General features: G+C 42.1%; 1 long non-coding RNA gene across 2 annotated transcripts; it reads right to left on the bottom strand.

Annotated features, from left to right (window-relative positions):
* Nucleotides 1-23,720: 23,720 nt before the first annotated feature.
* Nucleotides 23,721-70,209, bottom strand: LOC113907551. Of its 2 annotated transcripts, XR_003515231.1 has the most exons (5): nucleotides 69,915-70,209; nucleotides 69,686-69,802; nucleotides 30,361-30,451; nucleotides 29,033-29,370; nucleotides 23,721-25,033 (listed from the first exon to the last, which is right to left on the bottom strand). It is a non-coding gene; the product is annotated as an uncharacterized LOC113907551 (long non-coding RNA). The 2 variants fall into 2 exon arrangements; XR_003515230.1 differs by lacking the exon at nucleotides 23,721-25,033 and having other exon boundaries at nucleotides 27,981-29,370.
* Between the last annotated feature and the right edge of the window lie 1,880 nt (nucleotides 70,210-72,089).

Below are 72,089 nucleotides of genomic sequence, written 5' to 3'. Positions count from 1 at the left end.
GTGACCCCATGGACTGTAACCCACCAGGCTCCTCTGACCATGGAATTTCCTAGGCAAGAATAACAGAGTGGGTTTCTATGCCCTTCTCCAGGGGATCTTCCCGACCCAGGGATCAAGATGACATCTCTTGCATTGGCAGGCGGATTCTTCACCACCTGAGCCACCAGGGAAGCAGTTCTCACTGTAACCCATGTTAAATAGTTCACAAGAATATTTTCCTTCTTTGCTGAAATGTCTAGTCAACCTCCTGATGACTAATTAAGCTTCTCTGACATCTTGATGGAGGAAGAAAGGAGCCCAGAATAGGGGACCCATGAATTCTGCTAAGAATGGCTTGCATTTTTTTACAGTGAGAATTCTGACTTACACACAAGTGCTGGGAGAGTCAGGTTAGCGGTACTCCATCTCCCAAAGCCAGATACCATTCTTCAGGATCCTGTCTTGGTAACTGCAACGGACCTTCCTCTCTGGTGCCTCTTATCCTTCATCTCTTTACTCCTAGCACTGCCCTCATGGAATAATGGCCTCAGCAGGCAAAGCAGACAGAACATGCACAGTTGTAGATCAAAGAAGGAAGCAATCATTGTGTTTTGAGTAGTCAAGAGAAAGCTCAGAACAGAGGGGCCAGGGATAGCTCTTTAAAAATGAATCCGTTTTGGAAAGGTGGAGAGTGGGGAACAGATGGCATGAAGGCTGGTGGTAAAGCTTACCTGCTCTGTCAGAAAGTTTGTTTTGAGTTAGGTCAGCCCAGAAGTCAGGCTGAAGAATCTGAACTTTATCCAACAGACTCACAGGGGATAAGTTCCGAGGAGACAAATGATAGGATGAAATTGATGTTTACTTGGATCTTTTGGAATGAATAGAAAAGGCTTCATTACATTCTCATTATTGTTCAGAATTAGTGAATCAATCCTAAAGGGCTTTGTGGGAGTCAAAGAGGGCCGTCTCCCAGTATGTGAGCTGATTGCAGATACCTGATGCTTGGTCTCCCAGAGACTCGTGGACAGTCTGAGAACACAATGGGCCTTGGATTCCTGGATCAAGTGCAGCCATGAAGACAGCACTGTGAGAAAACAACACAATGAACTCAGATCTGTTGCTATTAACAGCTCCTCTCCGCTAATTCTGATGCAGGCAAAGCTCACAGTCTGGTTGTCATCATGGAGAACATTTCCAACACAGCCATTTACAACCCCTTGGAAACAACCTTAACCTCTGGCAATTCTAGGAATTCAAAGTCCCAGCCACGTTACTCCTGAAAAATTAAAACTTCCAACGGGATGAGCAGAGACAAGTGCTCTTAGGGCCCCTTATATTAGCGGGGGGACTTGTACAGGTCCCAACAATCTGGGGCCATGGTTTTCAATCTGTTTCATTTCAGTGTCAAAACCCACTGTTGAAAACTCATTTAAAATTCCAACTCATGAAATGGGTGGACTTGTGAAGGTCCCTATAGGGAATCCTTTCTGATGGGCCTTTGCCCATGCTGTTTCCACAGCTAACACACCTCCACCTCTGGGGTCCCTGAGTCACCCCTGCTATGCCCAGTGCTCCTTAGAACATGGTGTGAAAGCTTCTGGGCTGGACTGCAAACCTGGAAAATGAAAACTCTGTTTCTCAGTGGGCCAAGGTAATAATAGCAATTGTAATCATACTTTTATGTAACATTTACTTTGTACTTGTTATGGGCCAAAAATTGTTGTAAGCACTTTCCATGTGTTAATTCACTGGATTTCCCGCCCCCCAAATAACCCACATTTTATGGATGAGGAAGCTGAGGTTCAGGGAAATTCAGCATCTTGCCCAAGCTAGTGTTGTAAGTAGTAAAGCCAGGATTTGATTCCAGAAAGTCTAATGACAGAACCAGCTCTCTGAATACTTCAGTCTCATTGGTTCTGCCTCATTACCTCAGGAAATTTATTAAACCTGTAGGGTTTCTGTGCAAGTGTTCAGTTTTAGTTTTTTTTTTTCCTCTTCTCTAAAATGAGAGGAATTGTCAGAGGAGCCAATCAAGGTTCACAGGGGCCTGGACTCCAGGCCAGGTTTCTTCCACCCCTCTTTGCTATACTAAAAAACAAATGATTCCTCCAACAACATCAGAGAAATCTGACACCACTGTTCTGTGTTTCACAAGAGGAGGGATTGTAGCACTGATATTATAGCTATAAATATTGGCGTTAATGAAGGAGGACTCCTGGAGACCTAAATGAATCCATTTTATCCATTTGTCATACATCAGGTTAATATGATCCTGGCAAATAATTATATTGAAAACTGGACAGAGATCAGATATGTTGCTACTCCTTGTGAATGTTACAGCAGAGCCTTTGGCCCATTAAAGGGTGATGACGCCGACACTGAAGTGCAGAGCTAAACTCTAACAATTTGTGGCATTTAGACAAAGGAGCTCACAGCTCTGCACCCGCTCGGGCTCAGGCAACAGGATTGTCATTGTCTGATTCCTTAATGAGTAGAGCAGCTCCTTCATATAGATTACTGAATTGTCAGATCTAGTATGGATACAGGAAGACAGGGTAGAGACAGAATGGAATACTAATATAGCTTTTCTTTCCTTTTCTTTTTTTTAAAACATCGTCTTTACGAATGTTCACACAGAAGGATATATACATTGGGTGAGCCCTGAAAATGGGATTTCTGTTTGAATATGTCAATCATGATGGCAGCTTCTTGTTTGACTAGAAGGATGGCTTATTCTCTCTTGGGTTAATTACAGTGGCCTCTGAGGGGAACAGGGCTTCTTACAGAAGACGGTGGAGGGGAAGGAATTATGTGGCTGTGACATTTGCCATCGTCCACTTGAGTTGCCTCAAGTCCTGGCTCTGTGGTCCAGGCTAGAGGGCTGGGACTCCCAGGAAGACTGACCTCAGGGAAGACAGTCAAGTTCAGGGGCCTTTCCGCAGCCACAGGGGCTTCTCTTTCGCCCTGTGGGTTGTCTGGTGCACTATCCCAGGGGGTGCAGAGAGATAAAGTTCAGCCCTTGCTCTGCTCACCCAGTCTTACTGCCATTCTTTATCTTGAACAAAGTTTACATGAGGGTCAGTAGTGGCCCTTGGCTCACCCAGCGTGGGCAAGGACCCACTGTCTGGGCTGTTACAGCACCATAAAGGGACAGCTTTACTTTGCTTTCTAGTGCTCCCAAGCAAATTCCCTCTGTATTCTCCTGTCTTATCACGCTCAACCTCCTCTCAGGTGGCATAAAAACAGTGAGGAAAAAATGAACTCGTAGTTACAGAGAACAGATAGGTGGTTGCCAGAGGTAGGGTGTTGGGGGTATGGGTAGGGGAGATGTGAGAGGGGGGTCAAAAGGTACAAACTTCCAGTTATAAGATAAACAAGTGCTAAGATGTAATAGCATAGAGCATGGCAACCATAGTTAACAATACTGTATTGTGGATTTGAAAGCTTCTAAGAGAGCAAATCTTTAAAGTTCTCATCACAAGAAAATAAAAGTTTGACTATGTGTGTTGATGGATGTTAATTAAACTTATTGTATTGAACATTTTGCAACATACATGAGTTTTGTATCCCTGGGTTCACCAATTGCAGATCAAAAACTTAAATAAAAAAAAAAAAATTCTGGAAAGTTCCAAAAAGCAAAACTTGAATTTGCCACACAACTATTTACAGAGTTTACATTGTATTAGGTACCATATATAATCAAGAGATGATTTAAGGTATACAGGAAGATGTGTTTAGGTTGTATGCAAATACTATATCACTTTACAGAAGGGACTTGATCTTCCATGGATTTTGGTAACCAAGAGGGTTCCCACAGATACTGAGAGACAACTATATATATATATACTGCTTAGTCACTTCAGTTGTGTCTGACTCTTTGTGACTTTATGGACTGCAGCCTGCCAGGATGCTTTGTCCTTGGGATTCTGCAGGCAAGAATACTGGAGTGGGTTGCCATGTCCTTCTCCAGGGGATCTTCCTGACTCAGGGATCAAATCTGCGTCTCTTACATCTCCTGCACTGGTAGGCGGGTTCTTTACCACTAGCGCCACCTGGGAAGCCCATATAGATAGATAGAGATATCTATATAGATATACAGATATAAAATCATTACGTTGCACACCTAAAACTAATATAATGTTACATGTCAATTAAAAATTTACAAATTAATTAATAAGTTAATTAATACTTAAAAAAAGAAAGTGAGAAGTTATGGCTACACTAAGAAGGAAATCCCATTTGGCTCTGACTCTGTTAGCACTATTTCTCTCACTAGTAAGTACTATGTGAGTAAGAGTACTATGAATCTCGCTTTTCCTCTGCAACTCTCTCCTTCCCAGTAGCTTTTCAGCCAGGAATTGCCAGTGAGATGTTTCTTCAAATGCCCACACCAAGGCTGTCCTCCCCTTTGTACAAATTGAAACTTAAGGAAACTGCTTTAGTAAGAAGGCAACCTAGAAACTGTCTCCCACCAATCAATCAACACTAAACATGGAGACTTCAACATGGTGTTTTTCTTCATAACATCCTGCAAAGCTGTTCTGTGTTAAATTGTTTAGCAAAATTCTCATTAAGATAACTGGTGACTTCCATGAAAATGTATGCCAGAATATTGCTATGCGGAAAAGCCTCAGTTTTGAGGACAGCTGCTCTTTTCTGCCATTCAAAAAGTTGCCCAAAGTGTGGGCTCCTCTCCAGGCCACTGAGCGCTGTCCCAGGGACCCTCTGTCAGGGTCCCTCCAGGCTCCGTGTGGTCCATTCTCCCTTTTGCCACCAACCAGTCTGAGCAGGCAGGCTTTGGTTTGAGAGGCGCATCTCCAAAAACAGAGAAAAGCCTAACTCTGAAAGCAACTCAGACCTTGAACCTAGTAATTGGAGGATATATCTTCCTTTTTTCTCCCGCAATCTCAAGAAAGAATAATGCCATGTATTTTTCTAAAGAGAAGACACACAGCATAAGATAAAATCATATTTTCTCCAGCTAAGACTCCCGCTGGGTTCCCCAGCCAACTTTCTGCAGCTCATAAAATAAACCCAATTCCCATTCATCCCCCTCAGCTCCAGATCCATCATTACTTGGCTGTGGACAAATGGGCAGGTGGTACTGCACAACGGGGCTTGGATGAGCTCTTTTTTCCTTCCTGGGCGGAAGAGGGAGGATTAGCATAAAGTCTTTTCTGTTAGTGAATGACAGGGCAGACAACTGGGAGGATCATCTGAATTTCATCTTGGAGGAATGTGCAGAGGTGATTATCAGAACAGTTTTGCTGTCTCCATAAAGGCAGCTCTGGAATTCGCCATACTGGCCACCATCTCAACGCACGGTCCACTGTCTTCACTGGATTGAGATGAACAACTATGTGGTGGGGAGGGGAGGCGGGGGTGGCGGGGAGAAATAACGTGTGTGAGTGAAAAGTGGATTCTTGATAAACATGCAGCCCTATTGCAAAGCTTTACCTGCCTTTGGTTTCCTTTTAAATTTTGATAATTGGGGGAACTTCCATGAAGTAGCCTCAGGAAAGGGAAGTCATATACCGATCTAGATTTTTCTGTAAAGTTTATAGAGCCTAAGTGTCCTCATTTACGTGGGCCTCGAGGAGAGCTAAGAGATGCTGGGAGCTGTAGAATGTTCTAGGTGGGGAGAGGAAGGCAGGTTGCAGCTAGGAAGTACTTCTGGATAAGCACACACTAATTTCAAAGCTGCTAATGCTTTTCTGTGTGGGCACACACACAAAGCTGCCAGATCTTTGTGTAGCTGAAAGGTGGCTATTAGAGGTGTTGCCTGAGGAAGAGTCCCTCCTTTTAACATCTGCAGGCCCCAAGGCCAGGTCTGGAAGCTGGAAGAGGAACAGAGAGTTTCTGAAGGTGCTCGAGGTAGACGGCAAATGTTCAGACTCCTGTGGGGTGTGAGCCTTTGCAGGGTTAGTGGTGTGAGCAGGAAACAGGATATCCTCCTCAGGAAGATCTGGGGCTTTCTGTCACTGATATCAGTGATTGGCCTAAGGCCTATTACCTGTGAAAGTGTAATATGTTTGATCCAGTGATTATATATGGGTGACCTGGAATAGTGAGGAGGCAATGCATATTTATAGGAGCCCACTAGCTACTGAAAATAATGCTGAACATGGTGTCACCAAACTCAGGTTTGGCTACTTACTGCTTGAAACCCCACAGAGAGATGAGTCTTGGTTAGAAAAAGGAACTGTTGCTTTATTCAACAACCTGGAGAGATGCAGATATGTGTCCCAGAACCAACTCCCAAGATTGTGCTCAGCCATGAAAGTTTTTAAAGGGAAAAAGGAGAAGTGAGTCACAATTAATCAGTTGGGGACGGGGTTAGAATCTTGGTTGTTGTTCACTGAGTGCAGACTTGCTGAACACTTGTGATCTTTCTTTAGATGCTGTCTTGTTCATGCAGTTTGCTCATAGGATTACTAGAGAGGAAGAGGGGGAAAGAGTGTGCGTGCTCAGCTGTATCCGACTCTTTGTGACTCCACGGACTGTAGCCCACAGGCTCCTCTGTCCATGGAATTGTCCAGGCAAGAATTTTGCCATTTCCTCCTCCAGGGGATCTTCTCAAACCCACGTCTCCTGCGTTTGCCACATTGACATGTGGATTCTTTACTGCTGAGCCTCGTGGGAAGCCGAGGGAAAAAAGCTAGTCATCCATTAATAACTTGTTCCTCATTCCTACTTCTTTAAGAAAAGAATCAACATGTTAGGCAAGGCATTGTGTGATCAAAAGATTTGACAGGTGTGCTTGGGCTGGAGGTTACTGAAGCATGGGGGCACCTGGTGTAAAGGTAAATTTAAAATACAGCTTTGTTCAGGTAACAAGACAAACTGCCTTCTGCAAAGAGCTACTTACAATGGGGGAACATACATCTTTTCAAATTAGTGTTTCCATTTCCTTCAGATAAATACCCCAGAATGGAATTGGTGGATCAAATATTCTTAATTCAGCTATAAATGTCTTTGCTTAGAGGGATCCACACAGTTCAGAAATGCGCAATGTTTGTGGAGAATTGTCTTTCAACAAAAGCATGTAGGTAAAGTAAAAATCCTCTTTCCTCAGTAAAAATCCCTTTAGTTATACACAGCTCTTCAAGAACATTTTATATAACTATACCACTTTATATAGAAGCATTTTGGAGGGTAGAAGTAAGGGCAGTAAAGGAAAGTGTGACTGACTTCCATGTTTTTCCTCTATATTGACCACATGTGGAAAGCAACATTCTATTAAAGAACACTGGAGTCTGGATATTCCAGACTGTGACCATCAATAACATGAATGGCGGTCACAGTAATGGCAATAACATGCAATGTAAAAGTACACCTGTTCAGTGAATGACAGTGGAGGCATGAGATAAACTCATTTTTCAAGGGATGATGGAGACTTACACTTGAACTACAAGGGTACCCTATCTGCTCCAAGGTGAGCTGGCTTCTTACCTTGGCCTAGAGAGAGGCTGGACCATCCCCAATTAGAGGAAGCCCAGCTTGAAAATCTTGGCTCTTCACCCACCCTCTTCAGACTAAAAAGCTTTTGACTTATCTGCAGATGGCTCTTTCACTAACAACTGTCTCCCTGGGCTTCACTAAAAGGATGACGAAAGGTTTGTTTCTTCCAAAGGTGTGTAGGAATTCCGTCCCAAGAATACATCCCTTCTTGGCAGTTCAGCCAAGCAGTTCATCAGCACTCACCTGCCTTGGTGTCAGCTGAACTTCTCCAGTGCTGGTTGACCCTGGTGAGGTCATCAGATTGTCAAACTACAGTTTGAGTTTTCCAGTCTCTGTCCAACAGCTCACTGTATCCACACAGGAGATCGTTTATTCAAACTCTATGGTGGTGGCATTTTGGGTTCTGAACCCAATATTCAACGTGTGCGGTGAGGGGGTTTCCCTCCAAACCAGCAGGCAATACTCAGGACACCAGCTAAGTATCCTGCAAGTCAACACATAATCTACCAGAAGACAGCATTAGACCCACAAGACCCTGACTTCTAGTCCAAGTTGTTGCCTCTGCTTCTGACTGACTGGCTATAAACCTGAGATTCTCCACAACCCCCTCATTGGGTTTAATCAATTTTCTAGAGCAGCTCACAGAACTCAGGGAACCCATTTACTCACTAGATTACCGGTTTATTACAAAGAATATTAAAGGATGCGAATCAAAAGCCAGATGAAGAGATACACAGGCAAGGTCTGGAACAAAGGAGCTCTGTCCTCGCGAAGTTGGAGCTGGTACAGTGGCAGGTGGAAACACTCTGATTCCCCAACCTGGAAGCTCTCCAAACCCTCTCTTTTTGGGTTTTTATGGAGGTTTCATCACATAGGCATGCCTGATTGAATCATTGGCCATTGGTGATTGAACGCAATCTCCAGCCCCTCTCCCCTCCCTGGAAATCAGGGGGCGAATTGAAAGCGCCTCTATTCATGGTTGGTTCCCCTAGCAACAAGCTCCCATCCTTAGGTGCTTTCCTAAAGGCACCTCATTAACATAAACCCAGTTGTAGTGGAAAGGAGCTTATTATGAATAACAAGAAACCGATTTCACCTTTATGGCTGTGAAGGGATTTCAGGAACTGAAAGCAAGAGACCAAATATTATATGACAAAAGATATTCTCATTGCTCATATTGCTCAGGATATTTCAAGGGTTTGGAGATCTGTGAGCTAGAAATCATGGGCAAAGGCCACATGTATATAAGAAATACATTTTGATCATCTAAAGGGCCAAATACATATTTCTTACAAATTGCAATATTGCAGAGGATGAAAAATTCTCATGAGGTATAAAGATGGGTCTGCTTTTCGTTTGAACCATATGAAATTTTTTTCTTGACGGTAGAGAAACAGTTAAATACTGGCAATTTCATGTGATTCATCTAATGGTTGTTCCTTCCTCAAGAGGTGATACAGGGTATACTTCAACTGCCCAAGTCAACTAGACTCATTCAATTTCCATGATTTCAACTACAGCCCACACATGGATGACTCAAGCGTGTATCTCCAACTTCTCTCCTGAACTATCTGACATCCCCATTTGGATGTCACAAATAGAGCACACATTTGCTGGTATATCCAGATTGAATCACTCTTCCTTCCTCTTCTCAGGTATACTCATTCTATATTCTTAATGCACATGGCTCCAGTGTCTACCCAAGGTCACCAAAGTTCACCCAGGAGACTTCTTGGCTGCCTTATCCTTAATCTTCCCCTTCACTTGATAGACACATATAATAATAGTATCTCCTTCAGTTCAGTTCAGTTCAGTCACTCAGTTGTGTCCGACTCTTTGCAACCCCATGAGTCGCAGCACGCCAGGCCTCCCTGTCCATCACCAACTCCCAGAGTTCACTCAGACTCACGTCCATCGAGTCAGTGATGCCATCCAGCCATCTTATCCTCTGTCGTCCCCTTCTCCTCCTGCCCCCAATCCCTCCCAGCATCAGAGTCTTTTCCAATGAGTCAACTCTTCGCATGAGGTGGCCAAAGTACTGGAGTTTCAGCTTAGTGGTGGTCAATCTATGTCCTAGTTCCCCACTGCCGTCTTTTAAGCCTTCAGAATTTCTTACTTGTATTTTAGCAACAACCTCCTAATTGTTTTCCCAGCATCCAGTTTTCTCACACCTCCAAATTACAGAGAGTCCTTCAGAGAAATAGTTCTGAAATGGAAATCTGATTGCTTTTCCTCTTCATGTCTCCTATTGCCTTTATGACAAAGTCTTCATGGCCCACAAGACTTTGTATCTCATGGTTCTCAAAGGAAGACGGGATCTAGAAATATCGTTCATTTAGAGTTATTTGGGGTTTCTCAGTGTCCAGGATGTTACTGTCATTTAGTGGGCAAGGAATAGTGATGCTGAATATCCTGAATGAGAGATACAGTTCTGTCCGAAGAACTGTCGCATCCAAAGACCAACAGCTCTTGAGTTGAAGTACACTGCTTGTCTCCTGCCCACTTCTCCAGTCTGATTTCCAGCTACTCAAACTTTTTAGCTTTGAACTAGAATCGTCTTAAATTTCCCAGTTCTTGGAAGTATCTGTTATCTAAAGCCTCTCTCTTTATCTCTCCCTCCCTGACCCACCAGATCCATGCACCAGCTTCTTAGTTTGCCAACTCCTTCCTACTTATCCTTTTGGAACTCAGCTCAGATGTTATAATTCTGGGATTCCATAGTTGTGGAGCTCCCTGGACTCCAAAGCCTCTCACATCTCTCTCTTTACTACTGTGTTGATAGTGTGTCTTCATTTTTAGGTATCTCCCAATTCTCCTGTGAGCCCTGAAGGACCAGTTTCTGTATTCCTAGCATAGAACTAATTTACTGTAGTATCCCAAAGAACTTACAAATAGCAAAGCATAGAACTACTTTACTCAAAGAACTTGTAAAACTACAAAATATCTTCCACTTTCTGCCAAGAATTTTTTTTTTAATCTGAAAATTGATACAACTGCTTAGTAAAATATTCAAACAGTATAGGAAGGGAGACCATGTAGCATAATGGATAGGCTCACCTGAGTTTGAATCCAGGCTTCACTGTTCTTTCCTGGCTATCCATTTCCACATCTGGAGGGTGGAGGTAATAATAGCAGCACTATTGTATAATGATAAAGTGCAAGTGGTAAGCAGACTGATCTCAAGTTCCAGCTCTGCCCACCTACTATCTCTGTGACCTTGGGCAAGTAACTTGACATTTCCATGCCTCTGTTTATACTTCCCAGGTGGCTCAGTGGTTAAGAATCTGCCTGCAATGAAGGAGACGCAGGAGATGCGGATTCAATCCCTGGTTTAGGAAGATCCCCTGGAGGAGGATGTGACAACCCACTCCAGTATTCTTTCCTGGAGAATCCCACAGACAGAGGAGCCTGGAAGGCTAAGGTCACAAACAGTCAGACATGACTGAGGTGACTTAGCACACTTGCACAAACTAGAGATAATAAAATCTATCCTACAGGTATTCGGATAATTAAAGGAGATGATACATTCTTAGTACTTAGAACACAGCCTGGCATAGGGCAAGCACTCAATAAATATTAACATTCAGTTCAGTTCAGTTCAGTCGCTCAGTCGTGTCCGACTCTTTGCGACCTCATGAATCGCAGCACGCCAGGCCTCCTTGTCCATCACCAACTCCCGGAGTTCACTTAGACTCACGTCCATTGAGTCAGTGATGCCATCCAGCCATCTCATCCTCTGTCGTCCCCTTCTCCTCCTGCCCCCCATCCCTCCCAGCATCAGAGTCTTCCAATGAGTCAACTCTTCTCATGAGGTGGCCAAAGTACTGGAGTTTCAGCTTTAGCATCATTCCTTCCAAAGAAATCCCAGGGCTGATCTCCTTCAGAATGGACTGGTTTGATCTCCTTGCAGTCCAAGGGACTCTCAAGAGTCTTCTCCAACACCACAGTTCAAAAGCATCAATTCTTCGGCGCTCAGCCTTCTTCACAGTCCAACTCTCACATCCATACATGACCACAGAAAAAACCATAGCCTTGACTAGACGGACCTTTTTTGGCAAAGTAATGTCTCTGCTTTTGAATATGCTATCTAGGTTGGTCATAACATTATAATATTATTATTAATAATAGCAAAAATATTATAAAGGGGTATATATTGAAGTTGGACTTCCAGGTGGCACTAGTGGTAAAGAACTCGCCTGCCGATGCAGAAGATGTAAGATCCCTGAGTTTTGATGTAAGATCCGGTTTTGATCCCTGAGTCAGGAAGATCCCCTGGAGGAGGCATGACAACCCACTCTAATATTCTTGCCTGGAGAATCCCATGGACAGAAGAGCCTGGCAGGCTACACAGTCCATAGGGTTGCAGAGTTGGACATGAATGAATCAACTTAGCATGCACACATATGTTGGGGGCCAGAGTGAGGTACTCCGCCCGTGACAAAGGTCATGAGGAAGGAGGCTCGACATACGCAAAGGCGGGATCAAGCCTCAGGAGTCCCCCTGGAACTCCTCGAGCATCTACCCCCATAACCAGAGCCTGCCTACTTTACTACTTTGTGCTCACCTACACCTCTGACTTTACGGGGGGCTGTTCCCCACCACCTCTTTCGGAGAAGGAGTTAACTTAGAGCTCCAGTTAATAATAATTCCTGGGCGTGATAAGAGTGTTTTAACCTACAAACTCCTCCGAAGGTTCTCTAGCCTGCCTGACAGGCTTGTCTGGCCACATGTGATTGCTCACAGCCTCCCAACCATGAGAGGCACGAGATGCTTTAAATCTTCTAAAAACAGGTTCTTTAGAGAAGTTAGAAAACTATAAGTATAAGTATAGTGGGCTGATTAGAAATTGTGTTGGTGAAGGGTTTTTCATTTGTTGAGCCAATGTTTGTTGCTAAGACTCCACATCCCCTGCCCTTATACACATTAATGAATATATAGAAGAAATAAGTATTAACCTTTGATATTAATCATGTTAGACCTTAGGCTAAGTAAATTCTTTCCTTAACTAAAACCCACTACGCCCTCACCCTATAGGAATGTAACTTTATTTGGGTAGTGTCTGTTTTAAGAATAATCACCCCTGGAGAAATAAGTGTCCTGGTTGACTGACCGATGTCACAAGGAGAGGGTCGTAATTGTCAGCAGGCCCCCCTGGCCAGAAGATGATGTAACATACCCCTAAGACCTCTGTATGCATTTGTGTGAAGCACCTGACTTTGATAAAAGTCAGGACTGCTGTCCCCACGTGACTTTTGTATAACATCTCAGTGTATAAAAACAGACTCTGGAAAATAAAGAATTGGGATCAGTTTCTCGAAATACTGGTCTCCCCATGTCTCTCTCTCTTTCACTCTGGCTGAGTCTCCATCTGGAGCGCGGAACCCACCATGCTTACTAATTATGCCTGGGCTTCTAAGATCCGACCGGGGAGGCCTCAGTGTCTCTTCTCCTTCGGGAGAACGGAAGGACGCCTGCGGCCTACGTAAGTGGAGCAAACTTCTTGTCTTGAAGTTTTATTGGTCTGCCGCGTAAACCAAGCTACTCAGCCTCTTTTCTCCACTGAATTTTCCTACTGAGCTATCCTTATTCTATTACTCTTTATATCTTTAATTAATATCTAATTGAAGCTATTGTATCCTGACCCTCGCCGACGCCGTCCCCGCTTCGAACTCCCTGGATCAGCCGGGGCTGGACCCCGGCACACATATATTGAAGACACCAGTGTCTCTTACCAATAACAACATTTATTAATATTTTATGCATTACTCCAGAAATTTTATGTGGATATCTAGTGATATATTTATAGAGTTTCAAAAACAAATAGGAGTAAATTATGCATTTCTTATTTTTCCCCATTTGCAATATGCTTAGAGACCTTTGCCTGAAAGCACATGTAGTTCTGATTATTTTCATGGCTTCATTGTATGGCAGTTCATGTTTTATTTACTAGCTCCATAATTTTTTTTTTACCAGCTCTCTCCACTATTGATGATTATTTCCAGTTGCTAGTTATTGCAATAAAAGTTTGCTGTTGAGTAATTACATTCATCACAAATAATTCCCTCTCTCTTAATAGAAGGTAGTCTCAATTACTCTCCAAAATATCAAGGCTTTTGGACTCCCAACTTACTAAGTGATCTGCTCCATTGTCCCGTGCAAATGTCCTGGCCATCTAGTCTCCAACTTGACTCTCTTTACAAGGCCTCTTACCAGACTGTCCTCCACCCCTGCAGGCCTTGTAGTCTTTGGGATCCATATAACCTGAGTTTTCATCAGTTAATACTTACAAGTAATTGATTACTACTTTTAAAAATGACCAAAGGAGACAATTTAGGTGATACAAGCAAACTTTATTTAACACTTCATGAAATGAACAGTTTCCTTTTGGAGAATTTTAAATTGGGGTGGATGGGAGGCAGGAAGTTTTATAGGCTAAAGAGGAACAAGGAAGGAAGGGGAGAATCCAGAGTTGGCTTCATGTTTGGGAAACTGCCTTTCTGGTCAAGTGGAGCATTTCCCAGGGACAAAAAGGCTGTCTAAATATTGACTTGCTGACATGGCACCCTGTGCAGAAGCAGCTTCATCTTGGGTCAAGAAACTTATTTTTATTTCAACCCTACACAGGAAGAACAATGTGAAACTATGTTCACAGATGGTGGCAGCTGGGAAGGAGGGGGAAACATGGCAGTTCATCTTTATACCAGGGGAAATGATTTATAACTGTCAGAAATCTGATAAAAACGTTAGAAGTACATAAAATCCATTATATAAATTATAAAACGTAAGTCATGATTCTATTTGTTTGGTGACAACTTTTAAAATGACTAATTTTCATCAATATAGAAAATCAATATGAATCACTACAACATCCAAGTGGTTGTCCCCACTTCCTCCCTCCCCTGCAAACATTATGCTCACCCTGTGCCTGTGGATGGAGTTCAGTACTAGAAGGGGAGGAGGCTGGAGGGAGTGGAGGGCAGGCGGAGAGGATCCAGATGGAAGAGATGGGAAAATGTCAGAGAGAAATTTCCCTCGTGTCCCTGCTTCCCCCAGAGCTGTGTCTGCCTGGGGCTTTACAGTGAAAACGGTTCAGAAAAGAAGCCCAATAGAGGGGAAAAAACACTCTTTTGTGACGCTTTCCAGGCATGGACATGTCTGAAAAGCTCAGTTGTGCAGGTCTACAGTCATGCCAGCACAAAGACTGAGACGGTAAACCTCCTTCACAGAAATTTCTGGAACCCAGGCATCTTTTCAGAGACAAAAGTCACGAGAAACATACAGTTTCTCTCTGTTCATCGCAGCCTCATGTTTTACTCACTGTCAGTTGGAGAAGCAAAGACAGGAGTCAGCGCCACATCCTGGGATCTATATTCTGGGGATTTCAGGAGACACCAGTGAGCTATGGGGAAACTTCCCACGTTTGCCCAGGAGGAGCAGTTCATCTTGTTACTGTATTTTGTACAGAACGAACCATTTTTCAATCAGACAGAGGTTTTCCCACTTTTATTCCTACTGGTAGAACTTTTTTGCACCATCCATCAGGTTGGCTGAGCAGAAAGACTAGCCGGTTCATCCCAGTATCTGGAAATGCCAGGTGTACTTCTTTTAAATCCTGGACTGCTTTTCACAGAACGAGGCCAAGCCTCCATCCAGAAGGTTCTGCCTGGCAAGTAAGCCAGGTGCTGCACCTGAGCTGTGGCAAGTTGGGCTGCGAGCAGTCAGAAACTCCTGTTGGGCTGTGAGAGCTGGAGCTTCCCCATTCACGTCCACCGTGAGGTGAGCCGGGGTCGAGCAGTGGAAGAGCACGGGGTTTACAGTTTCTAGCTACATTCCTTACTAGTACTGTGCTTCTTTCTCATAGTTAGCACTCAAGGCATCATTAGCTGGTATCATGGACAAGTGTTAGTGGTCAAATGCCACCATAGCTAAAGCACTGTTTTCTTCTTGTCCCTTGCTACTCACGGTGCATTCGTATACCAGGTTCATCTTCATCTGGAAGCTTATTAGAAATGCAGGTTCTCAAGCCCCAGTCCAGAACAATGGAGTCAGATTCTACATTTTCCCAAGGTCCCAGGAAGTTCCCATATGCACAGTCTGAGAGGCCCTGCAGTCTAGTAGTCAAACCTGCCTCCGTGCAAGGGCCAACCCACTCACTCTGCTTTATTCAGAAGGACAGTCTCTCCAAGCGTTCTCCTTGTGGTGAACACTCTTCCTACAACCTAAATCTGGACAGATGGTCAAATCAAATGGGAACTGACTTAATGAGAGCAGTGGGACAGAATGTTTGACATTGAGATTGACCTTCACCATATTTAAGTCTTTTCATAGCCATTTTGCTTTCTTCTTTCTGAAAAGGATAGAGCATTATTTCAAAACAGTCCACCTCCTCAGTGGAGTCATGGATGAGGCTGTATGGTAGTTTTTATAACATTTTCTGTCAAAATGTTTCTTTTAAGGAAAAAAACAGTCCCTACCAGACACACTATAGGAAAATGGCCCTTTCCCACACAACATCCAGAGGTCAGTTGCTGCACTGACGGAGCTGGTCTATGTGGCCACTGTACCTCCCCCTTCGGTGAATGTTACAGGCCTATTAAGTGCCCTTTTATTACGTCTGCACAAGCAGGACACTGGGCCATTTGCAATGGCAGTTTTTGAAGGTGAACTACAATGCATTCTTACAGCAACTCTTCGTCAGGACCCACCAAATCAGAGGCAGAGGCAGATGCAGCTCCTAAGACCCTGAGTTCCTGATCTGAGGCCTCTGCTGACCATCAGTGACACCATGGAGACTCTGTTTAGAATCAGCAATGCTGCCTGAACTATGAATTGTGACTCGGAGGCTGTGAGCAAATAGAGATTTCATTCAAGTTTGGTTTAAGTTTCCAATTTTTCCCCTTTTCTATCTGAAAAAAAAAGTCTATGTCCACTGAGTAAAAACTGCAGCAGGAGTGACCTTCATCACATACCCTTGACCAAGAGCTGGACAGTTCATGGGCAGCATAGGAATTGCTCTGAGACCTGTGGAATCTTGGGAATTGCTCTGAGATCACTGGAATCATGGGACTTGCCCTGAGACCAGTGGAATCAAGGCAGGGGTTGGCTCTGGGCTCTGAAGGCAGAAAGACATGTCAACTGGGAGCTGATCACTTGCAGGTACTAGAAATCTAGCTAACACCAGCTCAGGTTGGCTTAGTAACTGGGAAGAGTGCTGAGTGGCTCAAAAGTAGAAGAGAGAGTTGAGAACCAGGGTATTGGGAGACCTAATGCTTCCAGGCATTTTTTTCTTTCCTTGTCGCGTGTGTGTGTGTGTGTGTGTGTGTGTGTGTGTGTGTGTGTGTATGTACTCAGGCTGGCATCCTCTTTGCCGCTAGAGATGATTGCTGCAAGGTGTTCTTTGACTTGTTTTTCCCTTGCATGATGCTAAAGGGTCAGCAAATTATTGGCCTGGTGGCCTGTTTTTGCATGCCCCCAACTCCACACATGGCAGACTAGAAATGGTTTTGAATTTTTAAAGAGTTACAGCAAATAAAGAAGGCTATGAGACAGGATGTTCTGTGAGTTGCAAAGCCTAAAATATTATGAGTATTTACTATTTGGCCCTTCTCAGAAAAAATGTTCTGACTCCTGAAGGGAAAGAGTTTCTCCGGGCCTCCACCAATTACAGCAGAAGGGGCCCCGAGAGACACATGAATTCCTGAGGCAGTCACTGTGGCCACTGTAGGTCTGTGCAGGACTAAGAGGTCTGGGAGCCGAGGAGGGGCTCTGATTGACCAGGTTCGTATGGCTTCTGGGTGCTGGAGGGCAGGATAGTTCTTCCAGGAAAAAGCAGGTTGCAGCCCCCAAAAGAAAAAGGGAGAATTGGACAAGTCAACCAACAGGTAGTGGTAGGAAACAGACGACTCTCTTATTTAAAAAAGGGCTATTTCCAAAGGTTTGGACAGTGACAAGGGAGGGAAGAGAATGCTGGAACAAGGCACGGGGAGGGCCTTTAAGGGGCAGGGAGGGAATCTTTAGCTAAATCTACAGGAGCTGTGACCCTGAGATCATCACCAGACTGGAGAGAGAGGAGAACACAAAGGCTGAACTGCCACCTGATCTGCTGCGGAGAGGAAGCGCACACCTTCCCACCCTCGGGCCGCCCTCCAGCCTCCCACCCTGCCCCCGCACCCGCCACACCAACCAGAAGCCTCGGACAGCCTAGAAGTCAGCCTCCTGAGCACGAAGCCCATTAACAAGTGTCCGGAGTGGGTTGGGAGGGGCAGATGGAGACAATGCAGACAGTCCACTGAGAGAGCGAGCTTCTACTGGACTCTAGGCTGGGCCGCCCTCCCAGGCTGTTGGCCTGTGCTGTCAGGGGACCTGGGCTAGACTGACTCCACACTTGGTTCAGTGCTCTGCCACCACCATCTCAAAGTTCTTAATTTTTTAACAAGGGTCCCCATGTTTTCATTTTGCACTCAGCCCTGCAAATTGCACAGCCAGGCCTCACTCTATTCTTATGACTGTGTGATGTCTACAAGTCCTTTCATCTCTTCTGCCATAGGTTTCCCGATCTGTAAAGTGATCTGAGAGACATTTTCCTCTCAGGGATGAAGGGCAAATGAGGTGTGTGTGTGAAGGGCCTGCTGGAGAGGGTGAGCAGCCAGCTGGGAAGTTCTTCCCCTCCCACAGTGGTTCTTCCCCTGTGTTCCTCAGACATGGATCTTGACAGCTCCAGGCAACTCCAGCAAGAGGAAAGTGAAAAGTGAAAGTGAAGTCGTTCAGTTGTGTCTGACTCTTTGCGACCCCATGGACTGTAGCCTGCGAGGTTCCTCTATCCATGGAATTTTCCAGGCAAGAGTACTGTAGTGGGTTGCCATTTCCTTCTCCAAGGGATCTTCCCGACCCAAGGATCGAACCTGGGTCTTCCGCATTGCAAACAGACGCTTTTACCGTCTGAGCCACCGGGCAATGCAGGCAAGAAGAAGGGACCTTAAAATGCAACTCAGCTAGAATGATTCCTAGTCTTATCTTAGGCCTAGAGCTGACCAGGAGGGAAGAAGTGTGAGAGAAGGGGAGGACTGGTTGGCTGTTTAGCTACTAGTCATTCAGAGACCATTGGAAATAACCCTAACAATCCCCTGGTTCCTTTGTCACATGAGGAAACTGGCGTCCATAAATACCCCAAACCTTACCCAAGTCACAGATGTAGTGAATAGCAGAGCTTGACCTCAACTCAGGACTTTTGGGGCCAAGTCCAGGAAGCTCTTAACTCCCGGCTGTTAACAAGGAGGTCCTTAGACTGTGGGGGCTCTGATGTCCCCACCCATGTAAGCAAACCCAGTTCTAAGCATGGAAATGTCTTGGGTTACCAAATCAAAACTCAAAGGACAATTGGTCACAAAGAAGCAAGTCAGCTTTAGGCTACAACCAGTCAGGACTTTCTTGCGGTTCACTGGTTAAGACTCTGCCTGTCCACTGAAGGGGCACAGGTTTGATCCCTGGTTGGGGAACTAAGATCCCCACATGCCCCTCTGATTGGCTAAAATTTTTTAAATAAACAAATAAAATAAGGTGCAGCCAATCAATCATTTCCTTTATTTGCTTCCTCACTTTCCCTATATAAGTCTTTCCCCCTGACCTCTATAGGTTTGGCACTGTCCTATTACAAAGGCTAAATGCTCAAATAAACTCTTAAAATGTTTAATATACCTCAGTTTATCTTTTAACAGAATGCATTTATACCCGCACAAGAAACTGGGCATGATTTGATTTCAAGTTCATTGATAATCTAACTTTTTCCCTCTCTTCCTTCCCCAAGAAATCCCCTCCTTTCTTCCTCTGCACTTCCAACTGGAAAACTCTGGCTTTTATTTCCTTGAGGGTGTGTACTAGCACCATGGGCCTTGAACCAAAGGGCCTCAGTACTCTAATGACGCCTCTGGCAGGAGGCCCTGAATATGTCTCAGCGCTGAATGGAATCTGGATGAAAATTTCATTTTTTCCACGTCAGGTCTGGGCTCCAAATGGTCAATGTTTTTGTGAGTCTCTTTAAGGTGAAATAATTCTAATCTTACTGGCTCAGATTTTCTGCCTGCTTATATACCTAAAGGTTTTTCCAATTCTCGTCAAGTAGTTTTTTATGCAAAATTGTCTTATATCCCACAGCAAGCTTTAATCTGGTGAGGACAGTCTGTTTCTCCTGGCAACGTTGAGGATACTAGATGAATGGGGGTCAGCTGGATAGCTTGAAGAGAAGCCTTGGTAATCTGTTCAACAAAGCTGGGAATTTTCCGAAGAATGTTTAGCAAAGATACTACAGTTGGAAATGAATAGGAAGGGTTTTGTTCGCAAGCTCTGCCTCACTGTTGGATTCGAAGAGAGTTCAGCCCCAGAAAAGAACATCAATGTCTTACTTGGAAATTAAACACACACACACAAAAGGCTTCTTTTCTGCCCACATTGAGCTTTGCTTAACTCTAGAAAAGTTTGTCATGCCTGAAAATATGTATCTTTGCCTTCAAGCCAAAGCAAATGCTATAGAGAAACAAAAATACCATATCTTTTGTCTTTGGGAAAATGAATTGTTGAGGATTGTGCTTCAGAAAGATCATCAAAAGACCAAAATGACTCTGCAGAATGAGTTCTGGGAGTTTGGACTGTGGAATGGGAGTCAGGGCCCTCTGTTTCTGACTTTAGGGAGGCATTTAAGCTCTTTGTACCTTTATTCCTCTATTTGAAAATCGAGGATAATACCTGCTGCCTACTTAACCTTGGAGGGATATGTGAGGATTAGTCAATTAAAGTTTGCCAAATGCTTGGAAACCAATGGAGGGGGAAATCTGTATGAACATAAAGCATTATTAACATCCCCCTCTTCCTCTTCTCTCTTCCTAAGGATTGCAGTCCTGGGAGATGCGGTGAACATTACTGTGGTTTTGCTTCTCGTTGCTTTTGTGGAAAGGGGATTTTTCACTTTATCAGCCACTTATTAAATGGTTTGTTTGAAAGTTGTCCTTTCTGTATCATTAAGGGAAGGTTTCTAAACATCTTAGACTGATGGCCAGTATGCCACACCTGGCAAAGCTTCTATTGTGTTTATCTTTAGAATGCAATCGAGAGGCAAAAACAACCATTTTCAGGTAAAATAGTAAGTATAATTTGGAAAAATTTGCCATTAGTAATGCAAAGTTAGTGAAGTACAAAAATAAAGTCAGTTTAGAGCTTTTAATACAATCCTTAAAGAAATTCCCCGTTTTAACTAAAATAGTGATAATACTTTATATTTGTAAACATTGCCCCTCTGGTTCTTACAGCTACCTATAAAATGAGTATAACACAAACTGATCATATTACACTCACTTTACAGATTAAAAAATTGAAATGCAAAGAGGCTAAGTGATTTTTCCCAAAATAATTTAGTTAAGAAATGGCAAAGCCAGAACTAGACTCTATATTTATATAAGAGTTTATAATATAAGATTCTATATATTCTGGTTCCTAGGGCAGCAGATTTTCCCTGGCCGTTATTTTTTCACTATAGACCAAATGATGCCAAGTGATGTTAAAAGTCCAAATATTGTTGCTTTGGTTCTGCGCCACCAAACAGCTAGGTTCTGCCACCACCGACCTGGAGATAGCATCAGAGCTCACAAGTTGTGTTGTCCTATAAGACTGCACCTGCTCCCCCTACTTCAGAGGCCAGTCAAAAGTCCAGGTTGTCACCCATGCTCATGCTTGGAGATTCCAATGACCCCCTCCTCAGTTCAGTTCAGTTCAGTTAGTTGCTCAGTAGTGTCCAACTCTTGGCGATCCCATGGACTGCAGCACACCAGGCCTCCCTGTCCATCACCAACTCCCGGCTTTCACTCAAACTCATGTCCATCGAGTTGGTGATGCCATCCAGCCATCTCATCCTCTGTCCTCCCCTTCTCCTCCTGCCCCCAATCCCTCCCAGCATCAGAGTCTTTTCCAATGAGTCAACTCCTCACATGAGGTGGACAAAGTACTGGAGTTTCAGCTTTAGCATCATTCCTTCCAAAGAACACCCAGGGCTGATCTCCTTTAGAATGGACTGGTTGGATCTCCTTGCAGTCCAAGGGACTCTCAAGAGTCTTCTCCAACACCACAGTTCAAAAGCATCAATTCTTCGGCACTCAGCTTTCTTTATAGTCCAACTCTCACATCCATACAGGACTACCGGAAAAACCATAGCTTTGACTAGATGGAAATTTCTTGCAAAGTTATGTCTCTGCTTTTTAATATGCAAGAGAGTTCCAGAAAAACATCTATTTCTGCTTTATTGACTATGCCAAAGCCTTTGACTGTGTGGATCACAATAAACTGTGGAAAATTCTGAAAGAGATGGGAATACCAGACCACCTGATCTGCCTCTTGAGAAACCTATATGCAGGTCAGGAAGCAACAGTTAGAACTGGACATGGAACAACAGACTGGTTCCAAATAGGAAAAGGAGTACGTCAAGGCTGTATATTGTCACCCTGTTTATTTAACTTATATGCAGAGTACATCATGAGAAACGCTGGGCTGGAAGAAGCACAAGCTGGAATCAAGATTGCTGGGAGAAATATCAATAACCTCAGATATGCAGATGACACCACCCTTATGGCAGAAAGTGAAGAAGAACTAAAGGGCCTCCTGATGAAAGTGAAAGAGGAGGGTGAAAAAGTTGGCTTAAAGCTCAACATTCAGAAAACTAAGATCATGGCATCCTGTCCCACCACTTCATGGGAAATAGATGGGGAAACAGTGGAAACAGTGTCAGATTTTATTTTTTGGGCTCCAAAATCACTGCAGATAGTGACTGCAGCCATGAAATTGAAAGACACTTACTCCTTGGAAGAAAAGGTATGACCAACCTAGACAGCATATTTGAAAGCAGATAGCATATTCAAAGCAGACTTTGCCAACGAAGGTCCATCTAGTCAAGGCTATGGTTTTTCCAGCAGTCATGTATGGATGTGAGAATTGGACTGTGAAGAAAGCTGAGCGCTGAAGAATTGATGCTTTTGAACTGTGGTGTTGGAGAAGACTCTTGAGAGTCCCTTGGACTGCAAGGAGATCCAACAAGTCCATTCTAAAGGAGATCAGCCCTAGGTGTTCTTTGGAAGGAATGATGCTAAAGCTGAAACTCCAGTACTTTGTCCACCTCATGTGAGGAGTTGACTCATTGGAAAAGACTCTGATGCTGGGAGGGATTGGGGGCAGGAGGAGAAGGGGAGGACAGAGGATGAGATGGCTGGATGGCATCACCAACTCGATGGACATGAGTTTGAGTGAAAGCCGGGAGTTGGTGATGGACAGGGAGGCCTTGTGTGCTGCGATCCATGGGGTCACAAAGAGTTGGACATGACTGAGCAACTGAACTGAACTGAACTGCATTGGTCATAACTTTTCTTCCAAGGAGCAAAAGTCTTTTAATTTCTTGGCTGCAGTCACCATCTGCAGCGGTTTTGGAGCCCCCCAAAACAAAGTTTGTCACTGTTTCCACTGTTTCTCCATCTATTTGTCAGTAAGTGGTGGGACAGGATGCCATGATCTTAGTTTTCTGAATGTTGAACTTTAAGCCAACTGTTTTCACTCTCCTCTTTCACTTTCATCAAGAGGCTCTTTAGTTCTTCTTCACTTTCTGCCATAAGGGTGGTGTCATCTGCATATCTGAGGTTATTGATATTTCTCCCGGCAATCTTGATTCCAGCTTGTGCTTCATCCAGCCCAGCATTTCTCATGATGTACTCTGCATACAAGTTAAATAAGCAGGGTGACAACATACAGCCTTGACGTACTCCTTTCCAATTTAGCAGCAGTCTGTTGTTACATGTCCAGTTTGCTTCTTGACCTGTATACAGATTTCTCAGGAGGCAGTTCAGGAGGTCTGGTATTCCCATCTCTTTAAAAATGTTCCACAGTTTGTTTTGATCCACACAGTCAAAGGCTTTGGCATAGTCAATAAAGCAGAAGTAGATGTTTTGCTGGAACTCTCTTGCTTTTTCGATGATCCAGCAGATGTTGGCAATTTGATCTCTGGTTCCTCTGCCATTTCTAAATCCAGCTTGAACATCTGGAAGTTCATGGTTCACATACTGTTGAAGCCTGGCTTGGAGAATTTTGAGAATTACTTTGCTAGCTTGTGAGATGAGTGCAATCGTGCAGTAGTTTGAGCATTCTTTGGCATTGCCTTTCTTTGGGATTGGAATGAAAACTGACCTTTCCCCGTCCTGTGGCCCCTGTTGAGTTGTCCAAATTTGCTGGCATATTGAGTGCAGCACTTTCACAGCACCATCTTTGAGGATTTGAAATAGCTCAACTGGAATTCCATCACTTCCACTAGCTTTGTTCATAGTGATCCATGCATTAGAGAATGGCAATGAAGGCAGTTAACCATCAATATATGCAAACTATGAAAGCCAGGTGGGGGCCTCTTTAGCAGTAGTTAAAGGGATGCTCATCTCTTGCAGCATGAAGGCAAAAAAATCAGAGGATTGGGGCCAGGATTTAAGTATAGAATCCATGGCAGAACTCCATGCTCATGAGTTGGAGTTATTAAAATTAAATAACTCAAAGCAAGTTATTTAACTTATATGCAGAGTATGTCATGAGAAACGGAGGTTGATGTTTCACTTATAGTTCACCTACACGAAGTTCGTGGCCCTGTTTGGGAAGGAGTGGGACCCTGAGAGTTAAGATGAAGAATCTAAATCTTCATATTCTACTAGACTCTGGGCCAAGGAAAAAGGCCCATCCCATCTTGTTAAGGATAGTTCTTCCTCCTTACCTGAAGATGAGACAGAGGGTTCTACCTTGCAAAGCAGTGTGTACCCATCCCTATAATCTACCCCACCTCCCCTTGTAATCACCAGAACAATAATTTAGAGTCTAGACACACCACAACCCAGCAGGGGAAGTGAAACAATTGAAAAGCAAGAAAAGGGATTATACTCCGAAGGAACTGAAAGACATAACCAACATTTGTTGTCAAGAGCCAGCAGAATGAAAACGGACTGGATTCTTGGAGGTGCTCGATGAAAGGAAATGGAATATAAAGTTGGATAAAGGACAGTTTATAGATATCGGAGCACTAACCCTTGATGCAGGATTAAAGATGATGGCAAGAATCTTGGGAGGCATGCCAAAATTATTGGGGGAAATGACGAAGGGAAGAATTGAAAGGCTGGGAAATTAGGCATATTGAAGTGGCTACATTATGCAGTGTCAAAAACCCTGTTGACTTATTATGATCCGTGAGAGAGTTCAGAGGACATTCCATTTACCAAGGAACATGGGGTGTGCAGGGGACGCCAGCATTGTTAAGAGTCTCGGCAGTGGTTGACCTCTGTAGAATAGGACTGATTTTGGAGGATGCTGTTGCAAAACTGACTCTCGAATAGCACAGTGCTGGTAGACTTCTGAAAAAAATAGAGTCCAGGTGGTAGTGCTTAACTGTCAAAAGCAAAGTGAGCTCAATTATTGTAAAGAGTGGCAAGGTTGGCGGGCGGGGAGTGGCATGACTCATGTAGTGCCATGATGGTAGTTAATGGAACACAGCATCTCCAGGGTCAAGACTGAGCAGGCAACAAAGTTATTTCTCAATCTGTGTAACAAAAGGAAACAAAGGTTCAGAACTACTGCTACAATAAAATGATACAATCCCTTGCTAAGTTTCTGGACCTGATTCAGTTTTTAACCCCAAAACCACTGACTGAAATCAAGGCTGGTTTTCGTGAGTGAAGGACAATGCAAGATCACAGCAAATGCTATCATAATGATTCTCCTTGTCCTTCTCTGGAGGGATCTACAGTCACCTACTTGAGGAACCATGTACTGGGGAAAGGAGACTACTCAAATGTTCAAAAACTGTGTGTTGAGATAAGTACCTGGCTCATGGTCAGCTAAGTGTATGGACCCAATCAGTGGTTATTTCTCCAGTCTCTGACTGTATTTGGATTATGAAGTTGACAGAATCTCTAAATTGGTTCCTTGGCCTGTGAGTTAAGAATTCTCATAATGAGAAAGGCCAAGTGGAAGCCTCTGATACTGTCCCTCCTACCATGGACAAGGTATTAAATTGAAACCAACATTGCATCCTTGGGAAATAGACTACTGTCAGGCTGGAGGACCTAAAAGATTGGCAGAGTCGGCAGTTTCTGCCCTACCCACATTTAATTCGCCAGTGTGGCACCTACAGAAGCCAGATGGACCCTGTGGTATGATAGTGGTTTACTACAAATGCAGTCAAGTAGTGGTCCTAATTGTAGTTGTGGTACCAAAAGTGGTTTCTTTCCTGGAGCAGATTAACATGGTATATAACACACTGTATGCAGTCCTGGATCTCAATGTGGGATAAATAACAGTACAGACTTATGATCTTGCCCCATGGCCATGTTAACTCTCTCCCTCTGATAATACAGTGACATGACTGGGCATTCCAGAGAGCCACACATTCCTTTACTTGACTGATGGCATCATGTTAATCAGGTCAGATAAGCAAGAAATGCCAAGAATTTTTGGAGGCTTTGGTAAAAGACATGAACTCCAGAAAGTGGGAAATATCGCTAATGGAGATTCAAGGACCTACATATCAATGAAGTTTTCCGGAGTCCAGTGGTTTGGGGCCTGCCAGGACACCCCCTTCAAGGTAAAGAACAAAGAATCATAAGTTGCCCCTTCCACTACGGAGGAAGTATGATGGCTGGTAGGTCTCTCAGGTTCTGGATGTAGCCTCTTACACATTTGGCAATAATGCTGTAACCAAATGTTCATTGTTATGTTCAAAACTTAATTATTTATAAGCTGTTGTGTGTTCAGCCGCTAAGTTGTGTCTGACTCTGCGATCCCATGGACTGTAGCCCACCAGGCTCCTCGGTCCATGGGATTCTCCAGGCAAGAATATGGAGTGGGTTGCCGCTCCCTTCTCCAGGGAACCTTCCCAACCCAGGGACTGAACCCAGGTCTCCCACCTTGCAGGCAATGCTTTACTGTCTGAGTTACCAGGGAATTTATTTATACAAACAGTGATTATTTTATTCATAGTTTTGTGGGGCAGGAATCCAGAAAGTGCTCAGCTGGGTGGGTCTCATTTGGGTGTCTCATGTGCTGCAGTCAAACAGTGATTGAAATTATTATAGAATAGCTGGGGGCAGGGGAGTGGAAGGTAGGGTTGTTAAAAAGCAGTGAGACAGAGCAAATCTGAAACAGCTTGAAGTTGACAATGCCTATTTCTCTCTCTCTCATCTCAGGATCTTTCCAGAGACTCCCTCCATGTTGACCAGCTTGGATTTCCTCATAGCACGGCAGATGGGTTCCAAGAGCATTTTCAGAAAACTAAATAGAAGTTGTACAGTCTTTCCTAAACCAGTCTCAAAAATCATGCAGCATTACTTCTGCTACTCTTCTTTGGTTGGAACTGTCAGAAGTTCCCACTCAGCTTCAATAGCAGGGGACAGACACCACCTCTTTACGGAAGGAGTGTCAAAGGATTTGGGAGTATGTTTTTTAAATGCTAAAGTGTGATAAACTGACTTCAGCACCGATTTTAGAAAAGTCTGGGAAGGATGTTGACTCAACCACTTCCTACTTGCAGGTCTGTGAGCTGTAATACAATCCATCTTCTCAGGAAAGGACTTTTGCTTTCTCTTTGTGCTTTAGTGTGCTCAATAGCATCATGGAAGATAACAATGCTTTTCAGTCAAATTCCTTTGGATGCAAGGAACAAAGACTCACTCATGCTAGTAAAGGTTTCTGGGAAAACAAACCAAGAGTAGCAAAAGCAGCTGCCCTGGAACAGGAGGTGAAGATTCAGCAGCAGGTGACCTCAGCAGCAGGAGGTCATGCTTCTTTCATTTATCTCATTTGGCTCTTCTCTACCTTTCAGTTTCCCCCTCCTATTCCCTGCTCACCTTCTGCTGTCTCTGTGTCTTTTCTTTCCCTTTCACTTCTGATAATGAATTGATTTTGCTCTCTTAGAACCTCAGTTAGTATCATGGCCTCTCCAGCTTCTTCCCACATCAAGGCATTTCTACATCAGTTCTCACCACTGTCGTATTCTTTAGGAATTTCCCAGTTCAAATTCCCAGGAAATTTTCAGGGGTCAAAATGGATTGTCTCTGTTTGGGTAACATCATGTTCTTGTTCACTGATTGACCACTTGTATGAGGAAAGGCTCAGCTCTTAGCAACTGACACTGGAAGGAAAAGGCAGCCATGATTGGCACAGCTGTATCTTCACCAGTAGAGTCCAATGTAGATGTCGACCTCCAAAGAACCGTGGTGTGGATCAATTAAAACAGGAAAAGTCAAAAGTATTGTAAAATATTAAGTTATCTAAGAAGATGTGATATTATGTTTTAAACATACAGAGTACCCGTATATTCACTTTCTAAATACCAATATATCAAGTTAGGGTTTCTCAGATGGTGCTAGTGGTAAAGAACCTGCCTGCCAGTGTAAGAGACATTCAATTCCCGCCTCGGGAAGATCCCTTGGAGGAGGGCATAGCAACCCACTCCAGTATTCTTGCCTGGAGAATCCCATGGACAGATGAACCTGGCAGACAATAGTCCATAGGGTCACAAAAAGTTGGACGTGACTGAAGCAACTTAGCATGCATGCATGCGTATCAAGTTCACATCCTTGCTAATTAATCTAGCAAACTGGTATTTGCTGATTAATGTTTTGTTTCCATGAACGATTATTGTGACTGCTCTTCCCTGACATCCAGCTACATGCTAGCTTTGTTAGGTCCTCTAAGCATTGAGACTGACTCAAATGTCAAGCAATTAGATGTTCAAATCATGCCATGCTAACTAATATATAGATTATAGCATTATATTTTCTTGGATTCTGTTTAAAAAGGGGGAAACTCAAATTATTCTTAGATCAATAATAAAGTCTTGAAAGGCATCTGTTTCTAACTGCATGTTGTATGTACTTAAATCTGTATTGAAAAATTACACTGTAAATGTTTTGTAGGCTTTTTCTTTTTCAATCATTTCAGTCTCTCACCATCTCTCACTTCTTAATCAATTCCTCTTTTCTCAAAACAGACTGCCTTGCCATCGAGCTATCAACTAATAATTTTCTAGAGCTCAAAATGAAAAGAAAAACCTAATCAAACAAATAAACAAAGTAAAGCTTCAGGAACCTTTGTACCTGAACAATTATGCTAAGGCATCCAGCTAGCCCTCTGCACACGGTGGGTTGAATTCAAATGGGCACCTGAGATGGTGATTTTTTTTTTCTAACTTAAGTGTTTTTTAAAAATCCAAAATGAATTTCCTTTTCCTTGTCTTCAGGAAAGCCTGCAAATACCAAATCCACTATGAGAGAGATTTAATTTCCCTTTTGGTCTATGACACAGCACAATTATCTGTGGATGTTTAAAGAAAATTCATAAAGCAGAATGAGCTTAGTTCACACCAGATAAAGCCCCTATGAAATGATGCCATGGTTGGCGTCATCTGTTGACGTTCATGCATGATTCAGCACCTCTAGACAACAATTTGGAGGAAATCTGCTTCTCCATTACAAGCCAGGCTCTGCCCTTTTGCTGGAAATTGAAAGGATCAAAATTCTCAGCTTTTAAGGCTGACTACCTCCTGTGACATCTAGCACCCAGGAGCAATCCAGAGCCTCTTTCTGGTGTTTTCTCTACATGCCATTCGGTGCATAGTAGACAGGAGGCATCCAGGTGATTGACAGACATCTCGCTTGTCCTCTGGCTGCTTTTGCATCTGTTGATACAGCCCCTGTGTTTATATGTGTGATTAGGCTGAGGCTTTCTGGGTCAGCCACCCACGGATTGTATCAAAAATAATCAATCTTATTTGACTGTCTTAACATTTTGGCTATTTTAGTTGTTAAGGCAACCAGATCTGATGAAGTATTCACTCATCAATTTGATGTTCAGCAATCGTCTGTCATGGTTCTGAAGCTGGAGGGAAAATAAAAATAAAAATCAACTGTCAAAACAGTCAATCCAGAACAATCAATCCAATCATGAATTTCTCCCTGACACCAGAGACCATTGTTTCCCCTTTCCCTTATTTTTCCTCCCCCTTCGCCTCCTCCTCTTCTCCTGAGATCTGTGCCTCCCACAGTTTCTTTCCTCTAGTGAAGCTGATGAACAGCAGAGAAGGGAGATATTTTAGGTTCACAAAGGCTTACATTTTCCTAAAAGGTTTCCCTTTACTTTGTTTTGATGTTTGATAATTTTTGGCTAAATTATCCTAAAAGGTCCTAAAAGGATGGATACATAAAATGTATGGCAAATGTTACTCTGAATGGAGAATTTCAGGAGCAATGTCCTTTGCTTTCTCTTTCAAGATGAATTTCCCTTTTTGGGGAGTGCAGCTCCAAAGTCAGCCACAGGCAGCTGGCTTGCACAGTCCCTTCCTGTCCCCTGAGTCTGTTCCAACCTCCTTGGAACAGAAGAGCTCCGAGTCTGGCCCTGGTGTGGGATGTGGCTGGCTTTCCAAGTTGGAAAATGTGTTAGTAATTACTTTTTACTGCTGTCTCCGTTTGAATTTCCAGACTTCTGCCCCCTCTCCCAGCCTGCGTTTCTCCACCCAGCTTCCTACCTCATTCTGACTGCTAATTTAACCCTGGCTCCCTTCCTCCAGAAACATTTGACCTTGTGCAAGAACTTGGCATCAATTTCTCTCCTCTGCTGGACTAGGGCAATTAGCATCAGCAGGCAACCCTGCCAGACCGCCTGCCTGTTGTCCTCTGGGCTCTGCCTGGTACAATAGCAGGCCTCTGTTTCCAGGCAAAAGGGCAGTGGCCACTAGTTGCATTTGCCAGGAGACCTTTTCCAACATTTTGCTTCAAGATGTTGTTACCAGGGATGTGGACTAAACCCAATTAGCTTGCTTAGTGAAGTAACCTATGGGGAAAAAATGTAGAAGCATCGAAATCTCCTTACCTCACATATTCCTGCTTTAGATTTGAAAGAATTCTCTTGGTTTCTCCTATCAAGAAAGGTTATTCTATGTTGATTGATAACCTGGAAAAGGCTATAAAGAAAGTAAGAGTTGTTTTACTTGCTTAAGAGAACAAACTTCGCAATCACTTAAGAAATGCCCATTTCTTCCTTTTGTTGATAAGTTGATTGCATACCATTTTAATCTTCCCATTAATTAGTCCCCAAGAACAATTACAGGGTAGAGTTTCATAACTGAAATAAGAACATATAGGTACTTGAGAATAATGCCACTTCAGTTTCTTAAAAATCGTCCACAGTTCCATATTCTCACTAATTCCTTATTCTCACTAACATGAATGAGTGGGTTTCATGTTATATGTGTGTGAATGTATATCCTTAAAGTTTATAGATTAGAACTGTCTTTCTAAAATACCTTGGGTTATAGAGATTCATTTTAGAGCTAGAAATTGGTTGAGGAGAGATTGGGATAGAAATTACAAATGGAAACATGGACTCTACTCATTATGATACATATTCTATATCACTCAGACTATGAAATGCAAAATACATAGTACAAATATGCATACACATACCTACATGTGTATGTATACATATAACACACATGTATAAAATGCATAGTATGGAATGAAACTCTGAGTAAGCCAGTCTATCTATTTATTGGGCAGGAGGAAGTATCAAATGTAGGGATCTAAGTGACAAGACCTCTATGTCTTAGGAGATGCACGTCCAGAAACGGGTATCCTCCATATTGTTTCCACTTCCCAGAGGAAGGAAAACTGAGACTGTTTTTCTCACAGTGTCCTTTTCCCTGCCCCCACATCAGAGGACTAGTACCTTAATTAAGTTCGAGTGTTCAGTAATGACGTTCACTACTACTACTTCTAAGTCACTTCAGTTGTGTCTGACTCTGTGCAACCCCATAGACGGCAGCCCACCAGGCTCCCCCGTCCCTGGGATTCTCCAGGCAAGAACACTGGACCGGGTTGCCATTTCCTTCTCCAATGCATGAAAGTGAAAAATGAAAGTGAAATCGCTCAGTCGGGTCCTACTCTTAGCGACCCCATGGACTGCAGCCTACCAGGCTCCTCCTTCCATGGGATTTTCCAGGCAAGAGTACTGGAGTGGGGTGCCATTGACATTCACTACATACATCCAAAAAGAGTTTGTGAGAGCAAGAACACATGCTCTGAAACCAAAGCCTTGGCTTTAGCTGTGAAACTGTCAAAGTATGACAGTATAAGGTAAAAACTTGACTCTTGTGCAAACATACAAAGAGCACATGTCAAAATTCATTTAATTTATTAATGAGGGAAGCATTAGGATTATAATACTGGTTCAAAAATTGTAAAGATTGAATGCATACCTATAGATAGATAGATGGGAAGGAAGGAAGGATAGAAGGAGGGGAGGAAGAAATGTGTCTCCATGGAATTATATTCTCTACCGGACAAAAATCATTTGCATTGTTATCAGACAAAAATCTACAAGTTAACCTAGAGTTTCACAGAGTTTAGGACTAATCAATAGTAAGTAGTAAGTCAAACAAAGGTACATTCTGTAAGAGAATTAACAATCTGTAGGCTCGAATTAGGTAAAGCTCTAGTATAATGTTGAAAGGATATATAAGATTCTTTTTGCCTTATTTTCACATTTAGGATAATTTTTCTTAACAAGATGTAGGGCATATTACCTCAAATCTCTCTGAACTTCAATGCTTTTATTTGAAAAGTGGGACTAACAATATCTACCTTATGGGGTTGTTGTAGGATTTAAATGAAATTGTGTATATAAGGCACCTCCCACAACACGTCATACAAGGTAATTACCTTCCCTCCAAGTAGTCCTTTAATTCATATTATCTGACATCATGCCGTCCAGATCTCTTTAAATTGGCACCTCCTTGTATTACCAGGGATCAAGACCATCCCCATGGAAAAGAAATACAAAAAAGCAAAATGGCTGTCTGGGGAGGCCTTACAAAAAACTGTAAAAAGAAGAGAAGTGAAAAGCAAAGGAGAAAAGAAAAGATATAAACATCTGAATGCAGAGTTCCAAAGAATAACAAGAAGAGATAAGAAAGCCTTCTTCAGCGATCAATGCAAAGAAATAGAGGCAAACAACAGAATGGGAAAGACTAGAGATCTCTTCAAGAAAATCAGAGATATCAAAGGAATATTTCATGCAAAGATGGGCTCGATAAAGGACAGAAATGGTATGGACCTAACAGAAGCAGAAGATATTAAGAAGAGATGGCAAGAATACACAGAAGAACTGTACAAAAAAGATCTTCAAGACCAAGATAATCATGATGGTGTGATCACTGACCTAGAGCCAGACATCCTGGAATGTGAAGTCAAGTGGGCCTTAGAAAGCATCACTACAAACAAAGCTAGTGGAGGTGACAGAATTCCAGTTGAGCTATTCCAAATCCTGAAAGATGATGCTGTGAAAGTGCTGCACTCAATACGCCAGCAAATCTGGAAAACTCAGCAGTGGCCACAGGACTGGAAAAGATCAGTTTTCATTCCAATCCCAAAGAAAGGCAATGCCAAAGAATGCTCAAACTACCACATAATTGTACTCATCTCACACGCTAGTAAAGTAATGCTCAAAATTCTCCAAGCCAGGCTTCAGCAATACGTGAACCGTGAACTTCCTGATGTTCAAGCTGGTTTCAGAAAAGGCAGAGGAACCAGAGATCAAATTGCCAACATCTGCTGGCTCATGGAAAAAGCAAGAGAGTTCCAGAAAAACATCTATTTCTGCTTTATTGACTATGCCAAAGCCTTTGACTGTGTGGATCACAATAAACTGTGGAAAATTCTGAAAGAGATGGGAATACCAGACCACCTGATCTGCCTCTTGAGAAATTTGTATGCAGGTCAGGAAGCAGTAGTTAGAACTGGACATGGAACAACAGACTGGTTCCAAATAGGGAAAGGAGTACGTCAAGGCTGTATATCGTCACCCTGTTTATTTAACCTATATGCAGAGTACATCATGAGAAACGCTGGACTGGAAGAAACACAAGCTGGAATGAAGATTGCCGGGAGAAATATCAATAACCTCAGATATGCAGATGACACCACCCTTATGGCAGAAAGTGAAGAGGAACTAAAAAGCCTCTTGATGAAAGTTAAAGTGGAGAGTGAAAAAGTTGGCTTAGAGCTCAACATTCAGAAAACGAAGATCATGGCATCTGGTCCCATCACTTCATGGGAAATAGATGGGGAAACAGATGGGGAAACAGTGGAAAGAGTGTCAGACTTTATTTTTCTGGGCTCCAAAATCACTGCAGATGGTGACTGCAGCCATGAAATTAAAAGATACTTACTCCTTGGAAGGAAAGTTATGACCAACCTAGATAGCATATTCAAAAGCAGAGACATTACTTTGCCAAAAAAGGTCCATCTAGTCAAGGCTATGGTTTTTCCTGTGGTCATGTATGGATGTGAGAGTTGGACTGTGAAGAAGGCTGAGCGCCGAAGAATTGATGCTTTTGAACTGTGGTGTTGGAGAAGACTCTTGAGAGTCCCTTGGACTGCAAGGAGATCGAACCAGTCCATTCTGAAGGAGATCAGCCCTGGGATTTCTTTGGAAGGAATGACGCTAAAGCTGAAACTCCAGTACTTTGGCCACCTCATGCGAAGAGTTGACTCATTGGAAAAGACTCTGATGCTGGGAGGGGTTGGGGGCAGGAGGAGAAGGGGACGACAGAGGATGAGATGGCTGGATGGCATCACTGACTCAATGGACGTGAGTCTAAGTGAACTCCGGGAGTTGGTGATGGACAGGGAGGCCTGGCGTGCTGCGATTCATGGGGTCGCAAAGAGTCGGACACGACTGAGCGACTGATCTGATCTGATCTGTATTACCAAAATATTGGTAATTGATGGTTATAATGATGATCTTGAGACTCTTTGCAGCCTTCTATACCATTACAGATAAAATTATGTGCTCAGCATAGTATTAATGTTAACTGCAATTTATTATGTTTCACTTTATAAAGTCATTATCCATAGAATCCAACTCCATTAAAACAAAATAACCAGTTAACCAAAGCTATATTTTCCAGACTATTAAGCATAAAGAAAAATTTTACCAATTATTTTTACTTGGAATAATAATTTGAATCCAGAGGTGCCTGTATTAAGTGGTAGCTTGGAACAAACACCTTCTAAATTTTCTTCCAAGTCTGAGATTTTATAATAAGTTGAAAAGTATATTTGAGAAAAAACACACAGAAGGAGAAAGTTTGTATATTTTAGTTCTTAGAAAAAAAGAACACAATTGTATCCTAAAAATAATGACTGCAGGGATGCATTTTTATTTCTTTTAAAACATGTAATTATAGGCAATTTCGAATAAAGAGAAAATAACAAAATGCTCAGGTCAATATTTAATACAATATATAACACATATTAATAATAGTCAATATTTAACACATCTTAATATTTATCCATGTCTCCTTGAGACTAAAAAAAGTAAGCTATAACTAGATTTCTCTTTCATCCTCACCTTTCTCCCTTCCCCCATCTTCCATCCCCCAAATGACACTGTTAGACTAAAGTTGATCTATATCCGTATGGTAATGTTATGCATTGAAAACACTTGATGGCATTATTTTGTGAAATTTTAGGCTTTACTCAAATGATATCATATGCTATATGACGATTTTCAACATCTTTTGTCCACTCACCATTAGGTTCTTTATCTGTGCAGATATATCTAGCCTATTTTACTTTGTATTCCAAAATGTAATTATTCTGTAATTTGTTGAACCACTTTTTTACTGAGTTATTATCTCCAATTTTTTGCTAGAACAACTCTGCAAAGCTGTCTTTGTATACACAAAGAATGCCCTATAGGAAAGGTGCACCTTTTACTGTGGTTAAGTATGGCCAAATTGCCCTCTGAAGGCATAATACTGATTTATATGTTGGCTAGCATGAAGGGGATGACAGAGGATGAGATGGCTGGATGGCATCACTGACTCGATGGACGTGAGTCTGAGTGAACTCCGGGAGTTGGTGATGGACAGGGAGGCCTGGCATGCTGCGATTCATGGGGTCGCAAAGAGTCGGACACGACTGAGTGACTGATCTGATCTAGCATGAAATTTTCATATGATTACGGTCATTTGATTTTCCTTTCCAGTAAAGTGCCTGTTCATAATCTGTGCCCATTTTCTAATAGAGTGCTTCTTTTTCCATACTGATTTTGTAAGTGTGCTCTGTATGTGTACGTGTGTGTTTGCATGTTTTATAATCCTTTGAGGTTATATGCATTAAAAATATTTCCTCCTAGTACTGGTTTGTATTTTCAATTAATTTATGTAATATATATTCTTTTCACTTGAATGTAGTCCATTTTCCACTCTTAAGAGGTAGTGTATAGAGCAGTGACTCTAGCATAGATCTTGAATATCTAGGATCATCTCACACCTCTGCCGCTTACCACACAGGTTAAGGAAGTGAACAGTCTCTTCAGGCCTTGGTCTTTTATGAAGATCATAATAATAATGGCCCTTGATCTTCATAAAAGACTGAGGGCTGGAGAGACTGTTCACTTCCTTAACCTGTGTGGTAAGTGGCAGAAGTGTAACCTAGGGTTTTCATGAGGTTTACACAAATTAGCATATATAAGGTACTCAAAATATTGTATACAAATAGAATAACAAAATAAATATTGGCTTATTGTTATATTACTTTATGGTGTGCATTTTTATGTCTCATTTAAGAAATATTTTTCTGCCCTGATAGAAAAAATATCTTAAATTTTTCATTCAAAGTTTTTAAATGTTGCTTCTATGCTGATATATCTGGAATTTTTTTTAAAGCATGGGATGGGTAGGCAATGTATTTTTTCCCGCAAAAATAGCCATTTTCAAGCACTATTTATGGATAGCTTATCTTTTTCTCATAATGCTACCTCTGTCATGTATATCTCAAATATTTATGGCCAGACAATGGGTTCTTAATTTGTTTCAATTCTATGCTGTTTCAATGACTATAGTTTTATAAAACACCTGCAAAAAAGTTAGTATGGGTCTTCCCTCCTTATTCTTTTTCAAAATTGTCTTGACTCTTACTGACTTTTTGCCCTTCCACATGAATTTTAGTGTCAGGTTGTCAAATTCTACGAAAAATCCAACTAGTTCAATTTGGTTTTGAAGAAGGTTCAATTACAAGAGTAGATTTCATCCTAAGAAAGTTCATTTGTACTACACGTTGGCAGCACATTATGTGAAAAAAGCCCTGGATGAAGATTTGAAGATTTGGGTATGAACTCTTTGGGACAAACCTATTCATAACTATAGGCTTCAGTTTCTTCATCTGTAGAAGAGGCTGGACCATGCTCATAGAACCTAAAACAGTACTCCTCAAAAAGTAAGCTCTAAAAGAGCAGCATCAGCATCCCCTGGCAAAAGGATAGCAAATTAGAATCAGAAATCTGAAGGCAGAGTCCAGGAATCTATGTTTGACAAGCATTTCAGGTGATTCATACTTACGGCATGAATGCTAATTTTGTGTCAACATGACTAGTCTATGGTATCCGATCAAGCAGTGTTCTAGATGCTTCTTCAGAGAAATTTTTTTAGATGAGATTACATTTAAATCAATGAAATTTGAATAAAGCAGATTACCCAGCATAATGAGTAAATGAGTGAGTCCCACCCAATCATTTGATGGCTTTAATAGACTGACCTACCCTCCTGGGAAGAGAGAATTATAACATCAGACCACCCCTGGACTCAAACGGCAGCTCTTCCCTGGGTGTCCAATCTATTGGCTTATGCTGTAGATTTTGAACCCGCCAAGCCTCTGTAATCATATGAGTGAATTTCTTTAAAAAAAAAAAAATCTATCTATATATATATATATATACACACACACTATATTTACAAATTTTATATACTTTCCTCTTATTGGTTCTGTTTCTCAGAAAACCCAGACTAATACACACAGTAAAGTTTGAGAAGCTCATCTTCCAATGCACCTGGCATAGCTCCATTTTTTATGTATGACTTGTCCAGATTCATTCATTTGTGGAAGAGCTATGGCTAGAATCTAGGTCATAAGACACCCAGTTTGATGTGTTTTCTGCTGTGCTCTGCTTGTTAGGGAAAATCCCCTATAAGGAAAATAAACTGTTTATGTTGAGTGGGTGGGTAAAAGAGTAGAAATTTTATTTCCACAATGAATTAATTTGAGTTCCATTTAAATAAGAAGTTCACCTGGTAATTCATTTATAAATTTCTATAAGCTTGACAGAAAAAGCAGCTGCAGGGGGCTGAAATATTACGGCTAAATACCCATTTAAAGCTGAATCATAAATGAAAATAAAGTATCTCTGAAATGAAAACATGAGACAATATAAGCTTCTTTTAGCAAAAATATTTTATTTCCCTACGCAATGTATATGTGTCAATAGAGCCGTAGACAAAGTGTGGACTTAAGTTCGGTGTGCTCATCCACTTGGGCCTAGAAAGCATTTAGTGGGAGAAATTACTCACTCAGGCTCCAGGAATGTGAGAGCCTAATAAGGGAGAAAGAGTAAATGCAACACCAGGCTTCATCCACTTCCTAGGAACATCCCTAGATGTGGGCAGAAGAGTTAACAAAGAAGGATCTAGTTTTTGGTCCCTAGACAGTCAGAAAAATGTCCACAGTGTAAGCATTTTGTCACTGTGGGATGTACTCTCCAGGAGCTGATCTGAACTCCTACCCAGCAAGTCGATGACCCTGTGGGTCCCCAGGGCCTACACTTTGTTTCTGAATGTATGAACTGATCACTATCAGAGAGATTTTGCTGACTTGCACTCCATGGTGGATTAGGCCTTAGCGAGTAATCAGTGGATTTAGAAAAAGGGAAATAAAAAAGAGCATCTTCCCGTCAGGCAGATCTCTTTCCTCACCATGTGAAGCTCAAAACACACAGAACCGTGACTATTTTTAACAACCGGGAGACTTTGCAGAGAGAGGAAGTTAATCCTCTCGTGTGGAATATAAGCTTGGACACACAGACATTTATAACCCTTTATCTTGACTGGAAAGTCTAGTGTTTTCAAATGACTCTAGGTTGTCTGAGGCTGACCCAGGGCCTTATTAGAATTTAGCATCTCCTCTGGCACCACTCTCTCACCAGGGTAGAGAGCCTTCACTGAGTCAGTCAGGGAGGCACCGGGAACACTGCATGAATATTTATAAGTGAAATGTATTAATAGAGCTTAGAGAACCTCTATCCCCAAACCTCTAAGAGACAAAAGAAACATCCAAGGGAGATCACTGACTAGAATTTTTTAAGCTACTGATATTTTAAAATCTATTATTTTTAAATGGCACCTCTCTTCCCAGCATCTGAATGGGGAATTTCAAATACACACTGCCCATTCCGAGCCTTTATCACTTGTCCTCTTAGAAACTCTATTGGGAAACTTTCTTTTGAGTTTATCAGACCTGACTCTCCAAAGAGAAAGCAACAAAGCCAGTGGGTTTCACAAATGCATATGCTCTCGTTAAAATAGCTGTCCCTTCTCTCAGAGAGCCTCCTGTAAAAGCATTTTAATTCCCCAACTAAAATGTAGTTCAGCCTTTATTCCACTAAGCCAATTTGTTTATGTTTCCAAGTTCAATCACAATCTATTTGTAAAACCTATTTAGAATCAGAGTCACATAGCCAGAAATGATCATGCTCTAATTTCCTTATTAGAGAGATTCTTGTTGCAGCTGGCAGCCTGATTTGACTGCTCCCAGAGTCTGGAGCGACATGTTCTTTCCCTCGTTTTCCGATTTTATTCTTCATTCCTTTTGTTCCCTAATACCACCCCCTCCCCAACATACAAATATCAAGCCAGAATGAACAATTGCTGATGTTGTTGATTAGGTGGAAGTGAAATAAGAAACTGTCACCTTTTTGCCTGCAGAAGAGAAAGGAAGGAAATGTTCACAAAATGCACCATAAAAAGGAGGCTTTAGGATTCAGATAAAAGGTCAATTATTTCAAAGGACTTTGGGAGAATGACGTTTTCTGGATAATTGAATGAGAATTAAAGTAGAAAATCAATGCAACATTTGAGAAGACTTATTTCATCTACTTTTTCTTACAATTTTTTTTCTTTATAAAACAGGTGAGTTGATCTTTCTGATATAGCAAGATGTCTTTTCAAGGTAATTTAACAATTCTCTAACAAAGCAGAGGCTTGAAGTGTCTGTGTCTGCATGAGTTAGTGAAATCTTACTCATCCTTTAAGGTCTGGTTCAAATGTTATTCTGTAGAGATTCCACCAGCGTTTCACTATTGTCCTAATGTAATAAAGTCATTCATTTTATATAGTATTAAAAATTCCACTAGTCCAAGCAGAAGAGTCTATGAAATCTGCTAAGGTGCTTCCATTTGGTTTATGAAAGTGAAAGAGTTAGTCAGTCAGTCGTGTCTGACTCTGTGACTCTGTGGATTGTAGCCCATTTTGTTCCTCCCCTGTCCATGGGATTCTCCAGGCAGGAATACTGAAGTGGGTAGCTATTCCCTTCTCCAGGGGAATCTTCCCAACCCAGGGATCAAACTTGGGTCTCCTGCATTGCAGGCAGATTCTTTACCATCTGAGCCATCAGGGAAGCCCCATTTGCTTGAATGGTGGCAAAATTAATATCATATCATAAGGTTCACCTGTAAGAGATTATCAATTGCCCAGAGACTCTATGTGTTATGTATTTCAAGTTAAATTAGACTGAGAAACAACACTGCCTACTAATAAATAAATGTCAAATATTAATAAATATGTAACACCTGTCATTCAGCACTAAGCTTGTTCTCCAAAAGAGTCTGGGGAACAGAGAATCAGGCATGTTCCAGATCTAAAATATGGAGGTTTACTTTGAATTGGGTGATCTGACCCCACTTGAGGTCATATATTAGTTTGTGTAAACAGCCAACCTCATACAACCTCGTCACTCATGCTTCCAAATCTCTTTGGGATTCCTCCACCACTCACTCAGACTTTCTGTCTTCCTTTCATCCACTGCTGAAATACCACCTTCTCCATAATTGACTTCTTTGGTGGCTCAGATGGTAAAACGTCTGCCTGCAATGCGGGAGACCCGGGTTCAATCCCTGGGTTGGGAAGATATCCTGGAGAAGGAAATGGCAACCCACTCCAGTACTCTTGCCTGGAAAATTCCATGGACAGAGGAGCCTGGTAGCCTACAGTCCATGGGGTTGCAAAGATTTGGATACGACTGAGCGACTTCACTTCATTTCACGTCCATAACTGACTTAAGACACACACTGCTTATTGCCCACCCAGTATTCATTCATTTTTAACAATTTTCCTTAACAACTGAACCTTGAATTTATCCAAGGTGTATGCATCCAGTTTTCCAGATTCTCAGTGATCAGGAAACCCATATGACCAAGTTCTGACCAAGGAGATGAAAAAGGAATTCATTGGGTGCAACTCACAGGCACTTTTCTTGGAGACAACTTCAGTTGGCATGCTCCTGGGTTCTTTAACCTTTATCTTGCCCTTTCTCTCCTTCTCACCTGCCACCTGCACTTAGTGTCTGAAAGAACAGCAGCCGTTTTATAATGTTAAGAGTGGTGAAACAGTGAGATGAATGGAATCTGGACTCTTGGTGACATCGCTGAGTCATGCTAGCCTTGGCCTACCTAACTCTGACTTTCCATGGCATGAGACCAGTAAACTCCTTTCCTGTCTCAGCTATCTTTTATTGGGTTTTGTTACCTGCAGCTGGGAAACAATGCCGACAGATACACTCTTCTGAACCAGTTGAGAGGCCTAGAGTGAATCTGCCTGGGACAGGGAAAGTCACTACCCTACAATCTCCTTTTACAATAATGCTTAACAGGAATTTCAGAGAAACTGGCAATCTACACCAGTGGAATCCCCAGAGGTCATCAAGCCCTCTTATTTTTAACTGTTTTTAGAATTTCCAGATAAAATATTTTCATTTGTTAAATCTAGGAATTTTACCCTTTTTTGGCAGGGGGAACTGTGTCAAATGTTTTATAGGCTTTCCAAAACATCTTGAACGTTTTGTAACTTTATTACTTTCTACATGTTCTGTGATTACTACATTGTGGTTTCTATACAATGCTCTTTATTGATGTTTACCCATGTGTTTACCCTATATTAAGTGCTTCCAATCTGCGAAGTTTTATAGATGTGTATACACACACACACATTTTTCCCTTCTTGTCAACTGGCTCTGCGTTACTGTCAGAAAGCTGTCTATAGCATTTTGATCTCAATTCAGTTCATTTCAGTCACTCAGTCCTTTCCGACTCTTTGCAACCCCATGGACTGCAGCACTCCAGGCTTTTCTGTCCATCACCAACTCCTGGAGCTTGCTCAAACTCATGTCCATCAAGTTGGTGATGCCATCCAGTCATCTCATCCTCTGTTGTCCCTCCCCTTCTCCTCCTGCCCTCAATCTTTCCCAGCATCAGGGTTTTTACAATGAGTCAGTTCTTCGCATCAGGTGGCCAAAGTATTGGAGTTTCAGCTTCAACATCAGTCCTTCCAATGAATATTCAGGGTGATTTCCTTTAGGATGGATTGATTGGATCTCCTTGCAGTCCAAGGGACTCTCAAGAGTCTTTTGCAACACCACAGTTCAGAAGCATCAATACTTCAGTGCTCAGGTTTCTTTTTGCTCCAACACTAATATCCATACATGACTACTGGAAAAATCATAGCTTTGACTAGATGGACCTTTGTTGGTAAAGTAATGTCTCTGTTTTTTAATATGCTATCTAGGTTGGTCATAGCTTTTCTTCCAAGGAGCAAGCGTCTTTTCATTTCATGGTTGCAGAGACCATCTGCAGTGATTTTGGAGCCCCCCAAAATAAAGTCTGTCCCTGTTTCTATTGTTTCCCCATCTATTTCCCATGAAGTGATGGGACCGGATGGCATGATCTTAGTTTTCTGAATGTTGAGTTTTAAGTCAACTTTTTCACTCTCCTCGTTCACATTCATCAAGAGGCTCTTCAGTTCCTCTTCGCTTTCTGCCATAAGGGTGGAGTCATCTGTGTATCTGAGGTTATTGTTATTTCTCCCAGCAATCTTGATTCCAGTTTGTGCTTCATCCAGCCTGGTATTTCTCATGATGTATTCAACATATAAGTTAATACGCAGAGTGACAATATACAGCCTTGACGTATTCCTTTCCCAATTTGGAGTCAGTCCATTGTTCCATGTCCGGTTCTAACTATTTCTTCTTGACCTGCATACAGATTTGTCAGGAGGCAAGTAAGGTGGTCTGATATTCCCGTCTCTTTAAGAATATTCCATAGTTTGTTGTGATCCACATAGTCAAAGGCTTTAACTTTTTGTAATCAATGAAGCAGAAGTAGATATTTTTTTGGAATTCTCTTGCTTTTTCTATGATCCAACAGATGTTGGCAATTTGATTTCTGGTTCCTCTGCCTTTTCTAAATCTAGCTTGAACATCTGGAAGTTCTCAGTTCATGTACTCTCGGAACCTGTCTCGGAGAATTTTGAGCATTACTTTGCTAGCAAAATCTACATCTTTAAGAAGACTCCCAGGTAATTCCTATGCACATTGATGTTTAAGAAGCACTGATCTAAAACAACAGTTTTCTGACTTAGTGTATATCAGAATCACCTGTGGGGCTTAATAAAATACAGATTTCTGAGCCCCACTTCCAGTATTTCAGATTCAGTAGGTTTGGGAGTGCTGAGAATTTGCTTTCCTAACAAGTTCTCAGATGGTGCTGATTTGGCTGGTCTTCGGACCACACTTCGGAAAACCACTGCTCTAAAGAAAACAAAGTGGCAGAATTGGCAAAAATTCAGTGGCTTAATAACCAGAAGCTTTGCATATTCGCTTTTATTCCTCAAGTAGCTAGCCGTGTGACCTTGAGAGGGCCTTTGCGCTCTCTACGGCTCTTTTCCTCACTGGTAAACACAATGATCTGAGGATCAGCTCAAGCACAGCACTTGTCTTCTCAATTCTGTGTACATGTCTCCGCTCTGCACTGTCAGCTCCTGAAACCAGGAACCATATTTTAATTATCATTTTATCCCCAGTGAGACCCTCGAAGTCTCTTGGTTGTATGAGTGCATAAATGAGCAAATAAAGAAATGAATCCAAGACATAATATCCTGGTTGTGAAAGCATTTTAAAAATGAAAGAGGAGCTGCCCTGGTGACCCAGTGGCTAAGACGCCAGGCTCCCTGGGCAGGGGGCCTGAGTTCAATCCCTGGTCGGGGAACTAAAGATCCCACATGCCACAGCAAGATCTGGTGCAGCCAAATAAATAAAAATAAGTATTAAAAAGAAAGATATTTTTATGACTGTTGTATATGGTACCTAGTTCTTCAAAACTGTTGATTAAACACAAGAGTTTCAAGGACACAGATGATCATGAAAACAACAGCATCAAGAACTAATTAATATTCATCGTGATAATATCAGACTAAATGCAAAAGATAATCATAATTGATGAAGAAGACATATTCCAGATATTGAATCCAGTAGGCATGGAAACTATAAGACACCAGGAAGTGTGATCTGATGTGTCACGAGGGAGATGAAGATTGGAGCAATTAAACCAGACTCAGGGTCAGCCAAAAATTCTAGCAAACTGGCAGCCAACTTCTGCTTTAAGGGTGAGTCAGAGGATTTCTGGGAAGAGGACTCTGCAGTTTCAAGCCTGGCAATTCAGCACTCTCTTTCATGGTGTTTGGAGTGGAGAGCGAGCAGGGTACAGGTTTGTCTGCATTCCAGCCCCTCCCAGCACACAGTCCCTCTAGGATCCCTGCATGACCTCAAAAGAGCAGTTCAAACCTCCAAGCCAGATCTAGGCTCTAACTCTCATTTTATAGGTCCTGCTGCTTGCAAGGGACTCAAACTGGCTTAGAATCCTTCTGCTCCCAGTGGACCAGGGTGTGACACTAAGAAAGCGTACAACTTCCTTGTTACTTTAGAAACTGTTCAAGTTCCCCTGTGGGCTACTGCCTTACCTTGTCTAATGGCAATAAAAGCAAGAACCAAATATTTCTGCCTGTGTCAAGAGAATAATGTTGAAAGAAAGGAAAATTGGATCAACAGTTCTATATATAAGATGAGCAGCCGAATGTGATCAGGGGCTAGAATATTTTATTAAGAGGGAGTAGATGTCCTTGGTACGTGAAAACTCAAATTTGTTTCCTCAAGAAGTTTTCATTTTCCTCTGCTATGTACCTCTGTCATCTACTTGCTTGCATTAAATTTTTTTTTTTTCAGAATAAAATGCAGCATACAACTAGGCAATGATGTAACGGGGTTTAATTAACGTTTGGGAAGTATTTTGAGTTTCTTTGATGAACCATGTCGGCTGCCACTCAGAGACTAATGGCACAATATTCCTGCTGGTTGTTAAGATTTTACAGCGAAAAAAATTCCACTGGATCTAAAACACTGCTGATGGGTGAGGTTTTATTTAATAAGCTAAAAGAAAATAGCACATTACAATCACCTATGCACATGAATATCTGTAAGGTTGCTAAGCTATAACCAAATGTATCTGCAGCAGGAAAAAAAAAAGGTAGCAAAGCCCAGGAAAGTCAGTATTAGATTCCTACCAACAGATAATTGTAATGCTAGTGTGGGTTGCTAGAGGAAACACCAATAAAATTACCAGGCATCAGACCCTGGTGTTTTAGGCAATTTACAGGGAAAAGTTGAGCATGACTATTATTTGAGCTCAGCAAGGAACAGAACATTTAAGCAGAGCCAAATGTGGGTGCAGCAGACATAAACATCTATGTATTTATGTATGCAAATTAGTATAAACATTTGATAGGCTTCAAATTATTTTCAACGGCTTTTCCTTCTCTGTGATGACACTGAAATGTCACCATCTCCAAGCATCAACACTTCTTTGAGTGCAGCTCAGCGACTTCCGTATTTATGCTTACTCTTATTTGAAGCACAATTCTATTAATAACAGGTTTGGTTAGCTGATTTCTGGACCCATGGCATATTAGAGGCAGGAAATAAGGTAAGAGAAGAGGGCTGCTAAGAAGAATGCTCTGATATCACCAAATAGTGACCCAGACACTCTTGCCAGTATTTCATCCAGCAGTCATTTTAGGCTGTGCAATGCTCACTTGTATACAATATCTGCCCAGGTTGGTCAGGTAGCTGGGGAGCAATCTACCCAATGAGTCAGCAGTTCCCGGTCATCCACTCATGTCCTGTGTGAGGTGCTGTCCTGTCATTCCAGTGAAATTTCTAGCTGTCTGGATTTGTGCCCTGTTAGTAAACCTATTCCCCTTCATGGATCACAGGCTTGTCAGGATGAAGGGGTTTGCATAACTCAATAAAACTATGAGCCATACCACATGGGCTCACCCAAGATGGTCAGGTCAGAGTGAAGAGTTCTGACAAAACATGGTCCACTGGAGGAGGAAATGACAACACACTCCAGTATTCTTGCCACAAGAACCCCATGGACCATATGAGAAGGCAAAAATATATGAAGCTGGAAGATGAGCCCTCCAGGTTGGAAGGTGTGCAGTATGCTACTGGGGAAGAGTGGAAGGCAAGTACTAATAGCTCCAGAAAGAATGAAGTGGCTGAGCAAAAGAAGAAATGAAGCTCAGTTGTGGATGTGTCTGGTGGTGGAAGTAAAGTCCAATGCTGTAAAGAACAATATCACATAGGAACCTGGAAAGTTAGGTCCATAATTCAAGGTAAATTCAAAGTGATCAAGTAGGAGACGGCAAGACTAAACATTGACATCTTAGGAATCAGTGAACTAAAATGGACAGGAATGGGTGGATGTAATCCGGATGACTATTATATCTATTACTGCAGACAAGAATCCCTTAGAAGAAATGGAGTAGCCCTCATAGTCAACAAAAGAGTCTGAAATGTAGTGCTTGGGTGCAACCTCAAAAATGACAGAATGATCTTGGTTCACTTCCAAGGAAAATCATTCAACATCACAGTAATCCAAGCCTATCCCCCAACCACTGATACCAAAGAAGCTGAAGTTGACCAGTTTTGTGAAGACCTACAAGACCTTCTACAACTAATAACAAATAAAAGATGTCATTTTCATCATAGGGGGTTGGAATGCAAAAGTAGGAAGTCAAGAGATATCTGGAATAACAGGCAAGTTTGGCCTTGGAGTACAAAATGAAGGACAGTAAAGGCTAACAGAATTTTGTCAGGAGAACACATTGGTCATAGCAAACACTCCTTTCCAACAACCCAAGAGATGACTCTACACGTGGACATCACCAGATGGTCAATACTGAAATCAGATTGATTATATTCTTTGCAGCCAAAGGAGAAGTTCTATACAGTCAGTAGAAACAAGACCTGAAGCTGACTGTGGCTCAGATCATGAGCTCCTTATTGCAAATCAGCCTTAAATTTAAGAAAGTAGAGAAAATGACTAGGACATTCAGGTATGACCTAAATAAAATCCATTATGATTATACAGTGGAGATGACAAATAGATTCAAGAGATTGTATCTAATAGAATATCAGAAGAACTATGGATGGAGGTTCATAACATTGTACAGGAGGCAGTGACCAAAACCATCCCAAAGAAAAAGAAATGCAAGAAGGCAAAATAGTTGTCTAAGGAGGCTTTACAAATAGCTCAGGAAAGAAGAGAGGTGAAAGGCGAGGGAGGAAGAGAAAGATATACCCAACTGAATACAGAGTTCCAGAGAATAGCAAAGGGAGATTACGAAAGCCTTCTTAAATGAACATGTAAAGGAATAGAGGAAAACAATAGAATGGGAAACACTAGAGATCTCTTCAAGAAAATTGGAGATATTACGGGAACATTTCATACAAGAAGGTTCACAATAAAAGACAGAAATGGTAAGGACCTAACAGAAGCAGAATCTATTAAGAAGAGGTGGCAAGAATACACAGAAGAATATGCAAAAAGAAGTCTTAATGATCCAGATAATGACGATGGTGTGCTCACTCACCTAAGGCCAGACATCCTGAATGTGAAGAAGTCAAGTGGCCTTAAGAAGCATTACTACAAACAAAGCTAGTGGATGTAATGGAATTCCAACTAAGTTATTTAAAATCCTAAAAGATGATGCTGTTAAAGTGCTGCACTCAATATGTCAGTAAATTTGGAAAACTCAGTAATGGTCACAGGATTAGAAAAGGTCAGTTTTCATTCCAATCCATAGAAGGGCAATGCCAAACTACCATACAATTTCTTCCAGTTCATATGCTAGCAAAGTACTGCTCAAAATTCTTCAAGCTAGGCTTCAACAATATATGAACTGAGAACTTCTAGATGTACAAACTGGGTTTCAAAGAAGCACAGGAACTAGGGCTCAAATTGCCAACATCCATTGGATCCTGGAAGAAGCAAGGGAATTTGAGAAAAACATCTACTGCTACTTCATTGACTACTAAAGCCTTTGACTGTGTGGATCACAACAAACTATGGAAAATTCTTAAAGAGATGGGACTATGAGGCCACTTTACCTGTCTCCTGAGAAACTTGTGTGCAGGTCAAGAAGCAAGAACTGTCCAGTTCTAACTGGACATGGAATGACAGATTGGTTCAAAATTTGGCAAAGGAGTATGTCAAGGCTATATATTATCACTCTGTTTATTTAACTCATATGCAGAGTATCATGTGAAATGTGTACATGGATGAATGTACAGCTTGGATGAACCACAAGCTGGAATCAAGATTGCCAGGAAAAGTGTCAATAACCTCAGGTATGCAGATGACACCATCCTAATGGCAAAAAGTGAAGAGAAACTAAAGAGCCTGTTGATGAGGATGAAAGAGAAGAGTGAAAAAGCTGACTTGAAACTCAAAAAAAAAAAAAAACCTAACATTAAAGCATCTGTTCCCATTACTTCATGGCAAATAGAATGGGGGAAAGTGGAAATGGTGATAGACTTTATTTTCTTGGGCTCCAAAATCACTGTACATGGTGACTGCAGCCATGAAATTTAAAGATACTTGCTCCTTGGAAGGAAAGCTATGACAAACCTAGACAGTGTATTAAAAAGCACAGACATCCATGTAAAGTCCAGGTAGTCAAACCTATGGTTTTCCAATAGTCATGTATGGGTGTGAGAGTTGAACCATAAAGAAGGCTAAGCACCAAAGAATTGATAGTTTTGAATTGTGGTGCTGGAGAAGACTCTTGAGAGTCCCTTGGACTGAAAGGAGATCAAACAGTCAATTCTAAAGGAAATCAACCCTGAATACTCATTGGAAGAACTGATGCTGAAGCTGAAGCGCCAATACTTTGGCCACTTATGTGAAGAGCCAACTCACTGGAAAAGATCCTGATTCTGGGGAGGGATGAAGGCAAAAGGAGAAGGGTTTGTCAGAGGATGAGATGGTTAGATAGCATCACTGACTTGATGGATATGAATTTGAGCAAATTCTGGGAGACAATGGAGGACAGAGGAGCCTGGTGTGCTGCAGTCCATGGGGTCTCAGAGTCAGACACTACTTAGCAACTGAAGAACAACAAAAGTAAGCCTACTGGGCAGGACACATTCCACCCATCAGAGTATGGGCAGTACATGGTTGAGGGCATTGAGGGTTTCTGCTGAGTGGCCATTATAAAAGGATCTATCGTGTGTATCTCTGAGCCCTGCCATTCAGGGTACTCATATTATGTGTAGACTCTGGGTTCAAATCTTCATTTCCTAGCCAACTGATAGTTAAATATCTCTGACCAGTTACTCATTCTTCCTGAGTTTCAGTTTTATCATCTGTATATTTAGACCTGACTCAAAGGGTTGTGAAGAGGATCATATGAGGCAACATAAGGAAACTCCTTAGCACCTTTATCAAGACTGATATAGGAGACACTTAGAGCTGGAAGAGACCCTGGCAGTCGACTTATCATCATATCTCATTTTAAAAATGAGAAAAACAAGTTCCAAAGAGGTTAAGTTCAACAGCTAGATACTGGCAGAACAGGAAACTTGATGGAAGAAAGAAAAACAATTGCATACCTAGTCTATACCAGGAACATCACATCTACTATCATTTTTGATCCTCAGAAAGTTCTATGAGGTATTTTTATATCTGCTTCATTGAAGAAGAAAGCTCAGAGAGGTTCAGTAAGTGGTCAAAGGCCACACAGACAGTGTGTACTAGAACTGCAATACAAATTCAGCTGTGCTTGACTTCAAAGTCCATGTCCATTCCTCTTTACTCTGGCTCAACATAGGAGGTAGGATTCCTGTTTTTTCGGTAACCTGCTTAAAACAAATCAGAACACTCCTGAGCTGTTATAAGACTGGGGTGGATTTAATTGTATCCTCAGTTCAGTCCAGTTCAGTTCAGTTGCTCAGTCATGTCTGACTCCCTGCGACCCCATGGACTGCTGCAAGCCAGGCTTCCCTGTCCATCATCAACTCCTGGAGCTTACTCAAACTCATGCCCATCAAGTCGGTGATGCCATCCAACCATGTCATCCCCTTCTCCTCCTGCCTTCAATCTTTCCTGGCATCAGGATCTTTTCAAATGAGTCGGTTCTTCACATCAGGTGGCCAAGTATTATAACTTCAGCTTCAGAATCAGTCCTTCCAATGATTATTCAGTATTGATTTCCTTTAGGACTGACAGGTTTGATCTCCTTGCAGTCCAAAGGACTCTCAAGAGTCTCCTCCAACACCACAGTTCAAAAGCATCAATTCTTCGGTGCTCAGCTTTATTTATAGTCCAACTCTCACATTCATACATGACTACTGGAAAAACCATGGCTTTGACTAGATGGGCTTTGTTGGTAAAGTAATGTCTCTGCTTTTTAATATGCTGTCTAGGTATCCTACAGGTGCTCAATGGGACATTCACTTTTTAGCTGAAAATCCCAATACCAAAATGCTTCTGCCTAGCAAAGGCAGAGAAACATGGCTCTTTTCACAGCTTAATGTGGCCGAGAATGCTAATAGAGGCGAGGAACACAGACAGGGCATGGAGGGCACGGTGGGAGCAGACAGAGCCACAGTGCCATGTAAACAAACCCAGAGAGAGGCATTCCTTGACAATTAGAGGTAGATATGTCCAAGAAAGTATTGAGGGAGCCAATCTCCATAGATATCAACAGACAAAGACTGTACTTAAAGGGAAAGATGAGAAATTACATGAGCAGAGATGGAGAACCATCTCTAGGCAGTAGCTGAGCCCCCGCGAGGAGCCGACACCATTCCCACACAGGCTGCCTGTAGCAAAAACGGTGCGGGGGCCGCAGGAAGGATCAGTGGAATTTGAGAGCAAAGAAGTCCTGACCATATGTAAGCAGCCACTATTCCCTTCATCACAGAAGGGACTGGAAGTTTCACTGGTCCCTCATGCATCTTTTGCAGAGATGCTTATCACATGGGATTTGAAATCAGACTGCTGTGTTTGAATCCCAACTTCACCACCTGCCAGCTGCACGACCTTGGACACGTTACCTAACCTTTCTGTGTACCCAGCTTCCTCATTTATAAAATGGGCCCCAAACTGCCCCCATGTCCTGAGGCTATTAGGAGGATTAAATAAGTTAGTACACAGATGACACTTGGAACTATTCCTGGCACATAATGAGAGCTCAGTAAATCCTAGCTTTTATTTTTACCTCATAGGGTTGCTCAGAGGATGAGGTAGGCTTCATGCCTGGCATGTGGTAAATAATCAGTGTTCACCTTTATTATGTATTTGTATAAGTCGCTTCAGTCGTGTCCGACTCTGTGAGACCCCATAGACGTCTGGCAGCCCACCAGGCTCCCCCGTCCCTGGGATTCTCCAGGCAAGAACACTGGAGTGGGTTGCCATTTCCTTCTCCAGTGCATGAAAGTAAAAAGTGAAAGGGAAGCCGCTCGGTTGTGTCTGACTCTTAGCGACCCCATGGACTGCAGCCTACCAGGCTCCTCCATCCATGGGATTTTCCAGGCAAGAGTACTGGAGTGGGGTGCCATTGCCTTCTCTGATATATTATTTATCGTTCACAAGCCTAGTGAATGTTTACTGTTGAATTCATAAGGTCCCAGGCTGACCTATTTGGTTGAGTTGTAGATAGATACCTGTCCTGGGTAAACCCTACCACCAAGATCTTAATACACAGAGAAGGCAACTGGGAAAGTACCACTGCCCTCTGCCACGCACCATGGAAAAGATGTGTAAACAGAGATTTCTATCTGGATGCCTACAATGTGATCCACTGATGGGAGATTATGGTGTGGTTTCTTTTCCTGATGATATTAGTAACTAAAGGACACCAACCACAAAGCAGCCTTCAGAATTCTCAGCCAAGGGATCATCTGGATTAAAAGCTATCACAGATCCTCTTCCTTAAACATCTTTCAAAATTCTCCCAAAGACAGAGAGCATTGACCTGCTGTTTTATTGGAGAGAGAGGGGAACTCTTCATAATACCAATGAACAGCACTTTATTTTAAAGGGTCATAACTGATCCTAATGGGTAAAAGCTGTAAAAAGTGAGATTCATTAAAGTAGCAGGAAAATATACCGAGTGTCTTTGCATCAGTCAACTGAGATTCAGAATGAGGTTCACCCAAAAACAACCCTCCAACTGGTGATTTACATGGTCTGAGTTAAATAATAGAGCTGTCACTGGGAAACTCACTGGAAAAAAAATTTCTTCCTCTGCTGCCTTACTGGGTAGTGGAGAGTGAAGTTATGTGACTCCCAGAGAAAGAAGGCAAATGTGGGGTGCAGGTTGAAGGGGTCACAGAATAAAATCAGGCAAAAATGGTTTTGTCTTAATCTTAGAGGTCTTAAAGTTATGAAGAAACAAAGGAAGGCTTGGCACGCTGAGATCCATGATAAATAAAGCAATATGCAACCCCATGAAGAATAAGATGGCAGCAGAAAGAGTGTTGTTTCTGACCAGCTCTTTAAACCTACTGAAAAGCAAAGCACTTGCGATACTAAATAAGCCAGACATAAAATGTCCAGTGCAGTGTGGAGTATATTTTATTTTAAAAGAAGCAGCTCTGTACTCTCAGGCTGTGTTTATGTCTATGCCATTGCTCTGGCCATGGCAAGAGACATGACCAGCAGATGCAACTGAAGCAGATCAGTGAAGAGATCACCTTGGTGAAACTTCCCTTGGAGTTGGGATGCACATGGCTCTCAGAACCTTCACACTGCAGAGACAGCACATGGCCAGCCAGCCTGTCAGCCTGTTCACTCAGGCAATCTACAAATCCCTCTAGAAGATTCCACAGGGCACAGTCTGGCTTTAGTGGAAACCTAATTTAAAGTGATTCCCAGATGACCAGCCTGGAGCCATCCTCTCCTGAATGCAGAGAACCCTGCAGTATGGGGTTGCGGGGGCAAGGGGGCGGTGGGGGGGTTGCATGTCTTCAGTCTGACATGAATATCAGCCACTTTGATTCCTCCTGGCAGGAAAAGCAGCCTTCAAATTTGTGCATATCTTCCTTTCAATATAATGAAGCATTCCATAAACTGAGCATCCCAGGACTCAATTATAAAGGCCAAATTGCTATTTTACTCACTAAGATAAATAGCTCTAGTCTCATCAATCTTGCCCTTTGTAATTTACCTTATCTGGTGGACTCTTCACAATAACCCTATGAGGAAAGCATTTGTTCTAGTCAGGGATCTGTTGGTCACAGGTAACAAAAGCTCAATTCAACCCAAGACAACAGGAAGGAATGGAGGTTGGGGGGATTGTTGCAAGGTTGTGGTGCAGTAGTGCAGTCTGACAGGAATCTAGGAAACATTGAACAATCAGGCCTTGGGACTCGCAAAATTGAGGTGGCTTTGTGAATTGTCACTCTCTACTTCCACCCCTTGCATCCAGTGACCCCCTGGTCTGTAGACTTCTTCTGGAGTAGGATCATGTGCTGAGAGCGCCACAAAGCCTGATTATCAGGGGCTAAGGTGACAGGCAGGCTTCCTGCCTGCAATGCAGGAGACACAGGTTCAATGCCTTGGTGGGGAAGAGCCCCTGAAGAAGGAAACAGCAACCCACACCGGTATTCTTACCTGAGAAATCCCATGGACAGAGAAGCCTGGTGGGCTACAGTCCATGGGGTTACAGAGTCAGACATGAGGCTAAAGAACAACAAGGTGACAGGCAGATTGCCAGACTGGAGGGCATAGGCAAAGCGTTACCCCCAAGCGATTCTAGTGCGCCACTATTAGCTCCTTTCATCACATAGGGAAACTGAGGTACATAAAAGTTAGGAGGGCTCAGTCCTATAGCGAGCAAGTGGCTCTCAGCTATCTGAGGGCTTGGGTGTTGTATTCAGACAGACCTATATTGAAATCCTATAGATTGCTTGCTGTTGGGTCCTAAACAGGTCACTTAATCTCTTTGCATTTCAATTTCCTCACTATCAAAATGGGCTTATGTCAAAATTAAATGAGTATAATTGATTTAACCCATATAATTTAGTACCTGGAATAGAAGAGCAGGCAAAAAAAAAAAAAGATACTAGCTTTTTCATCATCTATGGAACCATGACCTAGGCTGCACCACAGTTTACCACTGAGTGTGATGGGTTCTGGGCTTCCTCAGTGGCTCAGCAGTAAAGAATCTGCCTGCAATGCCAAAGACACATGTTTGATCCTTAGGTCAGAAAGATCCTTTGGAGAAGAGCATGGCTACACACTCCAGCATTCTTTCCAGGAAAATCCCATGATCAGAGGAGCCAGTCAGGCTACGGGTCCATGGAGTCACAAAGAGTCAGCTACAGCTGAGCACACATGTACCCGTGGTACGGGTTCTTCCTTCAAGTGTCTGTGTTGCCACTCTGACTTCCAGCTCCATGGAGGCAGTGTCTCATTCCTCTCCCATCACACCCTGGGCTGGCTAAGCACATTGGCAGTCCCTTCAAATTCTTGTAGAATTAAACCGGCTGAATCATTTCACAAGTCACTCTAGTCCCACAATCCCCTAAGGACGCCACGCCACCACTGTTTCATTGCCATTGGCATCTCTGGGGTACCAGCCTGGTGTTTTTCTCTTTTCCCGTCTTTCTGTCTTTCACGCAGCTCCACCTGGAGGCCAACGGCCTGAGTTTGTCATGAAGTCAAATTTATCACAAGAGAAAAATGTCCCCCAGTAAAGCAGGGCTGTTCAACTTCACATGACTACAGACAAAGAAAAGAAATCCTGGATTCTACTTGCTGGGAATGTTATTAGGGCATTTCTTTGTTGGGGTGAAGGGGGAGGGAGGGCAGGAAATCTTTATGTCAAGTGGGGATTTGGGGTAACATTTAAAGTAAAGGACTACACGAAAAGCAAGTCCAGTTAACCCTTGAACAGCATGCATTCGAACTGTGCAGATCCACTTATATACACATTTCTTTTTCAATAAATTTATTGGAAAAAAATTTGGAGATCTGCAGCAATTTGAACAAACTCACAGACAAACCACATAACCTAAAAAAAATTGAAAAAAAAGTAAGAAAAAGTAAGGTATGACATGAATGCATAAAATATAGAGAGACATACACATAACATACAAAATATAGGTTAATCAGCTACATTATCAGTAAGGTTTTTGGTCAAGAGTAGGTTATTAATAGTCAAATTTTGGGGGAGTCAAAAGTTATACATGGATTTTCCATTATGTGAGGATCGCTGACCTTCCCCTGTGTTCAAGAGTCAACCATATTAGAATTATGAAGACAAAATAAGAAGTGAAGAATTGCTTGCCTAAGGGTGACCTCACAATTCTCCTCCAGTTATTTGCAAAGTGAATACCAGCAGTGTGTTCCAAAAATCTCTTAAGAGAGTGAAAGTGAAAGTGTTAGTCATGTTGGACTCTTTGTGACTCCATGGACTGTAGCCTGCCAGGATTCTCCATCCATGGGATTTTCCAGGCAAGAACACTGGAGTGGGTTGCCATTTCCTTTTCCAGAGGATCTTCCCAACCCAGGCATTGCAGGCAGACTCTTTACCATCTGAGCCACCAGGTAAGCCCTAAAAAATCTCCTAGACAAGGTGTTCACATTGAAGAGAGATATTCCACAAGGATGCATTAATGATAAGACGAGCTAGGGGAAGGGAACTTCTATTTGACAAATACTATCATGTGTCTGCACTGACCTATGCCCTTATAGTACTTCATTATTGTCCCTTCCCAACCTTGCAACATCAATGATGTTCCAGTATTACAGGTAAGGAAAAACCAAAGGTAATACCCTCAGGCTACGCAATAAGTAAAGGATGTGCTGGAGCCCAGCCAGGGGGCTGCTGCAGACAAGATACCAGGTCAGTCTTGCTTCCCCAAATTGCTCATTTCTCTTTTTTGTGCTTCAGGCAACTCAGCTTGACTACCACTATCTGAGAGAGAAAACTGGTCCCTAACAGGACCAACATAGAGTAGAAGAAAGAATGGAGTTGTTGTTTAGGAACCAGCCACAATTGACAAACACTCATAAAGAAAGATTTGCACCACTAAGTTTTAAGGAGCTATTGAAAGATCGTTCTGATAAGTATAAAATTATTAGCACATGGGCTTTTGGGTCAGACTGAACTGACCTGCCCCTCTACTATGTGTCCTTGAGCAAGTTACTCAACCTTGCTAAGTCTCAAATTCCTTAGTTTTAAAGGAGAATAATAGTTATACCTACCTAATGCTGCTGCTAAGTCACTTCAGTCATGTCTGACTCTGTGCGACCCCATAGACAGCCTCCTACCAGGCTCCCCCGTCCCTAGGATTCTCCAGGTAAGAACACTGGAGCGGGTTGCCATTTCCTTCTCCAGTGCATGAAAGTGAAAAGTGAAAAGGAAGTTGCTCAGTCGTGTCCGACTCTTAGCGACCCCACGGACTTCAGCCCACCAGGCTCCTCCGTCCACGGGATTTTCCAGGCAAGAGTACTGGAGTGGGGTGCCATCGCCTTCTCCATACCTACCTCATAGACGTACTGTAAAGATGAAATGCAATAGACTTGCAGAAAGTGTTCCTTGCTTAGGAAAATGCCTTGTGCATAGCAAGTACTCAAGAAATGCTAGCTATCATCAACAGTGGATAATTTTAAAGAAATGGGGATTGGTCACAGAAATTGTTACAAGACATCTATTTCTGCTTTATTGACTATGCCCAAGCCTTTGACTGTGTGGATCACAATAAACTTCTGAACAATAAAATTCTGAAAGAGATGGGAATACCAGACCACCTGACCTGCCTCTTGAGAAACCTGTATGCAGGTCAGGAAGCAACAGTTAGAATTGGACATGGAACAACAGACTGGTTCCAAATGGGAAAAGGAGTACGTCAAGGCTGTATATTATCACCCTGCTTATTTAACTTATATGCAGAGTACATCATGAGAAATGCTGGGCTGGAGGAAGCACAAGCTGGAGTCAAGATTGCCAGGAGAAATATCAATAACCTCAGATATGCAAATGACACCACCCTTATGGCAGAAAGTGAAGAACTAAAGAGCCTCTTGATGAAAGTGAAAGTGGAGAGTGAAAAAGTTGGCTTAAAGCTCAACATTCAGAAAACTAAGGTTATGGCATCCGGTCCCACCACTCCATGGCAAATAGATGGGGAAATAGTGGAAACAGTGTCAGACTTTATTTTGGGGGGCTCCAAAATCACTGCAGATGGTGATTGCAGCCATGAAATTAAAAGACGCTTACTCCTTGGAAGGAAAGTTATGACCAACCTAGACAGCATATTAAAAAGCAGAGACATTACTTTGCCAACAAAGGCCCATCTAATCAAGGCTATGGTTTTTCCAGTAGTCATGTATGGATGTGAGAGTTGGACTATAAAGAAAGCCGAGCATCAAAGAATTGATGCTTTTGAACTGTGGTGATGGAGAAGACTCTTGAGAGTCCCTTGGACTGCAAAGAGATCCAACCAGTCCATCCTAAAGGAGATCAGTCCTGGGTGTTCATTGGAAGGACTGATGTTGAAGCTGAAATTCCAATACTTTGGCCACCTGATGGGAACAACAGATTCATTTGAAAAGACCCTGATGCTGGGAAAGATTGAGGGCGGGAGGAGAAGGGGACGACAGAGGATGAGATGGTTGGATGGCATCACTGACTCGATGGGCGTGAGTCTGAGTGAACTCCGGGAGTTGGTGTTGGACAGGGAGGCCTGGCGTGCTGCGGTTCCTGGGGTCACAATGAGTCGGACACGACTGAGTGACTGAAGTGAACTGAACTGAACGAAGAGATGTGAATCATTTATAAATAGTACACATTTGCATGTAGACAGTAATGAGATAATATCCTTAAATACAGTGTGTTTCTCTAAGAAGTCTGAACATATTACTTCCCACTGATCCTGAACCCCACCGTGTTACTTATTTATATTGCTAAATTGCTTAGCAACTCCCATTCTAGGCTTGAGTAGAGACATAAAATTTCAATCAAGAATAGGACAAAATACCACAAATGTTAAATAAACATGCAACTATCATATTAAATGTCAAACATAAAAATCACATTTATTTTAAAGTATCTTCCCAGGATTTGACTCTCTGTAAATTCAAATGGTTCTTCCTATGTTACGTGTGAGGTGAGGGCTTGATGTATTGGTAGAAATGTGGGGAGCATCTCAGGAAGGGTGTTTTGCTCCTTTTTTTAAGCACGTAAGGGATTTTTATATATATATATATATATATATATATATATATATATATATATATATATTGAGGGGGGGCGCATTTCTCTGCTTGTGGAATCTTAGTTTCCCCACCAGAGATCAAACCTATGACCCCTGTAGTGGAAGCACAGAGTCTGAACCACTGAAGTCCCAAGTAAGGAATTTAATTGTCTCATACAACAAGTTAGAAGCCTGGGGAGGCCAATTCAGGTCTGGAATGGGCAGCTAAACTTGTCTGCCAGCTCTATCATCCTTATTGAGAAGATTTTGTGTCCCTGGCACCTGTAGGCATTGCTCCAGGAAAGAGGAAGGAAATGAAAGGCCAAAATGGCTTACAAGTCCAATTTTTCTAGATGCTCTGCCCAAGAAGTCTTCCCAGAAGCTCTTTAGTTAGGATTGGGTCCAAGGGAATCTGTCTCCCCCTGAATCTTGCAGCTGGGGTGTGTGTGTGTCTGTGTGTATACATCTTAGGAAGGAATGAATTGCTCTGCTCCAGGTTCCAGAATCTGGTCTCATTAATCCTACACTCTCTTTCCTTCCTTTCAAACTTTGATTAACTCAACAATGATAGAGGGGAGAAAGATGACAGTGATAAACTCTCCCTTCAGAAAGAAATAGAAAGATTTACTTATTATGTTTTTGAGGACATGAATCCAGTCTTTGTCTCAGTTATTCTATTGAGCAGAGTAATTCATGAGCCTCCAACATCCACAACACCCTGAAATTTCATCTGCTACCAATATCCTTCTGCCAAGGATAATGTTCTCAGCTTTCTGATAACAGCCTTTCCCACTCTTCACATATCCTTCCTATTTGCCCCATCTGTAACCTTCCCTGGAGGAGCTCTTATTGGCATGCCATTTTAAATCCTGTTTTCAAACAAGGTAGGAAAAGCAGAAATAAGCAAATGTTAGATTTTATGATTGACTTAGAAGGCATTAGTTAGGTTTTCCAACATGAATTTTTGAAGGCTGATCATTTGAATGACTATAGCAAAGACTCCAATATTGCTCTCTTTTTCAGGTAGAGACCTTTCCATGGTATATTCTTTTTATCTCTGTCTCTTTTTCTCCTTCTTGTCCTCCTGAATGCAGAACTTAGCATCAGGAGGCCCACCTCAAAGCTTTTCTCAGGTCTAATTTCTAGCATGGTTAGTTTGGAGTCTAGGATAAAACACTTTACCATTCTTGGTATCTATTTTTCTATATATCCAGTGAAGTATCTGTATTAGGTAAATGCCAAAGTCCTTTCCAACTCCAAAATTTCTCACCCTTTATGCGTCTGAGAGGGACTTTTACCTGTGGATAAACTGTAAAAGGTCACAGCAGCCTAACATCTACACCATAGCAAAAGAAAAAAAAAAAGAAAAAGTACATTTCAAATATCATTAAAGATACTGAAGAGCTGTGGATGCAAAGAGAATTAAATAAACTAAAATTTCTAAGTGAGCTTACATTACCAACTGTTTGCTTCCCAAGGAGCATTTGTCCATTTTGGGTACAAACTTAAGACTGGATTTAGGCCAAGAAGAAGGACTCTATTGGGAAAAAGAGCATACAGCAGAACACTTGGTGAAGGTATGAGACTGAAATAATGAATTAGAGAACTGTAAGACTCACTCCCGTCTGCTCAGAGGTGGTAGGGAAAATTTATGTGAGCTGAACCAGAAAGAGAAATTAAAAACTCTTACAGTCTGCAGTGTGTAGGAGACACAGTCCCACTAGAAATAATGGGTTTGAAATGAATGCACAACAGCTCTTCCTCTCAAATCATTTGCCAGACTTTGAACCTGTGTGAAGCAGAAATCTAAGCTATAAACCTGAGACCTCTGATGACCAGGACTTTTAGAGCTGAAGAGACAGGGAGCTGTTAGGTTTCCAATTGAAAATCCAGAAGAACTCTCTGCAAAGAACAGGGACAAACCAGAGGTGAAGTGGACACAAACTACTGCAATTCCAACTCATATCCAACTCAATTTTTACCTATCTGCCTATCAGAGAAAAGGAAGAACCCTTGCTGGTAAAAGATTTCAGCCAAGCATTCTCCGATTTTTTTGTTTTGTGTTGTTTTTAATACTCAAAGTTTATGCTACAAGTTAAAATTACTAACATGAGAAGAGAATGGAAGATGTGATTGATAATCAAGAGGAAAAAAATTAAACAATAGAACCATATCCACAGATAATTCAAATATGGTAATTAGCAGAAAAGAATTTTAAATAATTAAGATTATTATACTAAAGAAAATAAAGGAGAAACTGATTAAAAGATGGAACATTTCAACAAAACTGACATGCTAAAAAAATCAAATGAGCATTCTGAAGTTGAAAAATACAATAATACATTATCTAAACCATAGAATTCACTAGATGAGTTTAATAGCATGTGGAACACTGTATATTTTATTCAAAGACAAGATTAGTTTAAAAAAAAAGAAAGAAAGAAAAGGAAGAAAACCCAAACTGAAACACCAAAGTGTGGGGAAAGAGTGAGAAAAACAGAATGAAACATAAAAGACATGTGGAACATAGTCAAAAGATCCAATGCATGTATAATTGAAATCCTAGAGGGAGAAGAGACTAGAGATCTCTTCAAGAAAATTAGAGATACCAAGGGAATATTTCATGCAAAGATGGGCTCAATAAAGGACAGAAATGGTATGTCCCTAACAGAAGCAGAACATATTAAGAAGAGGTGGCAAGAATACACAGAAGAACTATACAAAAAAGATCTTCACAACCCAGGTAACCATGATGGTGTGATCACTCACCTAGAGCCAGACATCTTGGTATGCAAAGTAAAGTGGGCCTTAGGAATCATCACTACAAACAAAGCTAGTGGAGGTGATGGAATTCCAGTTGAGCTATTTCAAATCCTAAAAGATGATGCTGTGAAAGTGCTGCACTGAATATGCCAGCAAATCTGGAAAACTCAGCAGTGGCCACAGGACTGAGTCCATTTTCATTCCAGTTCCAAAGAAAGGCAATGCCAAAGAATATTCAACTACTACTACTAAGAGATGGGAATACCAGAACACCTGATCTGCCTCTTGAGAAATTTGTATGCAGGTCAGGGAGCAACAGTTAGAACTGGACATGGAACAACAGACTGGTTCCAAATAGGAAAAGGAGTTTGTCAAGGCTGTATATTGTCACCCTGTTTATTAAACATATGCAGAGTACATCATGAGAAACGCTGGACTGGAAGAAACACAAGCTGGAATCAAGATTGCCAGGAGACATATCAATAACCTCAGATATGCAGATGACACCACCCTTATGGCAGAAAGTGAAGAGGAACTAAACAGCCTCTTGATGAAAGTGAAAGTGGAGAGTGAAAAAGTTGGCTTAAAGCTCAACATTCAGAAAACGAAGATCATGGCATCTGGTTCCACCACTTCATGGGAAATAGATGGGGAAACAGTGGAAACAGTGTCAAACTTTATTTTTCTGGGCTCCAAAATCACTGCAGATGGTGACTGCAGCCATGAAATTAAAAGACGCTTACTCCTTGGAAGGAAAGTTATGACCAACCTAGATAGCATATTCAAAAGCAGAGACATTACTTTGCCAACAAAGGTTTGTCCAGTCAAGGCTATGGTTTTTCGAGTGGTCATGTATGGATGTGAGAGTTAGACTGTGAAGAAGGCTGAGCGCCGAAGAATTGATGCTTTTGAACTGTGGTGTTGGGACTCTCAAGACTCTTGAGAGTCCCTTGGACTGCAAGGAGATCCAACCGGTCCATTCTGAAGGAGATCAGCCCTGGGATTTCTTTGGAAGGAATGATGCTAAAGCTGAACTCCAGTACTTTGGCCACCTCATGGGAAGAGTTGACTCATTGGAAAAGACTCTGATGCTGGGAGGGATTGGGGGCAGGAGGAGAAGGGGACGACAGAGGATGAGATGGCTGGATGGCATCATTGACTAGATGGACATGAATCTGGGTTAACTCTGGGTGTTGGTGATGGACAGGGAGGCCTGGCGTGCTGCGATTCATGGGGTCGCAAAGAGTCAGACACGACTGAGGGACTGATCTGATCTGATCTGATCTGACTACTAAGTCGCTTCAGTTGTGTCCGACTCTGTGAGACCCCAGACACGGCAGCCCACCAGGCTCCACCATCCCTGGGATTCTCCAGGCAAGAACTCTGGAGTGGGTTGCCATTTCCTTCTCCAATGCATGAAAGTGAAAAGTGAAAGTGAAGTTGCTCAGTCGGGTCCAACTCTTCGAGATCCCATAGACTGCAGCCTACCAGGCTCCTCTGTCCATGGGATTTTCCAGGCAAGAGTACTGGAGTGGGTTGCCATTGCCTTCTCCAAAGAATATTCAAACTACCATATAATTGCATTCATCTTACACACTAGCAAAGTAATGTTCAAAATCCTTCCAACCAGGCTTCAACAGTACATGAACTATGACATTCTAGATGTTCAAGCTGGATTTAGAAAAGGCAGAGGAACCAGAGATCATATTGCCAACATTTGTTGGATCAAATTGCCCACTTTCATCGGATCATCAAAAAAGCAAGAGAGTTCCAGAAAACCATCTACTTCTGCTTTACTGACTATGTCAAAGTTTTTGTCTGTGTGGATCACAACAAATTGTGGAAAATTCTTAAAGAGATGGAAATACCAGACCACCTGACCTGCCTCCTGAGAGATCTGTATGCAGGTCAAGAAGAAACAGTTAGAACTAGACATGGAACAACAGACTGGTTCCAAATCAGGAAAGGAGTATGTCTAGCCTGTATATCGTCATCCTGCTTATTTAACTTATATGCAGAGTACAACATACAGGCTGGATAAGCACAAGCTGGAATAAAGATTGCTGGGAGAAATATCAATTAACCTCAAATATGCAGATGACACCACCATTATGGCAGAAAGTGGAGAAGAACTAAAGAGCCTCTTGATGAAAGTGAAAGAGGAGAGTGAAAAAGTTGGCTTGAAGCTCAACATTCAGAAAACTAAGATCATGGCATCTGATCCCATCACTCATGGCAAATAGATGGGGAAACAGGGGAAACAGTGACAGACTTTATTTTGGGGGGCTCCAAAATCACTGCAGATGGTGACTGCAGCCATGAAATTAAAAGACACTTACTCCTTGGAAGTAAAGCTATGACCAACCTAGACAGCATATTAAAAAGTAGAGACATTACTTTGCCAACAAAGGTCCATCTAGTCAAAGCCATGGTTTTTCCAGTAGTTATGCATGGATGAGAGTTGGACTATAAAGAAAGCTGAGCACCAAAGAATTGATGCTTTTGAACTGTGGTGTTGGAGAAGACTCTTGAGAGTCCCTTGGACTTCAAGGAGATCCAACCAGTCCATTCTGAAGGAGATCAGCCCTTAATATTCACTGGAAGGACTGATGCTGAAGCTGAAGCTCCAATACTCTGGCCACCTGATGTGAAGTACTAACTCATTGGAAAAGACCCTGATGCTGGGAAAGATTGAAGACAGGAGGAGAAGGGGTTGACAGAGGATGAGATGGTTGGATTGCATCACCAACTCAATGGGCATGAGTTTGAGTAAGCTCTGGGAGTTGGTGATGGACAGGGAAGACTGGTGTCCCGCAGTCCATAGGGTCACTAAGAGTCAGACACAACTGAGTGACTGAATTGACTAAGAGGGAGAAGAGAAGGGGAGTAGAAAAGAGCAATCATTGTAGTGATCAGTCAGTTCAGTTCCCAAGATTGGTCAAAGATATCAACCCACAGATCCAAGAACAAGGAACACTAAGAAGAATAAAAACAATGAAAACTACATCTAGGAGTATTATATTCAAAATGATGAAAGGTAAATACACAGAGAAAAAGATCCAAGGGAAAACAAAACAAAATACACTGCTTTCCAAGTGACAACATCAAGACTGAGAGCCGACTTTTCAGTAGAAACTATGGAAGCAGGAAGATAGTGTTTTAACATCTTTTAAGAGCTGAAAGAAAAATATTATATCAAGTGAAAAGATACTTCAAAAATTAAGCCAAAATAAAAATATTTTCCAACAAATAAACCTTGATGACTTTGTCTCCAGAGAATGCAACTATAAGATTTACTAAAAGAAAATTTTCAGACCAAAGGAAAATAATCCCACAGAGAAATATTGGACTTTGGGAAGGAATAAAGAACACTGTGAGTGAGTGAGTGAAAGTCGCCCAGTCGTGTCCGACTCTTTGAGACCCATGGAAACTGTAGCCCACCAAGATCCTCTGTCCATGCAGATTCTCCAGGCAAGAATACTGAAGTGGGTTGCCGTTCTCTTCTCCAGGGGATCTTCCTGACCCAGGGATCAAACCCAGGTCTCCCGCATTACAGGCAGATTCTTTACCATCTGAGCCACCAGGGAAGACTAAAGAACACTATAGCAGATAAGTATATGTATAAATATTTGAAAATATTGACTTTATGAAACAAAAGTAAAGAAATACTTATGACAGCATAACAAAGGAGTAAAATTATAAATAATATCACAGAGAACTTGAGGACCTAAATGAAGTTAAACTGTTACGAAGTTCTTAAATTACTTGTGAAGTGGCAAAAATACTAACTTAGGATATATATTGAGAAGCTAGAAAGACATACTGATTCTCTAGGTGGAAAGCTATAAGAAAATCAAAAATTATAATAAAAAGCTAATAAAAGAGAAAACGGAATGTACATACTTAATTCAATTGCAGGTAGGAAAGGAGAAACAGAAAATAGTGTAAACCAACTATTTCAATAATTACATAAATAAATGGGATAAACATTCCAATCAAAAAAAAGAATGAATTTTTTAGAGTACATGATTCAATTATAGGTTCTTTTTTCTGGCTCTGCTGGGTCTTCACTGGCGTGTGAGGGCCTTCTCTGGTTGCAGTGTGAGGGTTTCTCACTGCAGTGGCTTCCTGTGTGTGGAGCACTGGCTCTGGGCACTTGGGTTTCGAGAGTCGGCAGCACGTGAGCTTGGTAGTTGTGGCACATGGGACCAGCTATCCTGTGGCATGTGAGATCCTAGTTCCTGGATCAAGGATCGAACCCACGTTCTCTGCATTGGCAGGCAGATTCCTAACCACCAAACCACCAGGGAATCTCTAAAGGTTCTCTGTAACAAAAATATTTAAAACCTTGATGTACTTATCTCGTAGTCAACAAGGCCTAGGAGATGAAGTGCCCTGGGTTTGAATTCTAACTTCTAATTATAAACTGTTTGAACATAGATTAGTTATGTTCACTGACTAACTGAATCTCTCTCTCCTTATCTATATTAAAGGGGCAATAGGGCCTATCTGCTAGCATTTGTGTGAGAATGAAATAAAATTAACAATAAAAGCTAGGACAGAAGACCCTCAGTGAATGATAGGTGTTACTGTTTTATAATCACCATCACCTACCAGCCCAGTCTCTAATACTGTGGTTAACGACTTAGGTGCTAAAATTACAATTCTTAGCTTTTAATTTCTGCTCTGCCTGTTATTTAGCATGTGATCTCGAGTAAGTACTTAAACCTAAACTCCATACATCTTGATTTCCTCACCTGTAAAATGGGTACTTTGAGATTTGTGAAGTTAAAATGAACTCACCTATTAAGCTATCACACATTGCCGTTGTGTGTGAAAGGTAGGTGCTCTCTACCCAGCAACCAAAGTGACTATTAAAATGTGTGATAATGCCAATCATTTGCTCAAAAGCTTCCAATGTCTTCTCATTGCACTTAGAATAAAAGCTAAAATCTTTACAGTCACTTCCGAGGTCCCTTAAAATCCATTCCTCCTCTGAACTCATCTACTAGTTACCCCTTGCTTACTCTGCTCACTTCAGACACACTGGCCTCCTTGTACTTCCTCAAACAAGTCAGTAACACTGTTGTCTCATGGTCCTTGCACTCTCAGAGTCTTCGTCTTGGAGAGCTCTTCCTTCTGCAGTCACCCACCGACTTCTCAGACTGCTCTCCCCCCGCCACTTGCTCCTTCACCGCTGCTGGGTCTTCTTCAAATATATTAGTCAGGGAAGGCAGATGGAACAATACTATGTAAAAGAGCACTTTGCTACCCACTTCACCCCACCTCCCTAGCTTACTGCCTTAGTTTGCTTTTCTTTTTTGCAGAAATCACCATGTTACATTCCTTTCTATTATAATTCTTTATTAATTTATCATATGCCTTCCCTCATTACAACATAGGTCCATGAGGGCAGGGATTTTTGTCTTTGACCAATGCTGTAACCCCAACACCTAGACAGCCACCTGACACATAGTAGGCACTCAAGAATATTTATTAAATAAGAGAGTTTTAAAAGTTACTCATTATATTCTTATTACTAGTATTATTGGATTGGCCAAAAAGTTCATTCAGGTTTTCTGCACCATCTTACAGAAAACACAAACAAACTTTTTGGCCAATCCAATATTTACTTATTTGATTATTTCTTCCTCTTCTTCCTTCTTTAGTAACTACTGGAGGCATGGAGCCATCCCTGAACTCAAGACATAGCTCAGCTTAGTCACTACTTCCTCAAGGAATTCTCTTGAATTCCCTGTCATTTCTCATGTTCTGCCTTCTTACAACACTGATCTCTGTTGTGTGATTCTTCAGTTTGAGCCTATCTTTTCTACTAGAGTTGTATCGCTAGGGACCTCATCAATTTTGCTCACCTCTGTATTCCCAGTACTGAGTACAGAGCTTGGCATGTAAAATAAACTCAATAAATAATGAATGAATAGTCAGAATAGGCTCTTGAATTATTTTGCCTACTGTAAAACTAATTTTGCACATTACTTGACCATTCTGGCTGTGCTTTGTTTAGGGTATGTTCATGATTGATAAGCCTTGGCATTTACTATGCCATTTCCTCGTTGATGTTGAACTGTATAACTTAAGCCAACCTGTGTTCTGACAGATATTCACAAATGTTTTTCCTTGGTTTGTATGCAGAGTAGAAGATGAAAGAGCAGTAGGTTGCCAGTTAGCAAAAATCCATTTGCTCCTGCTCAGATCTGTGAAAGTATCCAATTAATATGATGCATTAATATTTCACAATAAAGAGGAACTTGGAAATCAGTCTAGTAATAAAAAGAACAAGTGAAGATAGACACATTCTTCTTTATTGGGATGGAGGAATTATGGCAATCATAGCGCAGGTAAGAAAGAATGGTCATTTATTTGGAGCCTGTCATATGCCAAACTCCATTCAAGATACTTTGCATTTATGATCCCATTGGATCCATATCCAATGGATATGTGGTTGAGAAGGGAAGATGTTGGCAAATGCGGACATATCTGTGTAAACTTTTATGTGTACATATATGTGGGTGTTTGAAATAAGCAGTCTCTAGCCCTGTCTTTGCTTCATATTCGTTGTGCAAGCTTAAGCAAGTCAGTTAATGCCCCTGAGCTTCAGTTCCTACATTTGTAAAGTGTGGATCAAAAGACCCATCTCACAGAGCTGGTATTAAGATCAAATAAAATAATGAATATGAATGTTCTTTGAAAATAAGTGTTGGGGTGGGGGCGTAGGGTGTTACAAGGATCAAAGCAACAATCTACTCCTTTGGATAGCATGATGTTTTTGCATTTTCCCTGATGAAAACTAGACCTGGGGTAAAGTCATATTATATCAGGCTATTACCTATTCATTTATTGCATTTCAATCTAATAAATATTTTAAATATCTGTTATGTGCCAGACTCCATAAGGCCACGGAGAATAAAAGGGATGAAACACGATCCTGCTTCCAGGAGTTCACACTTCAGAAGAGGAAGCATATGTGTATAAAAATAACTATACAGTTCAAGGGAGAATACGCACTATGCTATGCATGTAGATATCAGGAAATCACATCAAATAATTTATACAATAACTGTATCCTGAATACCAGCTGTGGACCAGGTACTGTTCTACAACCCAAAGAGACAGGAGTGAACAAGAAAGATAGGGAGCCTGTTTTCCTGGGGCCAACTTCTGATACATGAAAAAGGATAAACAGTCCAATTCCAGTTAACTGCTGTGTTGAACAGAAAACAAGGTGATGTGATCCTGAGTTCTGGAGGAGCAGAGGGCGGTCAGTTAAGGTCTCTGATATCTCTGATATCTGAGCTGAAACTGGAGCTGTGCCAACAGGGCAGCTTTGAGAAGATCTTCTGAAAGGGAGTTCTGCACAGAGAGAAAAGCAAGTGCTAGGAGCTCGTGGGTTTAAGGCTCTGACAGAAAGTGAGAAGCTCTGGTGAGATGACAAGGGGCCAGTGGGGGTGGAGCGGCCAGCTCACACACTGCATTTTGGCTGTGGTGAAGACTCTGGGGTCTAATCCATTACAATGGGTAGCCAGGGAAGGTTTTACAAAGAGCAGAGATACAATCTGAGATCTGATTTATGCTTTAAAAGAGCACTCTTGTTGCTAAGTGGAGCAGGTCGACTGCAGTGGGGAGAAAGAAAATCCAGGAAGCCTAGACAAGATGCTATTTTATCCAGGTGAAGGATAACGAATGGCGACTTGTAACTAAACTAGAAGCAGTCTAGATGGGGAGGAAGGGACAGATGTAGAATATGTTTTGGAGTGGAGCCAACAAGAATGTGAGGAAGAAAAAGGTTGTTTCTAAATGAAGAATGCTTCAGCTTCTATCTTTACTTCAAAATCCTTTAATGTCAAACAACAAATATGTCTAATGTATATTGAAGCTAATATTAAAATACTCTGGCTGTTTAAAGTTTCTCTATGATAAATATGGTTATTCAAGAAAGTTGTTAAAAATAATAGAAAAAATTAAGAAGAATACATAAATACATCATATAAAACATGCTGTGCACACATCTAAGACTAGAATGCTTAAATTTTTACCCCCAGAACTATGACTTGATCTTGTGCTTCTGAGGAGGCAGTGCTGTATCAGATTTTGCCTCTGTCTATAGCATCTGTCAACAACCGAAAATAGTTCGACAACTTAAACACAAGAGCTAGGTGTGAGCATTTCTTTATATCGGAGAAGGCAATGGCACACCACTCCAGTACTCTTGCTTGGAAAATCCCATGGACGGAGGAGCCTGGTAGGCTGCAGTCCATGGGGTCGCTAAGAGTCGGGCACGACTGAGTGATTTTACTTTCCCTTTTCACTTTCATGCATTGGAGAAGGAAATGGCAACCCACTCCAGTGTTCTTGCCTGAAGAATCCCAGGGACGGGGGAGCCTGGTGGGCTGACGTCTATGGGGTCGCACAGAGTCAGACACGACTGAAGTGACTTAGCATAGCATAGCATTTCTTTATATATTGGAGATGACTTCCACCGATTGGGGGAAGTGGGAATGTCCAGTATCCCAGTATGTCAGGGACTGGATGGAGAACCTGGACATTTCACCAAGGCCTTAAATATTATACATGCAATCACACAGATTGCTGTAAATGCGGGAGAAGGGAGTTTGTAGCTATTTACAGCAACTGTCTGAGCGAGGCCTGAGTAACACAGTCACTTAGGGAAGCTAGGTTAGAAACCTTAGTCCACAGGCAGTCAAGCTCTGGATGGTTAGAAGCGGCCAGTGCCTCTCTGCATCCACAGGAGGCCCCCGCCCCCATGATGGTTCTGCCTTTCGGGTCCTGTGGATTTAAACAGACGTAGGATTCCATAGAGGTTAAGGAGTGGGCGGAGTGAGTCCCTGGGGGGTCCGCCAGGGGAATGAGTTCTGCAGAGCTCAGTGCTGCCACCAACTGCAGGAGTGTATCCTCCCACTGCTCACCCCACGCGGATCTGAGGCCGGATGAAGCCGGGACCAGCCAGCGAGGTTGTACTGTGGCGTGCATCATCTCCTTGCAGCGTCCTCTCCCCTGCCGCGGCTGTAATGGATCTCTGCGTCCTAAAAGAGGAAGATAATACTGGGTTTAGCTTATAAATAGATGGTTGTACGCTCTCCCTGCAATGCATTGATTGAGAGAGCCAAGCTGACTATTGATCTAATTTTAACTTACGTTTTAGCTCACAGCCTCTCCGCCTCCCTGTCGCAGTTTGGTGGAGTGCAGGGCTCGACTGCCTCAGGCGACCGCCAGGGGGCGGGCCGCTCGTGTTCCTGCCACCCTACCCGTCTGGCCTCTGTTTACGCAGGATACAATGCCGGCCTTTATTGAGTTTGAAAAATAGGAGTTTGATTTTCCTGCGCCGGGATGACCTCATCACTCATGAAAGTCAGAGGGAAGTGGGGAATTGGATGACAAGCAGTCGGGAAAATAAAGCTTGCATTTCACCTCCTCCCACTCCACCACCTACACAGAGTAATCCGGTGTGCTTCTCATTTTAAAACCACGTTGCTGAGGCCGGGAAGTGGGGGAGGGCGGTAGGAGTGGAATGTTAAGTAACCAGACATTGTGTGTTTTGTTTAAAAGGTTAGTATCACCTCCTCTCTGCCTACTAGGGTTCTCTATGGAGCTGTCACCAAATGCCAGTGCATCAACACTCTCTAGGAAAGAGTGACTTGACTTTAAAAATTTTAGTTATTCCTAAACTCGATTCATCTTGCCAGTTTAAATAATGGTCATCCGCAATTTTATACTGCTACCTTGTACATTTCAGATCTGCTTACAGCTTCAGTTGAACAGGATCGACAATTAAAATCTATCACATTTTTGTTGCCACCTTTGGGGACCACGAAGTATAGGGTAGGTAGACTATAATGTAATGGGAAGGGAGATAGAAAAAGAAAAAAGCCTCCTCAGAAATTCCCCAGTCCTGGACCTTGGTATTTGAACTCTCCTCCTGAGGTTAAGTGAAACATAACAATAGGAGCTAATATTTGTTGACTTAAAAAAAATGCTCAAGGTGAGAGATGAGAATTTTTTACTTTGGGCAATATGAGGACTGCAGCCCAGCACCTCAGATAGCGCTGAGAAACTGTTCCAAAGAGGTAGGAGGGAAGGACAGTATATATGTGATTTTGGTAATGGGAGTACTTGCAATCAAGCGCATATTTTTTTGTAGAAAAGTTTCTGCTGACCTCATGAAACTTCAGATAGTCACGAGAAACAGTTGCACCATGAAGGATTTTAGTGTTTTTCTAAATATGAGAAGACATAAGAATCAGGCTCATAAAATCAGCTCCTGGGAATATCTATCTGGGACCTATCCTGCTAGTTTCCTGGAGCACAGAGTGCCTCATTTCCACCTCTCCAACCTGAACTCCTTTCATGGAGTGTTGGTCAGCAGCTGCAGCAGCACATACTTTAATCCCTGTGAAGGTAGATGGCAAACCAATTGTATTTATCAGACACTTGCTATGTGTCTGGCACTCGACCAGCCATTTCACCTTTGCTACGTCCTTAAATTCTAAAGACAACCTACCAGTTAAGTTCTGTCATTATCCCCATTTTAGGACTGAAGAGATTGAGGCTAAATTACTTCCCCAGAGTCAGATTAGCTAGGAAGGGGCAGAGACAAGGTTCAAGGTTCAGTACTGAGTGACAAGTCAAGAGCTTGAGCTCTTGATCACCATGTTACAGCTCTTGAAAGCCTGCCTACCCTTGGCAAACTCGAAAAGTTTCTGCATCCCTAAGCAAAGGAGGATACATGTAACAAGAGGGTGACAACCTTCAGATAAGACCTGCCAAGGCCAAAACCAAAAGATTCTTCATAGGTAGGGCTCTTGAGAAAGTGAGAAATGTACAGAGAGGTTATCATCTTCAGCATCACTCATGACAAAGCTTATAAGAGGGAAATAGAGTGACAACAAGAAGGGATGTTCGTTTGGTCAGTCATTCAACAAATATTTGCTCATGGTGGACTGGTCTTTGTGGTGAGCACTGGTATATCATGGTGAAGACGACAGACACGGTCCACCCTTTCCTGGAAATTCTTGAGGGAGAGGTTTATAAATAGGAAAACAAGGAAATACATAATTATAATTGGTGATGACTGTAAAAAGAACATGAGTTATTTGGGGAGAGGATGATGAGGCAGGCCTGTCAGGGGAAATGACATTCCAGCTACAACATGAGTAGGAATTAGCCGAGTGAATGACAGGTATGAGTGTATTGTGGACAGACATGGGGAGGCTTTAAGGAGGATATGGTGTTGGGAACACAGTGATCAAGAGTGGGGGGACTGTGAGAAGAGCCTGGAGTGCTCACATAAGGTCTTTTGCTCCAGAGTGAGGA

This window comes from Bos indicus x Bos taurus, chromosome 1, assembly GCF_003369695.1.
Source record: "Bos indicus x Bos taurus breed Angus x Brahman F1 hybrid chromosome 1, Bos_hybrid_MaternalHap_v2.0, whole genome shotgun sequence".
Classification (NCBI taxonomy): domain Eukaryota; kingdom Metazoa; phylum Chordata; class Mammalia; order Artiodactyla; family Bovidae; genus Bos; species Bos indicus x Bos taurus.
The sequence above is the reverse complement of the archived record's forward strand: the minus strand, read 5'-3'. Positions and strand labels throughout refer to the sequence as shown.